This window comes from Psittacula echo (assembly GCF_963264785.1).
Source record: "Psittacula echo genome assembly, chromosome: 2".
In the NCBI taxonomy this organism is placed as follows: Eukaryota; Metazoa; Chordata; class Aves; order Psittaciformes; family Psittacidae; genus Psittacula; species Psittacula echo.
The window spans coordinates 67,330,642-67,402,730 of record NC_137737.1 but is presented as its reverse complement, the minus strand read 5'-3'; the positions used below and the strand labels follow the sequence as shown (position 1 = coordinate 67,402,730).

The 72,089-nt window shown below is 42.4% G+C and overlaps 1 protein-coding gene across 1 annotated transcript; it reads right to left on the bottom strand.

Annotated features, from left to right (window-relative positions):
- Positions 1-19,813: 19,813 nt before the first annotated feature.
- STMND1 (stathmin domain containing 1) lies at positions 19,814-51,195 on the bottom strand (the record flags this gene model as incomplete). The annotated part of the gene is given in 9 exon segments (XM_080609665.1): positions 19,814-20,110; positions 20,113-20,116; positions 23,885-23,893; positions 23,897-23,967; positions 23,970-24,035; positions 26,159-26,339; positions 28,541-28,691; positions 48,375-48,506; positions 51,188-51,195. Coding segments are annotated over 9 exon segments (756 nt in total). The 3' UTR covers positions 19,814-19,976.
- Positions 51,196-72,089: the final 20,894 nt, after the last annotated feature.

The following is a 72,089-nucleotide window of genomic DNA, read 5'->3' as shown; positions in this document are numbered from 1 at the left end:
TGTGTCCTGGTTCTTCTCCTGTCTCATGGGAACAGGACAACAGTTTCTCCCACAGCAGGAGGCTTTCTGGGGTAATTAGTTGATAATTGTGAGCTTTTCTGTTCTGCAGTCATCACTGTAGTTTCAGTACAGTTGCATTGAAGTTGATGAGAGATTGTTCAAATAAATAAGAAACTGTCTCAATTTTTAACACATTAAGTGCATGTCTTAGAGCAGACAACAAGACGCTTTTCTTCTCAGTGCTATATTTATCAGGGATTTGGAACTTTGACACCCCAAAGCTATGCCATTAATGTGGAAAGGAAAAGTCCTCTTCTATGCATCTTATCACACCTCTGGGTGAGAAGGGCCCTTTTGTGTCAGAAGCTGAAGGATGAAGGAGGCAGGGACAGGCATTCCTCTGCCTTGGCAAAACCAGAAAAGGACATGTGGGAGAACCCCTCAGAGGAGGAGGACCCAGACAATCGCAGAAGGATTAAGCTATGATATACTGTAAACGGTAACCAGAGCTGAGCCTGGCAACATGCAGCCCCACGAAGCATTGCTCCAGTGCTCTGTGTGCAAGAGGCTGTTGTCCATCAGCTTCAGCATGACCCTGTGCAGGCTGTTATGACAGCTGTTGGAAACTGTTATGTCAGTATACCCTTTCGGTCTCTTCAGGAATAGAAGATGCTGTACTCTTTGGGATTTTTTAATGCCCTGCTTAGTCTGGATCACAAGCTAGTGAGACATTGATAATTTTAACTATGTACTGCATAGGCCTATTCGTTTGTGTTGCTGGGACGTGCTCTTTGTTTCTGTCAAACACATCCAGAGGAAGCCTGTTCAGAAAGTGGCTGGGATAACTTCTCTTTCCTTACACCTTTATCTTTTCTCCTTCTTTTGCAGAACATTGCTATGTTATCACTATATTCTTTTAAAAGATACTTCTCTGTCTGAAGTTTCCTTTTGGCACTGTATTATTTTTTCCAGTAATTTTGTAAGGGACAGTGTCAGTTTGAGTTTTGCCTTCATAACAAGTGCACTACCGTTTCTTTCTGCTCTCAAAACTGCACATATCCACTGTAATGCCAATTTTACAATTGCATTCCCTGCTTTTCTACCCCTGCTGCTGTTTGATTTTCAGAGAGAAAGGAAGAAGCTAAATATTTATACAAGGGAAACTACATTTACATAATAAATAAACAGAAAAATCAGAGAAATAATCCCCCCCTCTGCTCTTTAAGTTTCAGTAACACTGCGTGTAGGCTGTTTCAAAGAGAAGTGTGCCTCCTATCCTCATCCAAGCTTCAGCAGACATCCCTTTAGCTGCCTGTACTCCTTTTTAACTCCTTTGCATAAAAGGAAAACTCCCATTGTGTCTCAGAAATTCAGTATGATAGGAAAACCGGATAGGCTGCTTGTTGGGTTTGGGTTGGGTTTTTTTTAAAGAAATGTCTCCTGCCCAACTTTAGTATGGCAAGGAAATCTGATTATCGCTTGTTGACAGGCGTGCAGGTCATGTCAAGTGTTTCTGACATGTCTATTTTAAGTTAAGTGAGAATTGGTATTTTGATTATGACAGAGTAAAAATACTTGGACAATAGTCTTTGCTTGTGAATGAAAACTGGAATATACAAGCTATGGTCAGAGGGAATTCTATTAGGGAGATGAGGTTATGGTTGGGTCACTGCCCAGATGTCCTAATTTAAAGAAAGAAAAAAGAAACAAACCCCCAAACCACCCTCCCTCCTGTTACTTTGAAAGATTAAAACATAATCACAGCAATAGAAATAACATGAAATTACTTGTGAAAGGCAACTGGAGATTTTCCTTTTGCCCATTTTAGTCAAGTTATAAAGTATCCATCTCCTTCTGCTTAACTGTTTTATTCCACCAGCCTGCATTGATTTAGCACTCCAACATGGTTTAAGTGTTAAGTGTGGGCCCTGGCTCCTTTGGCTTGCAGCAGTAACTAACTCAATCAGAGTAAACAGCTGAGACGCAGAATGAAGCTGGTGTGTGGTCAGGCAGCACACTGAAGTCAGCTGGCCCCCTTCATGCCTTTGGGATTCGGACACATCATCACTGCACAGCCCTCTGCAAGCCCACAGCAGCTGGCTGAAGAAAGCTGAAGTATATGTAGGTCTGAAACTAAGGGTTGGGTCTCTGTGTGGGGTCTGTAATGTTAGGAGCAAAATAGACAGCCCACTTTCAGGCCATTTATCTGTGCCAATATTTGTGATCTGGGTCTCCCCAGAAGTGGAGTCCCAATTTGCAATGGGGTCATGACCAAAAAATATTTGAAGATGGCTAGCAAGGTTTGAGAGTAGTCCTCAGTAGAACAAACTCTAAGTACTGCTTTCCAGGCAGTTGTCATGTGAAGTCTGGAAGCAAGGGCTGTGTTGGTCAGTATTCAGCTCGCTCCTTTTGGAAGCAGACTGGTTCTTGGAAGAAAAATAGTTGTCAGAGGATGTGAATGTCTCTGAAAAGGGGGATGCTGAAATTTTGCTGGATTCAGTGTTTCTTTGGTCTTTATCCAGCTCTGAGCTCAAAGGCAACACTTGTGATAATACATTTCCTTCACCATAGAGACAAATGCACCTCCTGAGGGAAAAACAGTTGCTTTGACATTTCGGGCTGGGAAACCTGTCCTTGACACATGCACAGGCTCTGATACATAGTGTCTTGGCTTCGTGTGCTTACGGCTGTCTGGGAGGCTGGCACCGTCCCTGTTCAAAGGCAGTGGTGTGCCAGGATTGCAGTGGTGAGGTCCCCAGCAGAGATGTTTGCACTGGGAAGGCAGCAGAGCACGGCAAATACCACTTCTGTCAAGGGGGTGATGTTCTCTGCGTTAGCCACGGCATTGTGCGCTGTGGTAATGCATTTATGTTAGGAAAAGCCCTGATGGGACAAGGGGAGAAAAAGAAACGGAGCTTATGTTATGTTGTGGCTGCCAGCAGCCACAAACTGCACCGTGGCAGGAAGCTGAGTGAAAGAATCAACTGTGTTTTCAGACTTCTAAGAGCTGCAGTCTTGATTTGCAGAGCTGCCAAAGACCTGCAGTGCTCATACTTTCAGCTGGATGGGGGAGTAGTCATTCTGGAAATCTGTCCAAGGGATTTAAACTCAAGCCCCTGGCTAGTAACAGTACTGTCTGACTAAATATTGGTGCCCAGAGGACTTCATAGCACAGAAAAAGCATAGAAAAAGTGACTGAGCAGAGAGGTGGCTATGCTGAAACATAAATCATTAATACAAGTGATAAGGTGAAGCACAAATAAGGGGAACATTCCTATTCTACATTATTACTACTGTGGTTCTGCAACTATAGGCAATCTTTCATAACACTGGCTGGCCAAGAATATGTAAAAACTCAACCCTAACAAAGGCACTTTTGGCTCAGTGGAGGTGATGAGGCTCTGATAGTTAGGGAGATTTCAGTACAGCCAGCTTTACTGCCTGTTTGTGCTTCTTCACCATTATAATTCTCCTTCAGCAAAATAAGTGCTTACTGACTGGCTGATTACTGAGCTGAGAGGTTATAGACCCTTAAAACCAGATGGCACTAAAAGATGATCTCTACATGTGACAGTAAGATGAGCAATCAGGTCCAAACACTAACTATGCCATTAGTATTACTTACTTTTAAAGAGCCATTATCCTTGCATTTTTCTCTCCCATGAACAGTTAGGTATTCAGGACCTTGAGAACTTTAATACAATAATCCCTACAAGCTCATCAAGCAAATCTCACACAGTTGCAATGTTGCATTCAAGATTTATAAGACAGAACTGGCTGGATGTGAATGCAGAAGTAACGGTCCATAAGCAAATGTGACATAAGAAGTCAGCCAGAGAAGCAGCCTACTGAACTCAGAAAGCCTCGCTATAGCGGGAGATGCTGTTTTTTCAAAATGGCTTTCATCTTTTGCGGTGGGAGTCATTTTGTCATAGGAGAAGAAGCAACTGCATAATGTCCATGGCATTTACATGCTGGTCAATGAAAGACAGGCCCTGGTTTCAAAATCCTGTAGCTGTATGCGTTTTCCATTTGAATGCTGTGTTAGGAGAGCCTGTGCTCCTCCATTCCCTCCCCCTTCTTTCCCTTCTCCTTTTCAGCAAAAAGAGACCCCACCAACAAAGAGAAAATGGATTGAAAGCTCTTGCATCCAGACTCTTTCAAGCAAAGCTTGAGAGAGACTTTGGCACATAATGTCTCTAACATTATGTTCACTGCCCTTAGAAAGCAATAACCAAATACATTCTGCTGGCAGTTAGCAAGTGCAGTGATTTCAACACAGATGAGAGAAGAGAGGACAAAGAAAGAATATGCTTAGAGCATCCTTTTCACCAGGAACCTATGGGCCAGCTGGAGTGTTTACGAAGCTCTAAAGCCAGCCAGCAGGGAGTTGCAATAATCTAATTTTAATTATGTGACAAAAGCATGAAGAATCATTTCAAGGGCTAACAGAGGAAAATGGTTGCAGCCTGCCAATATTCCTTAGATGGTAAAAGAAGACAAGTTAACTCACAGAATTTAGTTGTTTCTCAAAAGACTAAATGGGATCTATCACAACTCCCAGCCTGTTGTTGTTAGAGAACAAATTGGTTGCCAGAAAAAGGCTTTACATATTAAAGAAAGTTCCCAAGAGGCATCAAGGCAGAACAGCAATACCTATGCTGCTCTTCTTAAATAAAATATATACTCTACCAGTGAGAAAACAAAGTCCCGTAATCATATTAAACTGGCTAATACGAACTGCAGAGTTGCTAGGTATAAACTGACAGACTGTCAGTCTGAGTTCTCCAGCATTACAGACTTCTGGCAGGATCACAGTAATAAAACAGCTGGTTTGCTGTCCCCAAGCAAGGCATAGTTAATAAAAAGAAAGGAGAGAGAAGGGAAGGAGAGAGAAGGGAAGGGAAGGGAAGGGAAGGGAAGGGAAGGGAAGGGAAGGGAAGGGAAGGGAAGGGAAGGGAAGGGAAGGGAAGGGAAGGGAAGGAAAGTCCTATAATTTGGCAGAAAGTGTACCATGGAAGTAGGATTTGTCTCCTACATACCCAATGGAAATACTGTGAAAGGAGTGTAGTAGTTATTGTGCATGTCCTCAAAACTAGTGAAGCTCTCTACATATGTCTGCTGTCGCATGTTAACATGTACTGCCATCACATCTTGAATCAGGGCCAGCTTGAGGCACAGATAAAGAAGGAAATCTCCTGTGCCCAGCAGACTGCCCTTCTCAGTGACTACCTGTGGTACCTGTGCTGGAGGAGGTGAGAATGAGCTATTTGACCACTGTGTGCTATCTGAGCATCAATTCTTGTTATCGGCGACTGAAGTTCTCAGAGCAAGAAGGGGAACAAGGTGAACAAAACAATAATTACTGTTGCAAGGGTTGGGAATGGTTCTTCCTTGCAGCCAAAGTTACTGATGCCTCTCTTGAGAGATGCTACTGGGGCTATTGAGAGATGTAGCATGATGTTACATTGGGTCTTAAAATGTAAAATAAATTGGTTTGCAGACAACAACCATTAGCCTGCTGATGCTTGAATTCAGCTATCTAACAGTTTTACATTGGTAAATGAAACTTTGAGTCCTTCTAACCAAGCTGTAAGCTTAGCTCCTGCCTTTTCAAAGCATGTGCTAGGCATGAAGTGAGACTGATAAATTCTGGGCTAATCATTAGGTGAATTTAGGAAGCATAGTTGAAAAGAGGAGGGTGGAGAAAAAAATAAAAGAAGAATTTGGGGTTGACATCAGCTTTCTGGTAATATAGATGTTTGTTTAAAGGTTTATGACTACCTGCTGACACAAATAGTTCTTCAAATAGCTCTCAGGAGAACATGTCATACTTTACTGTTATTTTCTTAGTAATCTGGTGAGGGACATCTGCAGTTGCTGGAAGACTGAAGCCAATTGCTATGAAGTTGATAGATTTTGATAAATAGTCCAGAAGGAGCTAATAGAGGAAATATTAGCTCCTAATAGTTGGAAACAAGGATGGATAAGGCCTTAAAAAAAGTCATTTTTGGAACAGTCCAGTTTAACTTTTCACTTTAAAACTAACCCTCTATCATTTTTACAGTGAGGTTTAAAATGTAGGGTCTTGAAGCTACATTGAATAACTCCATATCCAACCCACAGGATTTTTTTTCACTTATTTGATGCATAGCCTGAAGTGAAAAGGCCATTACGCAATCAGCTGCAAAGGGTGTGAGTTTCAGAAGCCAGAACAGGGAACTGAGGTGGGATAGCAGGGCAGAGTGGAGGGAGTGATAAGCTCAGCACTAGCTGTTGGTTGACATTACAAAGATTGTTTTTGTCAAGAGAAGAGGTGGAAATATCCTCTCTCCTTTTCTATTTTCTGTTCTTTAAAGAACACTGAAGTTCACAATGGCATTCCCAAATGCTTAAAAGCTACAAATGTCAGCACCCCCCTTTCTCTCCAAGTTACCTTAAGAATCATGAGGCTTTTTCCTATCAATATGCTTTTCCCCTTCAACAAGACAACTTTTTCTCCAGCTGGGAAAATGCCTGGAACCCAAATCAGATACCTATGGAAAACTTGACCCCCTCTTTACACATTCTGAGTTTTCTAAAGTTAGGGACACTTTACATTACATTGGAAAACTTCAAACACCGAGGAAGTTCAGAGTCTTTGTGGACTGCCAGCTATGACAAAGCTGTAGAATTTCTATAAGGCAGAGGAGGTGCAATGCACTATCTGTAGTCAAATAGAAAGGTCTTCTTTTGTTTTGTGTTGACTGAAGCCCTCAGCAGTCTAATGACTACTGTAGAATTATAGATTCTTAGTGAAAATCTTCAAAAAGAGTATATATTGGCTAAAACTGTTGGACTGTCGTGGTTTAAGCCAGTCGGCAAGTCAGCCCTTCCTGACTGGCTTAAACCACGACATGGACAAAGAAGTATATACAAACATCTAAGAATGTGGCCACCAGTTATACATCAGCATTAATTCTACTGAATCCAAAATGTCATGTAATACAGCCTAATGTTTCAGCTCTATGCAATGCACACCTGCATCTTTGCAAAGTACTGACCTGCAGTCATCTTGACAGCTCAGATTCCAAGTGGGCTATCTGGTAACTTCATGGATTGAATATAAGCAGTGAAGAAGTCCAGAAGTTTGCCCGCTGCTCCATCTAGTGCTTGTGTTTAGTATCCTATAGGAACACTAGTATCTTTTTCTTCTGAAGGCTGATATCCTAGAAGCATGGATATGCCAAGGAGCAGCTTAATCACTGGAGAGCACTTGTAGTCTACTGACTTCCTAGCTCATGAATGCTATCTATTAGAAAGTCTTTTTTTTTTTTTACTGGCTTCTCTTTTATTACCTGTCGACTTGTTGTAGTGAACAAGTGTTCCCAAAGAATGGCTGAACTGCCTTTGCAAAGGGGTGATCTTCCAGGAACTCAGGAAAAGGAGTATGTAAAGCATGACACTTACTGATCACTGGAGCCATTATGATAAAACCATGGCATTTTTGTCAAGCAGACTGGGTACAGTTTAATGAATTTTGTATTTAATATGAGCATTTATTAACTAAAATAACTAATTTCTACCAGGTAAGTATCAAATTATGGGATAAGTAAATATTTTGGCAGTATAATCCAAGGCACATAATATAGAGGATAGAAGATGGAATATTATGCTGGTCAGAAAGGTGAGGAAAACATCATTTCAGACAGGCTGTGTCCACTCTAGTAATTTCAACAGCGTCAAGGAAGGTTTGAATATAAACAAAATTGTAGTAAGTTCAATTATCAGAACATTTTTGTAGCTGCCCCATCCCTGGCAGTGTTCAAGGCCAGGCTGGATGGGGCTTTGAGCAACCTGGTCTAGTGGAAGGTGCCCCTGCCCATGGCAGGAGGCTGGAACCTTTAAGGTCCCTTCCAACACAAACCATTCTGTGATTCTATGATTCTATGAACTGTTGATTCGTATGAACTATGATTCTGGAAGTTGTTACACTGGCCAGCTAACACTTTCCCAGGCAGCTCCCAGGTACAATTCAGAAGATACTCTGGACCAAGGACCATTTAATAGAGTAGGATGAATGCTGGTGCTCCATATGTTTTGACCCCAGGCATGTTTAATTTCCCAATATAGAAAAAGTCACAGTGTAAAATGGTGTGTTACTGAGAATTTTGATCTTTTATGGTACCAGCCTGAGAACTATGGCTCTGTAACTCCAACTGTAATAGCTTATGTTTCTCTCTGTAGGCATCCAGGAAGTGTAACAGGAAAGATAATAGCTCTCACAGCTAGGTGAGAGTACATCTTCAGAAGGAAGTTTTTAGTGTCTAGCAGGACTTTCTATAGATTGCAGTTCTGCAGCTGGATCTTCCTCATTTGATTTTTAATTGTGATTCTAGTCTAAGCAGCTCTCAGAGATGCCATTGCAAATAATCATCAACTTCTGTATCACTAGCTGGCGTTAGTATCTTCCAGAATATAAACAGGCACAAAGTAATGGAAGCAGTCATATCAGCGTACTGTAGTAGCCAGGCACTACATATTGCCACAGTACACTAAATACTGTCGTGTGGAGGAGAGAAAATTTTCCTGGTGCTGTCTTTGTAAATCTTTTTCTGAAATGGTTTATATTTACCGTATTAATTTTCTTTCTCCCATTTTGCAGTCCTCCAAAACAAACCACTTTTGCTAAAACTGCCAGAGAGGAAGAAGAGACTTAGCACCTGCTGAAGATGCTCAAATATTAAGAGATGGCCTGTTAAGCACAAGACCCAGAAGGAACAATATAAAACAGAGTATCAGTGGAGTGCAAAAGTGCTGGTAGAGGGCAAACTTATTCTGCTATTTATATATCAGTCAGGTCTTTATTTCAGAACAAATCACTCCACAGAATAAAATCCGAGGCAAAAAGGTTAATGGGGTAGTTGTGAGTGAGGGCACTCACAGGTCACACACCCAGGTAGGAGATTCTAACCCTCACCCTTCCCTAGATAGTGTCAGCTGGGAACACATCTCCAGAGCTGGCTGCTTCATGCTAAGGAGAGGCTGTGACCAGAGTTTATGTACCATATCTTGGTATCTTGGCAGGAGAGCTCTGTTGATATCCCTGACAAGATCTCTTTATCCTGTGCATTCCTAATCTGAAAGACAAAAGAAAAGAGAGGGAATTCACTGTACTAAATTGAATCCCTGCTGTGTGTGATTGGTACTGGTTTTACTTTGTAAAAATTGCCTCTTTGTTTTATCAAATGCTTTGTGGTTTGTTTTGTTGTGTTGTTTTGTTTTTTCCAAGAGGAAGAAGGAAATATTCTTGTTACTGCCATTCTGGGAGGGGTTGCACAGAAGAGATTTTTCTGTTCTAAAGTATCTCAATATCAAGCCCTCCCTCCTCATTAATCCAGCCTATGTCCTCTGCTCCCAAACTTTCCCTTGCACATTAGACTGGCAGTCTTCTACCGAGTGGGATTTCTTCAGTAGCTGCTTATACAGTTACTGAAGTCTCTTTCAGTACTTGCTGATCCTGTGCTGGGAAAAGAAATGATGATTTCTCTTGATGTGCTGCCTGAAATAAGAACTCATTGGCTCCTCAAAGGAAACCAGCACTTCTGACAGCAGTTGAAAAGCAGCTGAGTTGTTTTGAAATGTAAAATTAATGTAGAAAAACAAAAGGGAGGTTGAAGGCCCTTGATTCAGTTTTATCATTTAAGATCCCTCTGTACCCTTAGTACTACATTCCATAATTAAATGTTCTGAAAATGTAGGAGGTCAGATGACCCTGGCCCTTCTTGGCATTAAGCTTACTGAATTGATGCCAAAGCATCCCATTGTGTAGCACAGTTGAACCCCCAACATGATCTGGAGCACCTCTGCTATGGAGACAGGCTGAGAGAGTTTTGGTTGCTCAGCCTGGAGAAGGCTCCAGGAAGACCTGATAGCAGCCTTCCAGTGTCTAAAAAGGGCCTACAGGAAATCTGGAGAGGGACTTTTTACAAGGGCCTGTAGGGACAGGACAAGGGGGAATGGCTTTAAACTGACAGAGGGGAGATGTAGATTAGATATTAGGAAGAAATTCTTCCCTGTGAGGGTGGTGAGGCGCTGGCACAGGCTGCCCAGAGAAGCTGTGGCTGCCCCATCCCAGGCAGTGTTCAAGGCCAGGCTGGACGGGGCATGGAGCAACCTGATCTAGTGGAAGGTGTCCCTGCCCATGGCAGGGGCCTGAAACCAAATAGTCTTTAAGGTCCCTTCCAAGGCAAACCATTCTGATTCTGTGATTCTATGATCCCTTTAGTGTTTTGTATAGAGCAATATACAACATACAGCAGGCAGGGAGTTGGCTGCTATTGCTTCCCATGCTAGAGTTATCGTTGTAGTAAGAGAAAAAGCAAGCTGATAGTATATGCATAATCTTGCTTCCCTTTAACTTGTCTTTCTGTATTCCTGGAACTCTATTTTTTTCCTCCTTGGTTTTCTTCCTAGTGACAGCATGAACGAATAGTTGTTCTCATCCTGCTTTTAGCTAAGTATCTTAGGAAACTGTCACTGAAAGAGACGATGGCATAAATATTGCATGCACGGTATATTCTCCCTTCCAGTTCAAAAACTCGTGGAAATAAACGGGCGGAAATAAACACTTCCACCACCCCCCCCGCTTCCCCCTCCCCGGCAGTGTCGGAGCAGGAAAGCCGGAGCCTGCGGCCCGACCCCGAGAGCCTGCAGCGGCAGGTGCCTCCTGCCACGGCCCGGGGGGACCTGGGGAGAGACCTGAAGGGGAAGCCTAAGAGGAACCCGGCAGGAGCCCGGGCCGGGGGAGGGGAGCAGTGCGTTCCTCAGGGCAGGGTGACACCTGCTGGGGTGAAGGGGAAGGGTCGAGCAGAGGCCGGGCCCGGAGCTAGCTGCTGCTCCCGAGCCAGGCCCGCGCTCGGCCGACGGTGCTGCTGGTTCGGAGTGTCTGCCGGGGATTGCCGTCTGCCTGGAGCCACACCAGGCAGGCGGGAGAGGAGGTGCCCTGAGGGACCGTAAGGAGCCTGGGGCTCGGGGAATTGGGGATGGAGAAGCTGTGCCTGGAACAGCTGGATGAATTACACCCGAGAGAGATGGGGCCTGGTGAGGCCATCGACCTGCATATAATGGATCACCACAGTGAGTGACAGTACACAGGCCTTGCATGTTTCATGCTGGAACTCCGGTAAAACACCAGAGAAAATCCCTGTGGCAGGGAAAGGCAGGAGCAGAAGGCAAGTTGCAGAGAGCTCCAAGCTCAGCGGAGTTTGACTAGGTGTTACAGCATTGTACACTGACCATTTCTTAATCATGAGAGCAGGAAGCTCCAGAAGGCCTCCCCCCGCGTATTACCTGAGGCAAGGGCTCACAGCCTCTCACAAAGGCATCAAATCATAGAATTACCTCAAATTGGAAGGGACTCGTAGTGATCATTGAGTCAATTCCCTGCTCCTTGCAGGACCACCTACAACTAAAGCATATGATGAAAAGCATCGTCCAGACATTCCTTGAACTCTAACAGGTCTGGTGCTGTGACCACTTCCCTGGGGTTTAGAATGAAGGATGAGAAGTCCCTGAATGGCAAGGGTAGGAATCCTTTAGCCCGCAGATAACCTAAGCGGCAGTGATCCCAGTGCTTGCCACACTCAAATGGATGTAGCTTTGGCTCTGTTCATCTAGTTGCTCAGCCAGTTCAAATTCAGTTTCAGAAAGTGGCTGCCCTCTGGCAGAGCTCCAGGGAGCAAATTCAGACAAACCACTCCTATAGAAATAGGTCCATGATGGTTCTAAGTGTTTGAGGAGGCTTGTGTGTATCTCTCCCTCCATTCATGGCAAGCAGAAAGCAGATGGGAGCTTAGTGCTCTCTTGCATAGTTGCTATGGTGCTGCCAGCTCCTACTACTGCCTACCTGTTGCCTTTTTCAGATCTATCAAGGGACAGGGATTAGTGCAAATGTGGCCATGATACAAGTCAGTGGAGTTTGGTCACTGGCACTGCTGAACTGTGCACCAAGAACTTTGGTAAGAGACCTAGCAGTCAAACAGGATAACATTAAATACTTGAAGGCATTTTGAAAGCAGACACCTACTTTGCTGCCCTGCTTTTTGTGCAAGCAGTTAGCCATGGCTAGGAGCCTTGCACTGGTCACCTATATCACAGTGTAATTTCATACTGTTCCTCTGAACTCTGTCAAAAGAGCAGGCTGTTCCTTTGCTTGGAAACGTAGTTTTGTTCTCTGTACTTTGCCATTCTCTTATACATCAAGAGACAAGTCCAGCATCCACTGAAGGTAGTAGAAAGACTGGGATGGTTTTCAATGGGAGTTAGATCAGTGTTCAGACAAATAGACAATTCAGTAAGGCAGGCTTTAATTGCTTCTCTTGTTAGTAATGCAGACATTAGTTAACTCAGCAGAGAGATCTGATCTTTATTTTTAAATTATTTCCAAGTTCAGGAAAGATTTGATCTGTGTGCCTAACCAGGAGTTTGTATCTTCTAACGCAGGAAAAGGCTCCAGAAACTTACTGTGCCAAACCCCATGAAATTGTGGGTTTCAGCAGATCCTCCTAACAGAGGAAATAAAGTTGTTGTGAACATTGTATAAGATAAAAAAACCATGCATTTTTCCTGAGATTGACTTCCACTGCTTATACACAGCCTCTTCCAACAGGCATCTTAGAAAGACTCAGAATGTTATTCCTGCTGGTCTAACAAGGTCAGCCAGACAACATAACTATCCCTTGACAAAGCCTATACCAGGCTACCTCCCTTTCATACCCACCCTGCCCCTGAGGTGGACATGGAAAAGTACCTGCTCTGGGCTTAAACTCTCAGATTTGCTCAGGAGGCAGAATTGGGTGTTTCACTTCTGAAACAAGGCTGTGTCCTCCGAGGGTAGAGCTGACAAGGTAGACTGCATCACTTCTGGGCTCAGAATTTGAACTACATGGTGCCACAGCTTCATCTCAAATCTTTGATTCTAGGAAGTTTTTCTAAGTAGACTGCAATTAGTAATGACATTTGCAAAGGCCCTCGTTTCTTGCTTTTTTCAGGGTATCTTTGCTGCAGGGTTGATTTAAGAGACTAACAGTTAAATCTGAGACAGTGATGAGCCAAACAGAAGAAAGCGCATGAGTGTTCCTACTATAAAAAGGCACCTTGCCTGATGCTGTGCTTCTCTTTGTATATTGCAGGATCTCACGGGGCTTTGTCCTTCAGGGAGCTAAACTCCTCACCCAGGAAATAGTGGAAGAAATGGCATTTGCTGCGGACAGACTATCGTTTGTCCTTCTGAAACTGTGGGAAGACACTAGGAGGCTATTAGCACTTGAGTAACTTCACTGCAAGGGGTGGCCAATTACTCTAAATTGATGGAACAGTCTGTATGCATACATCCCCCCTCAGTTTGTATTCCAAGCCTGGCCAGGTAGCCTTGGCTTGGAGTACCTAAAAGGCCAAAATTCAGTGAACAGCGTGGGTTAACTGTGGTGTGAGAATGTACCCTCAGATCTCTTACTTCTCCTATATGTCAGATTATGGATAATTTTGAATTAGCTGAGTAAAGTTTCTCCGTTTCATATATTTTTATTTTTTTTTTTAATCTTTTTCCTGTTGTTTTTTTTTTTTTTCTTCCCACAAAACCTGCTGATCTGGCTAGGCCTGGAGCTGATCTAGAAGAAGAGGCTCTTCCTGCTGGGCTGCCTTCTTCAGCTCCTCAGGTGGGATCCCAGCTGCTCAGGAAATGAGATGAGCTCTTGCTCCTCCCCTTAGTGATTTAATACAAGTCTGGCAAAATAAGAAAAAGCAGGAAGGGTTTTTTCTTCCTGAAGTGATAAGGAGAATTATCATGGGACTGTAAAAATCTGTTTTGTAGTATTTGGTCTGTGATTTAAAAGAATAGTGGTCCTATGCTGCCACTTTACTTGGCTTGGAAGGTGGAAAGGAAGAATGTGTCACCTGTAGCTGGAGGTAAGAAAATAAAAAGCCAGGGTAGGACCAGAGGTGAGTGTGGCATCAGACTGATGAGGGTGGGTGGTGAGTAGAAGCAGTAGTCCAAATGGAAGTGGTGATGGATGTGTTTAGGGATGAACCAGAAGGGGGTGGCAGGGCCAGTAGTAGGGAGAGCGTGAATGGCACAATTGCTTTGCTTGTTGAAGAGCTGGCTGTAGTAAAGGTTGTGTGCACACTGGATGTAGGGCTTTGAGGATTCCAAAATCAAAAGACTGGCCAAATGCATCAGTCTGCAATAGAATCTCCTCCTTGTGGATGATTCCTTTGTGCTTTGTATATCTCAGGCCATTAATTGTTTTCTCCACTGTAATTTCAGTACTTGTTCTAGCCTTCCTTTTTATACTCAATGCTTATGAAATAGATGTTCTTGGGGCCTGTTGTCACCTTATTTTTGAAGCTCTGCTTCAAAACCTCTTTGCCACTTGCTTGGCACATTAAGTTAGTTCTTGTTCTTACTCTTAGGGTCTCATCATGTTCTACTGGTCCAAAGCCCAGCTTTCTCCTTTATGCACTCCTTGTTTTGTGTCTTCCCATGTGTCTTTCCGACCCCCCTGTTCCCTGCTCCCTAGGGGAAGGGAATATTTTCATGGAGCCATCCAAGAAATGAGCTAAATCTAATCTAATAATAATAAATCTGATAGAATCATGATAACTTGTATGTACTCGAACTTAGTGACTGGCTAGTTACTAATTTGCTTCTTCCTGACTCTTCTCATTGATTCTTTCACTTTCAATTGGTGTGCAGTAATTAAGGCTTGATACCATTTTTCCAGGTGAGATAGATAGCAGTGAGACTCAGCTGTGCCTCATGATAAATGACTTATGCTCCAATAAAGACAGCTGCAAGGAGCAGAGGAGTTCTTCATTTTTGCAAGACAGCTTAGGTCCAAATTCTTTCATCAATGCAGCTGTAAGTTATCAGACATGATGACAGAGTTCTTGATATAATTGTTTGTGGTTCTACTGCAGTTATTTTCTTCAGCAGTACCCCTGGCTTCCCATTTAAAGGTGAGGGCTGAGAGAGATGTCTATATTTCCTTGACTTTCAAAACTTGGGCAGTCAGTTTCAGCCTGTTTCCCTGTAGTTTGGTGGGCAGTTACTGGAAAAATATGTGACGTCTTGTGGCATTTTCTTCAGTTCCTTTTCCCTAACCTAGAAGAAAACAACAAAAACAGCAATGCTGTGTAATGAGGGAAGTAGGTATGTGTCAAACACATGCAGCAGTTCTTCCTATCTTTCTACCCTAATGTGATCAGGATGTTATTCCAATCAGCACTGAATTTAGTCAAATTACACTGGCATCTTCTGCTATAGGAAAAACAAGACTTATCCAGAAATTGCCTCTCATGCATATAGACTAGAATCATAGAATAGCTAGGGTTGGAAAGGACCTAGTACTAACCCCCCTGCCATGGACAGGGACACCTCACACTAAACCGCTGCCCACCAGGCGCAGGGAGGAACAAGCAGGTCGTGTTGCGAACCCTGTTGCTGGTGTCCCAGCCTGCTGACCAATATGGTCGCCTCCAGAAGGAGAGCTTGCAGTAAGGAGACTGTAGCAACTCAGACAGAGACCCTGCCCCAAACCGTGGCTGTTCAGGTCTCTGGCTGCAGGGAGTGCCAGAGCCTGCTGCTGCTGAGGGAGGGAGGCCAGCATTCCACCTGCGTGAGGTGTGAGCAGGTAGAAGATCTGCTTAGCTTGGTGGCAGAACTTAAGGAGGAGGTCGAGACGCTGAGGACCATCAGGGAGTGTGAAAGGGAGATCGACTGGTGGAGTAACTCCCTGGCGTGCCAGCCGGAACGGTTCCAGGGAGATACCCCCCAAAAGGGGATGGGCCCCCTGCCCTCTCAGACAGAGGGGGATGGCCTGAGACAGCCCCTGCCCTGTAGCTGTCGCGCAGAGGTAAGGGACCGAAAAGACGATGAGGGCTGGAAGCAAGTTCCAGTTCGGAGTCGTGGGCAACCTTCCTCCCTTCCTGCCCTGCTTCCCCAGGTGCCCCTCAGTAATAGGTTTGAGGCCCTGGATCTTGATGGAGAGGTAGGTGAGGATGTGATGCAAGGCCGGCCTACAAGGTCACATAGGAAAAGGTGGTCAACTTCGCACCTCAAGACTGCCTCTGATAAGAAAGAAAGAAAGGTCATTGTCGTAGGCGATTCCCTTCTGAGAGGAACAGAGGGCCCGATATGCAGAGTTGACCCTCATCATAGGGAAGTGTGTAGTCTGCCTGGAGCCCGGATCAGGGATATCACCAGGGCGCTCCCCAGCCTGGTGCACCCGACAGACTACTACCTGCTGCTGGTCTTCCAGACAGGTGGGGGGGAAGCTGCTTCCCGCAGTCTGAGGGGGATGAAGAAAGACTACAGGGCCTTGGGGCGGATGGTGAAAGAGTCTGGGGCTCAAGTGATCTTCTCCTCACTTCTTCCATCTTCCGGTGATGATGTGGGACTGAATGGGAAAATTCAGTCCGTAAACAATTGGCTACAAGACTGGTGCTTTAGGCAGGGCTTTGGGTTCTTTGATAACGGCTGGTTTTATAAGGCTCCAGTCCGGATGATGGCACGTGGGAAAGGTTTATCTCAAAGAGGCAAAAGGATGCTGGGGCATGAATTAGCAGGGCTCATTTGGAGAGCTTTAAACTAGATTCGAAGGGGGATGGGGTTGTAACTGGGCTTGCCCCAGTGGGGCAGCACTCTAGGATTGATGAAGACTGGGAGGCCTCCTATAATCCTAGGGTGAAATCGGTGAGCTCAGCTCCCTCCTTGAAATGCCTGTACACCAATGTGCGCAGCATGGGAAATAAGCAGGAGGAGTTGGAGACCTGTGTTAAGTCAGGAGATTATGATCTGGTGGGAATTACAGAGACGTGGTGGGACAGCTCACATGACTGGAATATACTCATGGAGGGCTGTGTCCTTTTCAGGAAAGACAGGCCAGCCAGGCGGGGTGGTGGGGTTGCTCTTTATGTGCTAGAGCAGCTGCAATGTACTGAGTTCTGTCCAGGGACAGGGGACGAGCGAGTTGAGAGTCTGTGGGTGAGAATTAAGGGGCAGGCTGGCAGGGGCGATACTGTTGTGGGTGTCTGTTACAGGCCACCAGATCAGGGTGAGGAAGTTGACGAGGCCTTCTACAGGCAGCTGAGAGCGGCCTCACAGTCACAGGCCGTGGTTGTCGTGGGGGATTTTAACTTCCCTGATGTTTGCTGGAAGGACTACTCAGCAACCCAGCCACAGTCCAGGAGGTTCCTCCAGTGTATGGATGATAACTTCCTCATGCAAATGGTGGATGAGCCAACCGGGAGAGGAGCGCTGCTGGATCTCATCCTCACTAACAAGGAGGGGCTGGTCGAAGCAGTAAAGGTTGAGGGCTGCCTTGGTTGCAGCGACCACGAGATGGTGGAATTCAGGATCTTGTGTGGTAGGACCAGTACAATAGCAAGTAGAATTGCAACCCTGGACTTTAGCAGGGCAAACTTTGGCCTTTTCAAGCAATTGCTAGGGGAAATCCCATGGGCAAGGCTGCTTGAAGGTAAAGGGGCCCAAGATAGTTGGTTGACATTCAAGAATTGCTTATTCCGAGCTCAAGAGCAGAGCATCCCGACACGTAGGAAGTCAAGGAAGAGGGCAGGAGACCTGCGTGGCTAAATAAGGAACTGCTGGGTATGCTCAAGTGGAAGAGGAGAGTTTACAGGTCATGGAAGGAGGGGCTGGCCACTTGGGAGGAATATAAGGCTGCTGCTAGAGGATGTAGGAAGGCAGCTAGGATGGCTAAGGCCTCCTTAGAATTAAATCTGACGAGAGGGGTCAAGGACAGCAGAAAGAGCTTTTTCAAATACATAGCTGATAAAACTAACACCAGAGGCAAGGTAGGCCCACTGGTGAACGGGATGGGTGCCCTGGTGACAGAAGATACAGAGATGGCAGAGTTATTGAATGCCTTCTTTGTCTACTCTGCCGGAGGCAGTCCTGAAGAACCCTGTACTCCTGAGACCTCAGATGAAGTCAGGTCAATGGAGCAGTTTGCCTTAGTCGATGAAGAATGGGTTAGAGCCTCGTTGAGCAATCTGGACATCCATAAATCCATGGGTCCAGATGGGATGCACCCGCGGGTGCTGAGGGAACTGGCGGAAGTCATTGCTAGACCACTCTCCATCATCTTTACCAAGTCTTGGGAAACGGGAGAGGTGCCTGAGGACTGGAGGAAAGCAAATGTCACTCCAGTCTTCAAAAAGGGCAAGAAGGAGGACCCGGGTAATTATAGACCGGTCAGCCTCACTTCCATCCGTGGGAAAGTGATGGAACACCTTATCTTTGATGCCATCTTAAGGCATGTCAAGGATAAGAGGGTTATGAGGGGCAGTCAACATGGCTTTATCAAGGGGAAGTCATGCTTGACCAACCTCATAGCCTTTTATGAGGAAATAACATTGTGGATGGATGATGGCAGAGCGGTGGATGTGGTCTACCTTGACTTCAGCAAAGCATTTGACACAGTCTCCCACAGCATCCTCCTAGCTAAATTGAGGAAGTGTGGTCTGGATGATCAGGTAGTGAGGTGGACTGCGAACTGGCTGAAGGAGAGAAGCCAGAGAGTTGTAGTCTATGGGGCGGAGTCTAGTTAGAGGCCTGTATCTAGTGGAGTGCCTCAAGGGTCAGTATTGGGACCAGTATTATTTAATATATTCATCAATGATTTAGATGAGGGAATTGAGTGTACTGTCAGCAAGTTTGCTGATGACACTAAGCTGGGAGGAGTGGCTGACATGCCAGAAGGCTGTGCTGCCATCCAGCGGGACCTGGACAGGCTGGAGAGTTGGGCAGGGAGAAACTTGATGAAATATAACAAGGGAAAGTGTAGAGTCCTGCATCTGGGCAGAAACAACCCCAGGTTCCAATATAGGTTGGGGAACGACCTGTTAGAGAGTAGTGTAAGGGAGAGGGACCTGGGGGTCCTAGTGGACGGCAGAATGACCATGAGCCAGCACTGTGCCCTTGTAGCCAAGAAGGCCAATGGCATCCTGGGGTGTATTAGAAGGGGGGTGGTCAGTAGGTCGAGAGAGGTCCTCCTTCCCCTCTACTCGGCCCTGGTGAGACCGCATCTGGAATATTGTGTCCAGTTCTGGGCCCCTCAGTTCAAGAAGGACAGGGACCTGCTGGAGAGAGTCCAGTGCAGGGCAACTAAGATGATTAAGGGAGTGGAGCATCTCCTTTATGAGGAAAGGCTGAGGGAGCTGGGTCTCTATAGTTTGGAGAAGAGGAGACTGAAGGGTGACCTTATTAGTGTATATAAATATATAAAGGGGGAGTGTCATGAGGATGGAGCCAGGCTCTTCTCAGTGGCAAACAATGATAGGACAAGGGATAATGGGTACAAACTGGAACACAAGAGGTTCCACTTAAACTTGAGAAGAAACTTCTCAGTGAGGGTGATGGAACACTGGAACAGGCTGCCCAGGGGGGTTGTGGAGTCTCCTTCTCTGGAGACATTCAAAACCCGCCTGGACACATTCCTGTGTAACCTTATCTAGGTATTCCTGCTCTGGCAGGGGGATTGGACTAGATGATCTTTTGAGGTCGCTTCCAATGTCTAACATACTGTGTGATACTGTGTGTGATACCCAAGGCTTCATCCAACCTGGCCTTGAACACCACCAGGGATGGAGCATTCACAGCTTCCCTGGGCAACCCATTCCAGTGCCTCACCACCCTAACAGTAAAGAATTTCTTCCTTATATCCAATCTAAACTTCCCCTGTTTAAATTTTAACCTGTTACCCCTTGTCCTATCACTACAGTTTAGAGTAATATCCCAGGCTTTCAGCAAAAATAAACCTGGACCTCCAACATCTTGGAGATGAATGTAGGACCCACTGTGTTGTCACTAATTAGGTTTTGGTAGCAGGTTGTTGATTAACTGCCTGCATTAGCTTGATTTATAAAAAATAGAGGGGTTTGGTGATAAAGTGAATAGTGGATAATACACAGCAGAACTAATGATCCAGATTTTTTTGTCTTGCTTTCCGCAGAATTTTCATGTCCTTCATTGTGGAATCATCCACTTCTTTGTTTTCAAATGGATTTTTTTCCAGCCTAGCTGGTGGTTTCTTCAGTGTCTTTTCCAGGCATCTCTCTGTAGAGTTATTAAAAGCTTTCAGCAAAGTGTATTTTGATGTTGGGGTGGCACTTTACTGATTGCTTTCTGCCTTTTTTTTTTTTTTTTTAATACTTGGAGGTGATGGACTCTACCAATGAAAGCCTAGAAATAATGAAGTGCTAATAGCCTGAGTGCTTTCTGTGAGTGAACATTTGCTACACTGAGAATTCTCCTGTTCTGCTGAGAGATTTGTCTGTATGCTTGCAGTGTTGCTGTACATCCAGCAGATGTGGGGATTTGGTAATGAAGCTGTAGGTATTTGAGGAAGTTACTTTTACTACTGAAGAGATTTAAGAATGGTTTTGTTAGGGCTTTGTAATCATAATGCTACTGGCCTCTGCTGCATACAAGTGAGCAGCCCAGTCCTAGAGCTCTGCTGCTGAGGGTAGAACTTACTCCTGGAAAGATGTGGTGATCAGCCAGGAGACTGAATTCTACTGGTTTCCGTATGATAAGCCGTTTTAGCAGTGATAAACCCACACCAAGGACCTAGGGTTGAACTAATCACTATCCTGTTACAAGTTTCCTGAGTTGTCTCCTCTCCAGACTTTTATTGCCATAAATAACTCTAGAAGTCAGGTCTCACTGCCAGAAGTGTTAAGTGCTGCAGATAGTATAGAAGATGACTCATTTAGTGAGATGAAGGTGGAGCATGAATCAGTAAGAAAACTGATATACAAAGGAGACGTTTTGAATGCAGATGACACACAAAAAACTGAACAAAGCAATGTTCAGTCATAAAAATGAAACAAAAGACTTTTTCAATAGAGGAAAAAGAAAGAAAAACTCTTCTATCTAATGACAAAGGTCATTCTAGCAAAAGCCCAAAGTGGAGAGATATTGCATACTGAGCATGTCATTCCTTACCCAAGATAAACTGTAGACTGCATAGGAAGAGATTAATGGAAGATTCTTCCCAATATGCCCAAACTAAAGAAAATATTCAGCAAGCAGGTTGCTTTCCAGATTGTTCTGTGTCTATATAAGCTGAGAAAAGAACTTACCTTTGAGCTAAACAGTTTTTGGAGATCAAGAGTCCTCATAGCTTTAACGAACCCACACTGGAAGCTGACAGCAATACAAATGCTAAAATAATAATCTGTGTGCATCCCTTGTAAATGATAACTCAGAAGTGGATAAAATTCCCATAGACAGTTTAAAACTACAGGTTTTGGTCCTTTGCTTACCCTTACACACATATGAGTGCCTTTAAAGCTAGGCTTTGAAAATAGGTACCCAATACCCTATAGCTGCTGGTTCACTAGTGAACTGAAGTGTTCAGTGCTACCTATAATTCAACTCCTGCCACTTCTTGGGAGTATGGGTGTTTATTAATTAAATAAGCACCCTCAAGAGCTCAGTGTAACTCTTGAGGGGTGAGGATTAAACACTCTCATATTTCATATTTGACATCAGTTATGATTCTTTGGACATTTGGAAATGATTCTTCATGGAGACATCAGTCACTGGAACAGGCTCCCCAGGGAAACGGTCATGGCACCAAGCCTGTCAGAGTTCAAGGAGCATCTGAATGATGCTTTTAGTCATGTGGTTTAGTTTTAGGTAGCCCTTTGAGGAGCAGGGAGCTGGACTTGATGATCCTTATGGGTCCCTTCCAACTTGAGGTCTTCTGTGATTCTATATAATCTTAGGTGGAAGCTCTGGCTTTGCTGGCATTTTTAGTAAGGGCCACTGTTAAAATTGGAGAGGATGGTTTATTCTGTGGCATGTATGGCTCTTCCTTAGCTTTGTTATGCTAGAACCATAAAATGTTGCTCTGAAAAGTATTGCTTCTTTAAGGCAATAACACTTAGAAGCAGGTATAGCAAGGTATCTTAACACGTACTGCTAGGAATCCCTTTTTTCAGTAGGAAGTGAGGGATGGACAGAAGACTAAAGGCCTCCAGCATAGCCGTTTCACAGTGTTGGCAATGGCAGGAAATCCAGAGAAGACAGGTAATGCTGTCAAGGCTTAAGGGATGCAGATACTTACATGGAGCAGAGCTATGCATATGAAAGGAAAGCTCTTGTGAGGATATCTCTGTCTCAAATACTATTGTAAAAATAATCTGAAACTTGGTTGTACTTGTCTTTCATGGTGATGTGATGTCTGTGAGCTCATTTCTTCATTGAAGTTAGTGCTAGACCAGAGTTTAGAATAAAGCTATTCATGCCTGTTCCTGGTCAGTTCCAAAATTTCAGATGTGAATTTACCCATGTGTTAATGCCCAAAATCCAGAGCTGCATGTTGTAATTTGGAATATGTCTGGGTGATAAACCTTTTCTACTGTGTCTGTGTTCAGCTTAGTCTCTCTATTCATAGGTAATCTGCTGGATTTGAGCTCTAATGGAATAAACTATTCTTACAGGAGGTAGCACAGGCCAAGTTTTCTATTGCTACTAAGGGAGAGCTAATAGTTAACAGCTAGTGACAGATTTAAGTTTTCACTTGTAGGTTACGCAGCAGCAGGCCCAGCTGAAATGTAAAATATCACTTGGAAAAGTTGGCTTTGTTAGTGAAAAGTATGAGGTTCATTTTTAAAAGCTGTACTGATTTTAAAAAGGGGAAAAAAAAGAAGTGCCTTCCTCGTACTGGGAAGATGGAAATTCTCCAAGCAGAAATAGCACAGACTGAGTTTCTGTCAATAAAAGAGTATGTGTAATTTAATACCAGACAGCTTTTTAATACAGGAGGAAAAAAAAGAACAGATACTTGCCTATCTTATGAAGGGAGAAAGATACAAAACCCTGCCTGCAGAATGTTACCTAAATTTAGCCACGAAGGAGATAATCCTCTGAGATACCAAAAATCTGTCAGAGGGAAGTAAATTAAAGCTGTGGAAAAGCTGTACTCAGAGACCCTCAATCCCCATTTTCCAAAGTGCTGGAAATGCATCATGCAGCACCAGTGGCCGGACTGTAAGGTGGCACTTGCTTGTTTAGCTCTTCATACAAATTCTTCTGTTTGATCTTCAATAATGTAAGTGGCTGATGTTAGAGAGGTGTGAATGGCTTGTCTCAAGTGACAAAGCTACCAAAAATTGTCCTTGGTTTACGCTTGAGTTGTTCTTGTGTTCAAGCAGTGATCATGCTTTGGACAGCACATCCATAAATATGTTGAACTTCTTACATACTCCCTGCAGACCTTCTCCCTCCCTCAAAGTCCTGTCTGGAAGAGACATCTGATCATAACACAAAGCTTCACAACAAAAGAATAACCTTGAGTTTGGAAGACAAACTAAACCGCAGGTTATCATTCAGAATTAAAAGAAGATGGAGAGTAGCTTCTTTCTCAAATACTAATTCTGTAATTTTTTTAAAATCCATTTTGTAATTTTTTAGTCTGAGATTAAATGTGAATTGTAGATTTCTCCGAAGTGCGAATACATAGGATTTCTGAGGTCTCAGGTTTTAAGTGTAATTATAAGCTAACAGTAGTATTTCTTCTTGTTTCATGGACTTCTTTCTAAGTTTGTGGCATGCAACTTTCAGTGAGCTTTTAAAAGAGCAAGTTTTTAGCACTGTTGCTGCCTCCTTTGTCCCCATTTGAAACAAGCCCAGGAGCTGTAAACAACTGAAAACTGCTGCCAGCATCCCCGTAACGCAGTTCTCTGTGTAACAACTTGCTTCTAGTCTTAGAGGGGATATGCTTGGATGCTTTGCATGTTCAGAAACTGAATCTTGGGGTGCTCACAGCAGGGTCAGAGCTGTTATAAGGATCCTGTCCCATACAGTGACATTTACCTTGTTTTCTTACACTTCTCCAGTCCTGGCAGTGGCGCTTTGGGTCTTGATTATTCCCTGCATCCTCAGATCCTCAAGAATGATGATTTTTGCCTCTCTGTTTCCTGTAAGGGCCATGATTTACTGATGAACTCACTGATGAGCAATGCATCTTTAAAAGATGAAAACCTTAAAACTTGTAGAGCATCTGGCATTCAAACAAAACTTTGTGATGCGTTTCCAATGCCAGAATTTTTATTTAAGAGGCTACACACTGAGAATGTCCATTGGAGAAGGCTTGCTCAAGGCTCTCTTCACTACTTAAAATTTGCAGTAAGCTTTTTAGTGGCTTGAAAAATGGTGCAGGCACCTAGTTCAGTTTCTCACTCTAGTCTATTACACCCAGAGGGGCATATTCACGAAATAGGGAAGCATATGCTGAAGGCCTGTGAAGCCAATTTTTGAAGACGTTTTCACAGAGGATGTGGGAGCTCTATGTAGGGAGCTCTTTACAGTTCAAGTTCTCAAGGGTTCTGTGGTCTTGTCAGAGAAAGCTAGGCTGGGATAGGATAATACAAGCTACTGAAGGGCCATCTTGTAAAGGTCACTATGATCATTCTGTTAAATGAACCCAAACTTTCATATGCTTTTGTGGTTTATTATTTTTTTGTTATAGCAGCATTACTACATTTGCGTCTGACCATAAACATTCCAACACTTAATTATATATTTATAAACAGTGTTTGAGACTAAAAATCAAATTATTTTGATAACCCTTCTGAGTAGCTGTTTAGTTTCCACATATTAGACATGAATAAACAAAGAAAAACTTTATTGCCAAGACCCATCAGGATTTTCAACCCTTAGTTGACAGTTCTACCATCTGCCCAACCTCTATTGACAAAATTTAGAGCTTTTGTATAAAGAATGCTTGGACCAAATAAAAATTGCAGTTATTTGACATCTCCCAGTCTTTGTAAGCAGAGTGAATATGACAATGTTGGCTTATATTTTAGTTGTAAAACAAAATACGTAACTACCACCTTGTAGAAGCTGACTCCATACCTGGCCTAAAATAACTGAGACAGTCACCCAAAACACACTGGAGTTCAGCTGTCAGTCAGAAGACTTAAATGTCAGAAGCCAGTATACAGCAAAACATAGCTTGGCAAAAAAAATAAAAGCATGATGAGTGGGCAACGCTGACAAGTGATGTGAATTTGTATTGTTTTACTAGTCTATTAATCCAGCAGAAAAATCTATTTGCAATATCTTGATATGGTATGGGTTTTGTTTTTCTCTTGAAACAGAAGATTGAAGCATGATTTCAAAAACTTCTTCTGTTTAGAAATTTCCTGTGAAGTTATCCTTTTAGCAAGTGGGAGGGAAAGGAGCTTGAAATTCGATGAAACACCATTTCAGAGCAAGTAAATAACTGCTCAATATGAAATGAAATCCTTTCATCATGTCCTTCTGTGGCATTGGGAGTTAAGTCCTCTTTAATGAATAGCAAACATGAGTAATTATTGTTTTTGTGTTTAATTTGAAATATTTTATTACAACCCTTGTTTATTACAGAGAGTAAATAACCACTGTAGATTTTCCATTTAGTGTGTTTGTGAAATGTAAGATGTTCCTAGCACTTGAAAAATACAAGAGTTAAACTACAAAATTGGAGGGTTTAAATGTTCCAAAGATAGTGCTGCTTTTCCATTAGGATACTTACTACAGCCGTATCCTAAGACAGAGAAGTTTGGGTTTAAGTGTTTGCTTGTTCCTAAAGGGGAAAAAAAAAAAAATAAAATTCTTAGCAGACCTTTGCTTATCATCATGATGATTTCTGGAGTTTTTATGGCTCTCTCTGTATGATAATTGGCCCTGCAACTTTCGGGGCGCTGTATAGACTGTTATGTTGTAAAAACTGACTTGTAACATGAGACTGAGAGCCCTCGAGGGGCAATGCATCCTCCCAGTGTGCTATAGTCTCACTTAGAGAGGGCTACCCCTCGGGGCAAGGCTGAGTTTGTTCTCTTGGTCTGTTCCAGGCATCTGCCAAGAAAAGTATCTACCCTGCTGCCTGTTCTGGTAGGGTTGAGTCATGCTGCAGAACATAATCATCAGCTAGGAAATACTGTCTGCTACTATTGCATGGCTTTAAACTAGTGGTAAGAGCCCAGTCCTTCCGCTGCTGCAGTGACTGTTTCTGGATGTGTTGGTTGTAGCAATAGACTTGCCAGATTATTTCCTCCTAGGTCTCCATTTGTGGAGCTGATATGAACTTCAACTGTTGTTTACCTGTGCTTTGTGCATTGCTGCTTTTCCGAGATGATGTAAATCTTTCTGGTAGTTCCTCAGAGTAGTCTCCCTCACTGATCTGGTCTTCAAGTCTGGCTGTATCCTTTGAAGTGCCTGTTGGCCAAGCTGCCCCATCCTGTGTTGGGACAGTCTCTGTTCCACCAATGCTGTCATTTTTAGTCTACCAGAAAATTAATAAACAAATGAGAAGCTCCTTGGGCTTCTAAACATTTGAGGTGGTATCTAGAATAAAACTGGCAGGTTCAGAGTGAAGTGGAAGACAAAAGGTGTTCCTGATGCTTATCCATGTTCTGTCACAGGTGAATGTTGATGGTGAGGAGCATTTTGGAAAGGAAGCAATGACCTTAAGCCTAGATGTGTCTATAATCCAGTTGAATATTGGAGTATTGTTTCAGTACTTTAAGTGCTTTCTGTATGTGAATCATTGGTTAGAAATTTAAAACTGAGCTTTAAATTGATGCTTGGTAAGGTGTGCACCTTCTAAACAATAGCTTTAAACCTCCAAAGAAGGCAGGACTAGAGCCTAGATGTATTCTTGTCTCTTCTGTGTGAGTTGGCTCAAGCCTAAACACAACTCTGCAAACTTCACAAAGTGGCTGTGTACATGTATCTCATGATATTTGCATATATACAAGCCACCTGCCTCATAATAGCTTTGTGAGGCAAACCCCACATTGCTGCAGTGTTGTAATTCATCACTGGTGTGGGAGATGAGTGCTTCTAATTGTATCTTTAATGAGGCAAGTGGGAAAGGCTGTGAAAAGCAACATTTCAGGTGCTGTAAAAGCACATCATGCATGTGGCCAAATGGTGAGTCTGCTTCCCCTGTGGCATAAGGGTTGTATTAAGCTGAGTGGTAACCCTTGCCTTAAAAAGCTGCCTGACAGAGTCAGAGCTACCGTTAACATCAAAACCGTTTCTCTGTATGTGCATGAGACCAGCCAGTCTCACCTCTGTGCCTGGCAAAATCTTGGAGCAGATTCTCCCGGAATGCATGCTAAGGCACATGAAAAACAACAAGGTGCTTGGTGACAGCCAGCATGGCTTTGCTAAGGGGAAATCCTGCCTGACCGATTTGGTGGCCTTCTATGATGGGGCTACGAAACTGATGGACAGGGGCAGAGCAGTTGACGTCATCTACCTGGACTTGTGCAAAGCGTTCGACACTGTCCCACATGACATCCTTGTCTCTAAATTGCAGAGACATCAATTTGATGGGTGGACCACTCGGTGGATAAAGAACTGGCTGGATGGCCACACATGAAGAGTTGTGGTCAATGGCTCAATGTCCAGCTGGAGGCCAGTAATGAGTGGTGTCCCTCAGGGGTAGGTTTTGGGACCGGTCTTGTTCAACATCTTTGTCAGTGACATGGACAGTGGGATTGAGTGCGCCCTCAGCAAGTTTGCCGATGACACCAAGCTGTGTGGTTCAGTTGATACGCTGGAGGGAAGGGATGCCATCCAGAGGGACCTCAACACGCTTGTGAGGTGGGCTGATGCCAGCCTTATGAAGTTTAACCATGCCAAGTGCAAGGCCCTACACCTGGGTCAGAGCAATCCCAGGCACAGCTACAGGTTGGGCAGAGAAGAGATTCAGAGCAGCCCTGCAGAGAAGGACTTGAGGGTGTTGGTCGATGAGAAAATGAACATGAGCTGGCTGCAGTGTGCGCTCGCAGCCCAGAAAGCCAACCGTGTCCTGGCCTGCATCAAAAGGAGAGTGACCAGCAGGTCAAAGGAGGTGATCCTGCCCCTCTGCTCTGCTCTTGTGAGACCTCACTTGGAGTATTGTGTGCAGTTCTGGTGACCTCAACATAAAAAGGACATGGAACTGTTGGAACAAGTCCAGAGGAGGGCCACGAGGATGATCAGGGGACTGGAGCACCTCCCATATGAAGATAGGCTGAGAAAGTTGGGGCTGTTCAGCCTGGAGAAGAGAAGGCTGCGTGGAGACCCCATAGCAGCCTTCCAGTATCTGCAGGGGACCTATAAGGATGCTGGGGAGGGACTATTCATTAGGGACTGTAGTGATAGGACAAGGGGTAACAGGTTAAAACTTAAACAGGGGAAGTTTAGATTGGGTATAAGGAGGAAGTTCTATACTGAGAGGGTGGTGAGGCACTGGAATGGGTTGCCCAGGGAAGTTGTGAATGCTCCATCCTTGGTGGTGTTCACGGCGAGATTGGACAGAGCCTTGAGTGACATGGTTTAGTGTGAGGTGTCCCTGCCCATGGCAGGGGGGTTAGATCTAGACGATCTTTAAGGTCCTTTCCAACCTTAACTATTCTATGATTCTATATGTCATTGTACACTTGTGCTAGGACATCTCTTAATGAACAGAGTCTGTTGGGAAGAAGTCAGTACCTGGCTTTTGGCTTCCTTTTTGTTCTGTAGCTCCTCAGAAGACAGCTGTATGACAGCAACCTCATTAGAAATGTTGCAGCCCGTGGTGAAATTGTGACCATCTGCTTCTCCTTGCTGCAAGTCCAGGGAGTGGATATACCGTAGCCTCTTCCTTGGAAGCTTGGTTATCCATCATCACCATAGATAAGACTCACCATAGAGTCTTAACTTTTGCCAGGGCCTGTTGCTACAATAAATAACATCACAGAAGGTTTTCTTCATATGTCTTGGCATACAGACATCATTGTCTCTGTCCAAACACCCTCCTCTGAGGTTGAGAGGGAATGTATTTCTTTTGCAGAGCTGGGATGTTTGTTTAAGAGCAGCAAATCTGCACAGGTCATTTGGGGTGCTTGTGAACCTCCAGCCTTTTTTCCTTCCTTTTTTTTTTTTTTTTTTTTTTTTTTTTTTTTTTTTTTATCAACAAGATACTATCACATAAAATCCACATTTCAGTCTCTGGTTAGATTTCTTAAGTACTTGTCAGCACCATTAGCTATTAGAAAAGATGAGTCCTGAATCTGGAATTCCAAGCAGCAAGGCAAGCTATTATATGGGAGGACATGTCATCAGGAGTCAAGGACAGCCTGTAACTAGGGAAAAATCTTTTAAGCATCCTTTGAGATCATTGTACAATATCTTGATTACTGTTTGAGTCTGTTTACATCCCTAGAAGATCTCTGTAGGAAATTTAAAAGAAGAAAAAACCAGCTGTGGTTTACACTTTCAGGAGGTTGTTATAAAAGGTGGCAGAGAAATGTTAAGGCAGTTGAAAATCATGTCTTGGTTCACTTGTGCAGAGATCATCAGCTGCTAGAAGAAATAAATCGGTCTTTTACATAGTAAGGCTGGCGCACTTTCAGAATCAAATGAACCCCAACACTGAGGCAGAGTGACTGCTGCCTCAGAGATTACTCTGAATGAGTGGTTGCAGGCAGCCCTATGTGTTCCTCTCATCTCCAGTCCAAACCCTCAGCTGTTCTGGTTGGAAAGCTGCAGAAACTCATTTGCATGGCAGTGAGATGAAAGTGGTCTTCCCTGCCTCAGGGTGCCTTATTTGACTGTCCAAAGCATTGTCTTAAGGTTACTGTATGGCTTCCAAGTTGTAGCTAGCATCGCTACCCAGCTCAGAAGTCATGTATATGACTATATCTACCTGCACTCATATCCAGGAGCTGCAATGGACTCTCGAATGTGCATCTACTGTCTCTTGAGAAACAAGTGTCCTCCGAGAAATGTTCTTTTTTTCACCCATAGTCGACAGGGACCTGATTTTTGTGTCCAGTTTGAATTCACACAGAATGCAAGTCAAATAACCTTCCGCTGTGTGGGTTGGTGGTTGTTGTTGCTGTTCTATCTTTTTCTCTTTAGCAGATGTTTGCAGGTTGTATGTGATAATGCTGAAATGTGATTGCTTCTTGATGTATGGCAGAACATGATGTACAGGCTGAGCTGCTTGTTTGCATTTCTGATTAAACACTTGCTGTAATGGTGCAGTTCTAAAACTTGATTGTGAGAGGTGAAATTTTAATCCTTGCAAAAAGGGATTTTTATTTGTTCCTTCAAATGCAGCTAAGGTGATAAAATGGAAACTCAGTGTCAGTTATCAAAGTAGGAAAAATTTATTAAATATAAAGCCATAGGCTGTAGCATAATCAAAACCCAGGTAAGCTGTATGATTTATGCTTTACAAACCAATTACTGGCACATAAAAAGAAAGACAAGTGATAGTGTGAAGAAATAAGAGTACACAGGATGTAACAAATGCCATGAAATTGGCCCTCATTCGTTCTTATGAAAAGAACCTTCGTGGATCTCAACAGGATTTGTACATTAGAGCCTGATATTTTAATATCTTACACACATGATTAGACTGTCATGGTGAGCAATATGTTTTGAACGATCAGAGCTACAGGCTTTCACGAGCAGACTGCTCTCATGCTGATGCTGATTGACGAGAGAAAAATCTTCCTCTCATTTTAGCAGCTTTTCATCAATTATAAAGTTAAAAATGAGCAAGTTTCACTACAGTTAAGGCACCAGGATGTTTGAAAAATAGAGGATAATACTTCATGAATACAAATATAGGATATTTCCCATTAAGAAAGCCCAGAGAACAGAGCATATGTGAAGCACAACATTGAAACCAGAGGAAAAAAAGGAGCTGTTAGAAGGCTAGTAATGGTGGGAAGGGGAAAGAAGTGCAGGTCTCATTCTGCCTTGTCTTGTGAGAATGAAAATAAAAGCCAGTCACAGGGATGTGCATGCCAGGGGAAAATCACTGCAAAATCAGAAACAGCTGTTTCTATATTGGTGGTGTTCTGTAGAGGAAATGGAAATGTATGTATATTTTTAAATGAGGAGAGTTGTTTTCAAAACTCCCAAATCTAAGCTTTTTCACTTGCAGGATGATTAGGAAAACTGAATGGGAGACAGGACATCTCTCTGCCTACAACCTTATCAGCTATCTTATTTATGCTGCTAGATTAGAGAGCTACTGCAGAGAGGTGAGAAAAGGACTATCTATGGAATGGCATTCCTGATGAAAGATTCCCATGTAACATCATCGGCTCAACATGAACACAGATAAAAAGCACTCTCCTGAGGCTTGGAGGCTGACTGAAGTTATTAACAAAACAAAGCTTGGCTGATTTGGAGAGAGGCAAATTTCTGACGCTTTTAGTCTGACAACATTCCTACCAACTTCAAACAATAGAAAGCATCAGGATGGATTTTTCAGGGGCTCTGAGCAGCAATATTTCTCTTTGAAAGTAGAAATGAATAGTTGGGCAGCTATAGTGGAAGTGCCTCGAATACTAGTGATCACAAGTAACCATTTGGGGGAGAGTTTGAAGCCAAAAGGACTCTAGAAACCTCCAGCACATATCGTGTGTGAGGGGGAAAAGGGTGCTCATCTTCCCTATGCTCTGGTGACTCTCCCGTGGTGTGTTGCTGCAGAACTGAGGGGAAAAGTGCCCACTAGAGATGTGTTGGAGTGGAGGGGGAAAATCCACCCCAGGAGATGGAGGGCTACAGTGGAGGCTGAGTCTAGAGGCTTCTGGAGGCAGAAGAAAAAATGAGCTGGCTTGTGAAGTGGGCAGAGGGAGGGAGTATGGAGGAGACATGAGAAAGTGGGTTTAGCTGCGTAAGGTGATTGGAAACCAGAGGTCTTGGACCAAAACTGAGAAATTCTGCAACTGAAGTTTAAGCCTGTACAGACCATGCAAGAGCTGCTGCACTTCACAGCCTGGCTGCTTTTATAATCTAAGTAGACTTTCACAGACAGGCACTATAAGATGTTTCTTTCCCTGGGGTTTTCTTCTATTCCCAATTTGAAATCTTACTTGGATGGTAGTGGATGAATTTGTCAGGGCTTTCATCTCTGGGTTTTCCATGTCAGGTTCTAGGTACCTCCCAGATAGGCTAAACAGCTTGCAGAGCGGGTCTTTAATGTGGGGGCTGAGATTTGAAGTAGAGTTTAATATTTGTAAGATGGGGAAGGGAAAAATGGCAAGAAGGAGAGCCATACTAACTGGGTGGCTGTAGCCAATGGAGAATTGACTGTTGGTTGTGCTTCGCTAAACCAGATCCATGGCTGGCTCTTTTGTGTGTGTGTTGTATTTCAGTGCTACATGTGATCCAAAAGCTGTACGTAATCTCTCCATGGTGACTGCACAGTATTTCTTTCTATTTAAAGAGAGAAAGAGGTTTGGGTTTTCTGCCAGAATTCCCACTCAGGTAATTACACTTCTGCCTGCAGAATTTCTCTGTAGCTTCATTTGTAGTAGTTTTTCACTCCCACTACTAAAAAGTGCAAGCGCAGACCTGCTGCTGTGCTTTGGGAATGCAGCAGTGGTTGCTTTGCTGAGGCAAGTGAAGTGACCCTGCCATGCATCGTTTATGCTGCATTTGCCCCTAGTAAAGGTTGCTGCATCTTGCTACTTTGCAGCTCTTATCTTTCTGTGCTTGACTTTGGCATAACAAGTTGGTCTTGCTAGTGATACTGCTAGATGATAGTGAGACAGCCAGCTGGAAGCCAATGAAAAAATGATTAAGAGCCAAGAAAAAACCATATGGAGAGAGAGGGATTTCTCTTTACAGAGTTATAAGTAAAAGTGTTTGTCTTTGGATCCTGCTAACTGTTTTTTCCCTTCTTTGCATCAGTTTTATGGGTGGGAAGTGGTTGCAGTTGATTAGCAAATTCTACCAAATCTCTTTAACTAGACCAAATGTTGTAAACAGTAGATATTTCAAGCATCTCTGTCTGTACTAAAAATCAGCATGTCAATGTTGTAATGGTAATTATTTTTCATGATTACGCTAATGCTAACTACTATACTATATATGATACCAACATGATATAAATACTATTGTTTTGTAAAATATGAGATATATTGAATGAAGGTCGTCTTGTCTCAAATTTAGGTGATGTGGTTATATTTGTTTCTGAGCTTCTGACAACAGAGCTAATAAGGTCCAGCTTAGTCTTGAAGACACTTCTGGAGATGCTTAATTCTCTTCTGAAGTTGAAGTAGACAGGCCTTGTTCACTCAGAGCGTTATATAGAGATTTAAAATAGGGGATGTCCAACATTAATAAGACACATCAAATACAGTGTAGATAGTAAACAGAACTGGGACAATTGAAACGAATTATTGATTCATGGAATTTAGTCCTTCTCTTCACAAAATGTTCACACGCAGATTGTGTTGCTATTGAATACAGCTCTTATTCAGATTTACTAAATGAATGTTATGGTGAGTGTGTGGGTTTAAAGAAAATTCTGTTAACTAATTCTGTATAGTTCACATCCTCAAGACTCAAGCTGTTTCACATATGTTACTGTTTCAGTTTCCCTGACTGACTGAATGCTATTCAAGTGAATAGCACTGAATCCCTTCCTGAATTGGTGTTAGGAGTAGGGGTGCTTAAACTTTCTTTTTGAGGTTGCAGGTTTCTTGGGAACATGGGATAGTTTAAGGAAAGCCTGAAAAATAGGAAGTGGAATTTTTTGATGAAGTTCGGTGTCTTCCTTCCTCTCCAGTAAAAGCTAGTTAATTCTACTAGTTACTATTACTAGAAGTGTCAGGGACCATGCTACTTAGTTGAGAGTGGGTGTGCTAGTATGTTTTTTCTCTTGCTGCAATGGTCACAGCAGCTTTTGCACAGTGCTTTCTTGAACGAGGATTCAGACTGTCCTTTCATGGGTTTAGTTGCAATGTGGTGAAATACTAGTGAGGGGGTCTGTGTAGGTGGGGGGCACTGGTATCTGAAGGTAAGGCTGCCCTGATGGTTTTGAAGGACAGATCATCTTGGTGTTCAGAACTTCTGTGTTTGTGTTCCACCCAATTATGTGCAGAACACAGCTTGCCTGAGAGATAGAAGAGCTTTTTCTTTTTCTACCCAACTGGAAAACTTCAAGGAGCTGAAGGTTGATGCTTATGTGAAGTATATCTTTTGCCTGCATCCCTCTTTGTTTTTTTTTCCCCTCCCAAGCAACAGCAAAACCTTTCATTTATAGAATCATAGAATCATAGAATAGTTAGAATTGGAAAGGACCTCAAGATCATCTAGTTCCAACCCCCCTGCCATGGGCAGGGACACCTCACACTAAACCATATCACTCAAGGCTCTGTCCAACCTGGCCTTGAACACTGCCAGGGATAGAGCATTCACAACTTCCCTGGGCAAACCATTCCAGTGCCTCACCACCCTCACAGTAAAGAACTTCTTCCTTATATCCAATCTAAACTTCCCCTGTTTAAGTTTTAACCTGTTACTCCTTGTCCTATCACTACAGTCCCTAATGAATAGTCCCTCCCCAGCATCCTTACAGGCCCCCTTCAGATACTGGAAGGCTGCTATGAGGTCTCCACGCAGCCTTCTCTTCTCCAGGCTGAACAGCCCCAACTTTCCCAGCCTGTCTTCATACGGGAGGTGCTCCAGTCCCCTGATCATCCTCGTGGCCCTCCTCTGGATATGTTCCAACAGTTCCATGTCCTTTTTATGTTGAGGACACCAGAACTGCACACAATACTGCAAGTGAGGTCTCACGAGAGCAGAGTAGAGGGGCAGGATCACCTCCTTTGACCTGCTGGTCACTCTCCTTTTGATGCAGGCCAGGATACGGTTGGCTTTCTGGGCTGCGAGCGCACACTGCAGCCGGCTCATGTTCATTTTCTCATCGACCAACACCCCCAAGTCCTTCTCTGCAGGGCTGCTCTGAATCTCTTCTCTGCCCAACCTGTAGCTGTGCCTGGGATTGCTCCGACCCAGGTGTAGGACCTTGCACTTGGCATGGCTAAACTTCATAAGGTTGTCATTTCCTGTTGGTTTTCCTGTTAAATTAATCTCTATGAAAGCTACTTATGTTTCCATCTTAGATACTTTTGCTATTAGCCTAAATATACTGATGTCTGTCATCTTTGCTGAAACTGTCTCTGCTCTAAGTGTATCAGTTGAACTCAATGGGGTATGTGTTGTCACCCTTTTTTGAATTAGTGGATGTTTTGGCCTTCTGAGAAAGCTTGTGTTTTTGCCACTGAAGAGTCCTTGCAAACTGCATGGTATGAAAGACTCCTGTGCACTACATAGTAACTCAGTGGCATTTGTTCTCCAGAAATATGTAATGCAGACGAAGGCAGCTTCTGCATCTGGTGAGTCGGGAATAGTCCAGGAGTCTCATATCGGTTTGCTGGGCTGAGCTTGCCTTTTTCACAGGCCTTTGCAGACCCGTGCCATTTTACTTGGAATACTTGATGCTGTGTTTGGCATCAAATTTGAAGTCAATGATGACTACGTTCCCAAAGATACAGTGGAAATTGCATGAGGTTCTCATTCTAAGCTTTTGGGCTAAGCCAAAATATACTTCCCTAAAGGAATAAAGAAACCTGGAAGTGTAAATCCATGTAAAGGGGCAAACCAAAGCCCTGTTGGAATAGGGGGACTCATGTGTGGTCAGAAGGGCTTGCATAAATAAGGATCTCTTGGAAATATTTCTTCAGCCTTGGGAACAAGCTACATGAGATGCTGTGCTAATGGAGAAGGAAGCATGGATGTACAGACAGCCCCACATAGAGCTTATGGTTATCACTGGAATAAGACTATAGTTAAGGGCAAGTTACTCCACAGGGAATAAAATAGGCCTGTGATCCCATGCGCTTCTAGTTGGTGGAGCAACTAGACTGGGGATGTTCAGGCATCAGTTTTGCTCTGTTGTGAAGTGATGCTAGAGCTCCTTTCATGCGGCAGGACAGCTCTGCTCCTGGAAGAGAGCTGTCTGAAGAGAGAACCACCTGGCTCCAAAGTGTCCTGGGAGGGTGGACAGTCCTCCAGCCTAGGTCAGCTGGCATCCTTGCTTGTTCCTGACTGCAGTCTGGACTCTGTGGAAGGGCTTAGGATAAATAGCACTGTCTGGAATCCAGACGTCTGGCAGAAATACAGAGAGAGACTGCCCAATTTCATTGCAAGTTTACCATGTTAGAGGTAAGGGAGATTTGTGATTTTAATTAGACTCCAGATTTGAACTTTCCTTATGGGTGTTTGAAACTGGCATGCTCCTTTCAGTTTATCTGCATGTAGACCTGCTGCACGTTGGACCTGGGATGCTCCTGGAACGAGAAGCGGAGTATATGATATAGCTGCTTTCCAGGGACTGCCTTGTCAGAGTCTGTGATTCAGCTCTTTGCCTTATGGATTAAACTTGGAGTATTCGTGTACTTTTAGACTTCTTTTAAAACAGTTTGCTGAGATGAAATCTGTGCTGTTACTTAGGGCTCTGCTGCTGTTCACAGAATGCTGGCTGTGCTGAGCAAAGCTCTTCAAACACCTTTTTCCTGAGTTAAAACAGGCAAAGTACTGACCTGTCACACTGCCTTAGCAGGCAGTAGAGATGAGGTGAGGAGCTACTTGTTCCTGGTGGCATTTCTTGTGCTGCTGGGAGACCGGCCATGCAGTAAGGTGGAGCCAGTGCTGCTCATCTCCTGGGTTTCCTAGAAGCATGGGGCAGGGAGTGACTTACTGCATTGCCAAATGTGATACTACTGTAAGCAACATATAGTAAACATACTTTTTCACAGTGGCCAAATAACATTTTAGCAGAAGTTTAATACAAAATTGTCAGAACTTTCAAGAAAGCTGTGCCATAGCTTTGCTCCTGTGCTCAGTAGCAACTTCCTTCTGATTCCCAGCTGCTTGTATCTACAGCTGGTTCATAGTTCTAGATTTGTACTTTAACCTTTGTGATTATTTCTTCTATCCCTTGATTCAGTGGGTCCCTTCCCTTTGTCAGGCAGCATCTGTCCAGTTTCTGCCCCCTTCTGAGTGAGGGACCTTCATGCTTTACCTATCCTTGCCCAGAGTAAGCTCTGTTTCATCTGTTGTTGTGGGACTGAAGCTGTAACTTGCTTTCTTTGCATAAGCCTGCATAGAGTTGAGATTGTCCTGCTAAGTTTTAGGCATTCTTGTGGTGTGGAGTAGTATGTGGGAACAAAATTTGTGTATAAGTAGTTTAAGAATTGGCTAAATATTCCCTCTTATTAGCTGTTGTTCACACTCAATTCCTGAAACCCTCTGCTATACACAGACAGCACTTTCAGTCCTAATGCGAAAGCTGTTCAGAAATAGATTGATTCAGTTTTTCTGGCTAAATGGGGAATGGTCCAGATTTGTATGCAAGAGCTGAGATTAAAAACTTGTTGTTTGCTTCTATTTAAACAAAATATGTTTAAAAAAAAAAAAAAATCCAAAGAGGTTCCAAAATTTCTCCTGAAATGTTTTTCGCTTTCTTGTATTTCAGAAAAGATTAGCAGAAACATGAAGCTGCTTTGGCAGCAGCTATCTTGTGGAGATAGAATTAAAAAAAACACTGCTCAAGCAGGGGTGGGAGGGGAGGCTGAAGAGTGTTTACTAGAAGCGTACTAGTTGTGTGGCTGGAATAGCTTTTAGGTTGGGAAAATATTACAAATCTATTCACTTTACATATGGACAAGTGGTGATATATCAGAGCACTGTGTATCGTATGCATACCCTCAGTATAGAAATACCTTTTCTCAGGAAGCTTCTATCTCTGGAGTGGAAAGCAGCAGCTATTTTTAGTGTGCTGCAACATTACCTAGGAGAGTATAGGATGATGCTGTTTCCCCAGCTCACTTCGCAACTTTCATAATATACTAAGGAAGGATTGATGACAAACCAGTACCACCAGGTGAGCATGGACAGGTTCATGTTCTTTTGAAAGAACTCACCAAAGCTGTGCTGTGTAACAGTCTGAAAAAAACAAACAAAACCAAACTAACCAACAAAAATGATTGCATCGGAAAAGAGCTCTTTAAGCTATGCAGTGAAACTGTAAGTGCCTGAAATACCAGCTTTAGAAATAAGCATTACAGTGCAGAGCCTGGGCTGTTTCTGTTGGATGCCTAGAACAGTGGGCACTAAGATGTAAGAAACTGGTTGGTGTTGCCTCAGGATATTGTCCCCTGTGTAAAGGGACAACAGGAGATTTCTGTGTTACCTCCTTCTGGAACCCCATTCCTGAAGATTCAACTGATTCTTAGACTAGCTACTGCCTTCTATGTATGCATGAGATGTGTACTGCATTCCTAAGAAAGATCAACAATCCCATGCTTTTCTGACATGTGTGATCAATCAGAGGTGACATCCTAACATGAAACCTTACAATAAGCGTTTGCAGCAGGCTTGCAGAGCCTTTGATAAGCCTTGCCAGGTTGCTGGAGTTTTTAAGTCAACATTTTGCTTGGGTGATGATAATAGGATCATCACGTTTACTCTTCTGTTGACAGCTGCTCTGCTGATTTCCCTTTGCAAATGACTTTGGGTTTTGCAAGTGTAACTGGTGAAGAGCCATGTGAGTGTGACAGAACAGTCTGTTACTGCAGTAAATGGAAAAAGCAAAATGCAAACACACAGTTGAAATCTTGCCTCTTGTATTCTGATTGCTCGCTTTTAAAACCAGTGTGGCTGATGTTTGGTGGAGTTATTTTGTACTTTTTCTTAGTGTGCCTTTGTGTATTTTTCCACTCCAGACTAGCTTCATTGTTACATAGAAGAAGTTATATGCCTGAGAGCCTCCTGCTGTTGAAGGTGATAATGTGTGGAATTTGAGTTAGTTACTAAAAGACATTATTTCAGCAGCTATCAGAGGATGGAGATGTAAAATGGCTAAATTTGGCAAGTGCGTACAGGATCTGCATTTTCCTGATTAGCAGAAGTGTCAGTTATTGTAAAAGCAAATCATAATTGCAGGTTACTCTGGTTAGATGGTTTTCTTCAAGAAAACTGAAATATACACCCAAAAGCATGTTTTAAAATTAGGGGTTTCAGTGCAGTCTGAAGACTTGTGAAGATCTAGCCTTTCTGACTCTTATAAAGCCTTGCTAGAATGTTTTAGCAGTTTGTCCTGGTGCATTTATAACAATGCATGGTGGTGATATTGGGAGAGGAAATGATGTTTCATTGTGTGTTTGTGAGCAGGTACCTTCAGTTGTAGTCATATATAAAGACAAAAAATCTATAGATAAAATAATTTAGTCTTGTCCTGAGTTCTGGAACTTTCATTCCTGTAAAGGAAAACAGCAAATGGATTGAAATCCATTTAGGACTTTGGTTTGGTTTGTGTACTGTCACCATAGGTCTTTAATGCTGTATATTGTTAACATATGACCAACATAATGGTACTAGTAATGTTTCTCTTTACAATAAATTAAGCAAATGTTCAGCCTTTAAATATCCATGATGATTTCTCCTGTTGTTTACAAGGGACTCCCATTGTGATCATGAAAGAACATATGGCTTATGGATATAATGTCAGCTTCTCAAAGTATTTCACACTGTGCTTATTCTAGAACTGATAGGTATCTGACATGCACTCTGGAGCATTGGCAGAGAAAAATATCTAGATGTCAGAAACAGTTCCCAGCTGAGAGCCTCACAGCCAGAAGTAGTAAAAAAGTGTCCCCTGGCCTCCCACCATCAATTACTTTCCCTGTCACTGTGCTCCTCTAAAATATATTGACTTATATTTAGCTTTCTCACAAAGGAATTTCAAGTTTTTAATGCAGTTTGTTGTTTTATGCAAACCTTTATAAGACAATTTGCCTTTAGTTAGGCAGTGTCTATACAGGGTGGTGAGAGAGGGAACACTCTGTCCTTTATAAAGTGTATGACAGCCTTTAAAATAATAGTGCTAGAATAAATTTCTAAGTGTAGCCCTACTAGTTTTCTGTAAGAGCTCTGACAGGTAAGATCTCTCAAGTTTTGCTGTGACATTTTACAGCATTACATTCTTGCATATAGTCAACATACTGCCATAAGCTGCCTGTGAAGATTACACAAAAGAACAATATTTTGCTGCTCCTGTTACAGGAGCAGTAACCTCTGCCTAAAGGCAAGGTGGAGATGGAAGGGTGATGATTTGGATATACCATGGCTAAATTCAACAATGTCTCTTTAAGAGAGTTTTAATCTTCTTGTTGGATCTTTCCAGATGTGGATAAATTTTATGTTTTGTTTCTCTGATAGTTGCTATTTCCACATCCTCAGCATAATTCTGCTCTTGCTTTCCTAAAGCAGTCTTGTTTCTGAAGCCTGGGAAGTTGTTGCAGTCTAAGACTGGTCTGAGACAAGTCCATATTGACATGCATAGTGGAAAATATCCCAGGGATTTAATTACTGAACTATAAAATCTTCTTTCCTTCTTGGCCCTCAATTCTTTTTTGTTTGTTTCTTTGTTTTTATTAGGGTGGGTAACAAGAAGTTGGGAAGGTTATGCTGTATTTTATTTACATGGGTATCCTGGTATCAAAGCTGCTGTTTTGTGTGATGAAGGACCTCTATTGTATGGCTGGTTCAGGCGCATAAAACTAGACTTGCCTGCCAGGTGTGCAAGCATTTTAACAGGGGCGATGCAAACTACATGAAACAGCACCTCCAGTTTAACCACAGAAATGAAATCAAGCCAGCAAGTGTCAACCATCTCTTTGCTACAGGGCAAAAGGCATGGTCTTGGCAGAAAGGCTGTGTTTTTTTTTTCTTTCGGATGAGCCCCATCATGTAAGGTGCTTGGCAGCCCAGAGGTGTCGGGGTAACCTTGTCTAGCCTTTTGGACCAAATATTCAATGAAATCATCCCTAAGACAAGGTTCAGATGGTTCACTGAAGGGAATTGTGTTGGGTTTTTTTTTTGTTTTTTTTTGTTTTTTTTTTTTTTTTTGTTTTTTTTGTTTTTTTTTGTGTTTTTTTTTTGACTGGGAAATTGAACCAGGTTGGCCACATGAATCTGTCCTGCCTTGCAAACAGTCAGGTCAGCACATGGGACTTGGAATGGCACAAAGGTGCTGTTGGGAGGGACCTGGCAAGTAGTCTGTGCCAAGCAGAAACAGTGTTTTCCAGGAGCACTGGCTCTTCCATGACCCAAACAAACTTTGTTGTTGTAGAGTACCTGCAGTATGGGGTTTGGGGGCCTGGTCATTTAAAAACTGTCAGACTCAGCTGAACTTAGCATAACACAAACTTTTGCTTGCATTCCTGTTCCCTGCCACAAGTCTGCTCTACAGTTACTGTATTTAGGGCTAGGAGAAGAGTTTGGCTTGTCCTGTCTTCAATATATTCATCCTTGGAAATACCCCTGTAGGAAGGGAGCTGCTGAATCTCCAGTGCAGAGTTGGGCTACTAAGCACACAGGAAACCTGTGACAGAGGTAAGACTCAAGGTCAAAGACAACCCTTCAGCATGGAAGTAGCCCTCCTGTCTTTGCCAGTCCTTGCTGTTCTTGTCAAAACTGCCAGTCGCAGCTGTGAGGTCAAAATGCTCACTTCTGGAAAGCCTACTAACAGCCTCACAGAACATCAGTTCAAAGATTGTTCTCATGCTTAGCATGTTTCTCTCCTGCCTCTTCAGAAATCATGTTAATATTATCACCTCTCATCAAACATTAATCTGTACATCATTTGCCAATTGAAGCATGAGTAGGTTGCACAGATTTATTTAGCAAGCAACAACTGCTGCCTAGGCTCTGTAGTCTAGTTGTTAACAGCTGGCTGTTTGGGTTGTGTTCTTAAGCGGAGAGCCTATTTATAGGCTACAGAACACATGCATGTCCTTGTCTGTGCTACTACAGATCCTGGTTAACCTGTTCTGGTACAACAGCCTGGTCTAGCTAACAGATTAGGTAAAACACTGTGTATTAAAATCTGTGTGGGAGAATCTTAGAGGTTGGTTTTTGGTTTTTGGTTTTTTTTTTTTTTCCATCTTTCTATTGCTATCTTGAAGCTTTGGAACAGACTGATAGCCTACAGACAGGCTGCTTGTCTAGCAACTAGGGGCAAATGTTTTCCTTGTAGCTGGTCTCTTCCAGGCTACAGGGGAAGTAATCAGTGGTGGTGTCTGACACAAAATGTCATTAAGAAGCATTCTTGTGGCAAAGAATCTGATTTTAAACAAAGCATGTAATGTGTATGCATCGCACCCCGTTCCTTAACCAGAGGAGGGCAGAGTTAACATTTTGTTTGCTCCTTGAAAATTAGATGGCAGGCAAAGTATCTGCAATGATAGGAGGCTGGGAGCTGTCTCATTCCTGCTTAAGGGCTGGGGAAGAAGAGGGTGCTGGCTAACATCCAGCAGAAGAAAACCTATCTGTATCTGCACATCTGACACCATCATTGAGAAGAGGGCTATGGCCTAGTGCCTCTATACACCCGAACAGCTTGCCTGTAGCACTCTGCTGTTCAGAGGTGCTGCTTACTTGAGTCACTCTTGACACTGAAAGCCCTGTGATTCTAGCATAGCACACATTGAAGTGCTTAGTTACAAAATTGAAAACAAAGAAAAGTGAGTACAACACAATTTCAGGTTCTGTTAAATAGCAGATATTTTTTTAAAAAAATTGCTTTAGTGTCCCTACTAATTTTTAGAGGTTATGGAGAGTGAGAAATCAGATTCTTCCCCCGCTTTTTGCCTCTGCCAGGGTTCACATACCTCTGGGCTGTTTTTATCTCTGTTGTTCTAGAAGAAATTCCCCTGATCCAAATGTCTATCTTCTCTGCTTTCTTCCAAACTCATACTGTTACTTGTTTCATACGTAGAAAATGATATCTCCCACTGCTGCCTGCCCTGAGAGGTTCTCTGCTTTTATAGTCACACTGTATTCTATATTCTGCACTTTCTATGCTTCTGGTCACAAAGTTGTCAGAGTTGAGTGCAGCATTTCAGAAATCCCAGGCCAAAGGAAGCATTTGGTGACCATAAATCCTACCAAATCCAAGGCTCTGGCCTCTGTAAATCTGTTTCTGGACTGCAACGATTATCCTCTGATGCATGGCCTGCAACAGGAACAAGCATGGCTTCTCTCCCACCTATGCACAAGAATTTTCTACCCAAGAAATGTAGTGTGGTGGGTGTATGGGAGAGTTGGAATATACCTGGATCTTAGCCCATCATGACTAGCACACATGCACAGACCCAGCAGCTGAACATCACTCCAGGCTATGCTACAGATGTAGCCGTGGAGTCATAGCTGAAGAAATTGTAATACAGGCTGAAAGCTTGGCATTTAAGTAGCTTTTATATTATGTCTCTGTCAGTTTTACAGGTTCTATTACCCAATCAGCACTTACTGAAGAGGGACCACTCCATCTAGTCCCATTTGCCCAAGGAAGCTGTGAATGCTCCATCCCTGGCAGTGTTCAAGGTGGGGTTGGACAGAGCCTTGGGTGACATGGTTTAGTGTGAGGTGTCCCTGCCCGTGGCAGGGGGGCTGGAACTAGATGATCTTAAGGTCCTTTCCAACCCTAACTATTCTATGATTCTATACTGGCAAATTTTCAGGGACCAGGTTCTGAATGGAGAAACCAGGGTGACTGAAAGAGTTACTCAGTGCAGCCTTGAAGCCTTTGCCAATGCTGGGGCAGGCTCTGGGGGATCTTTCTTTCGTGCTTGTGGTCCTGAAATAGCAGGTTCTTTCTTGCGTATTCATCTCCAAATGCATGAGAGACATTGCTGTAGTGGGAGAGAGCTGCTTTTATTTGTGACCAAGGTACAAATTAGCTGGGTAATTAGTAAATGTGCAAGTGTACTTTGCTTACCCAACTCAAAATGACTTAATCCTCAAACACTTAAGATGACCAGCCAAATGAAAAAGATTGGCAGCAGTTCACTGTGTGCTTTAGAAAATGTGATGCATTACTTCAGGGGTTGTCAGGGGTATTTCTCAGGGCCTTTTTCCAATCTCACAGCTGAGCTGCGTGTATGGGGCACATGTGAGTGTGAAGTCTCTGTTTCAGTATGTTGTCCAGGAACTGACTTCCCTCTGAGGAAAGTGGTGTCTTTTCCCACAAGAAGACTCTGGCTTTGTCTGCAAGAGCAACATGTTCAGTTCCTGAGCAGAATTTGCATTTTGGTATTATTCTGCTGAACAAGAAGGAGCTGATATATCAGATGTCCACTTTTAAGGAACTTTTCAAGGAAAAAGGTTTTTCAAACTATTAGCCAAGTCCTACATAAATCAGTGTTTGGCTGCAAGGCTGCTGTCTTCAGCCAAAGGATATTGCTGAGTAACATGCCCTAATAGAGGGAAAGAAAAAGATATTCTGTCTGGCTGTCCTCTTTGTGAGAAAATACTGCAAGCTGCTCAGACAAGAAAGCACGTGGCTGCTTTGGGAATACCTAGAGGGAGAACAAAGCTCTGATAAGAGAGCAAAGGAAAGCAGTGGATTGCAGAGACTGATGTCCAGAGAAATCCACTTACCCAGTCTTCAAGGGCCTGGCTATTATAAACAGCACCTGAAGATGGAAACAAATTGTTACAGCATTAAAATCACTTTTTTTTTTTTTTTTTTTTTTTTCTGTTTGAAATGTTGTTGCTTCTGGGACCTGCCTCACACAAATATCCTGTAATGTAATGAAAACAGTGACAGTTCACATTGTTTGACATTCATGGGTATGGTTTTGTTTTAATTCCATCACAGCAATTATTCTATGAGTCTGGGGAAATAAAAGGACAGCTGCTGATCTGTATTATGCAGAACGCAGAACAACCTGTTTGTCTGTTCCTTCCTTCTCAGTCTCTTGTCACACAAGTCCCTGCAGTAGAGAGTTAGGAAATAGCATTGATATGTGCCTGTGGCAAAGGAGAATGAAGTTCTCTGGGGCACTGGAATAAGCACAAGTACAGACTGGACTCTAGCTGGAATAATGAGGCTGTGCACTTCAGTCTGCATAAATGCTTCTTGCAGCGTAGTCCTCCAGTGAATGTGAACAGCCTAACAGATGTGTGTAAACTTTAATTGTTTTAGTCACCTGTTTATACCTCTCTTGAAGCAGTAGGTAGTTTGGTAAATATTGTACACATTTGTCTGCATTTCCTTTTCAGACATACAGGCATAAATATTAATACACTAATTCAAACATAAATGAGTAGCATCCATGACATCATGAAATTGGTTTATAGAATCACAGTACAACACCTCCTGAGCATCACCTATGAAAGTCATATTAATACACTTGGGGTATATTCTGTGCTGACTGGCAATCTACTGCTAGCAAAGGATGCAAATGGATAGGCTCTAGTGCTTTCTGCAGGGCACTATGCCAGCATGATACAGATGATGGGGAAGAGCTGAGCAGATACTTAACATCTCTCTGTAAATCCTCCTTGTTCTGTCACCTCATATAAATAAATGAAAGGGATGCAGTTAAGTCATGCCAATGACACACACACAGAAGTCTGAGGACTGGCTCTGGCTGCCTGCCTGGTTGTGCTAGGTTTTCCAGGCTATGAACCATATATTTGTGTCTGGGAAAGTATTTAACTTGTGATCTGTGGACTTCTGGAAGGCCTGGGATGATTTCTGAAGTATCTACTAAATGTAAGAGAGAAGCGAGACTCTTATCATGGGGCTCAAATCTACTCTGTGGGGAGCATCTCTGTGAAAAAATGCTGAGGTCTATAAATTGTTTCTCATTTTCTGAAAACTCATCAGAGTTTTCTCATTTATTGAAAACTTGAAGAAATGCTGTAGTCTCTGGCACTTGATGCTGAGGCAGCTCTCCTGTCTTGATGTCAAACAGACATTGGCAAGACTTGACTTTTGTTAGTAATAGATCTATTGTCGATTCATGTGTTATCATTTGTTTTCCCCTCAAAGTACTGATGGAGTTGCTCCTGCCTGGGTGTTGATGAAGTTGACATCATTTAGTTTCATACATAATGCCACTGTATTTTTAAAATTCTTACAACTTAGTGGGCTGCAGGTCTAGTTTTTCCCTGGATGGACACTTCTTTTTAGGCTTTTTTAGGGTCCCAGTAGTAGTGATGATGTAGTGAGGATCTCCCAGTTGCTTAAGAGCAACTTCCCTCAGAGCTACAAGAAGGTGGCCACTCTGTATTTACAGTTCTTCCTAGACAAATAGTAATGAAAGCAAGTAAACCCATAGGCTCTGTTGAGGTTTTCCAGAACCGCTCCCATGGAAGCATAAGAAATACATATAGCCAGGCTATGTGGTATATCTGGATGTTTTTCCTTATTTTAGCTTTCTGACCACTTTTGAGTGCTCTTTAGAGACTGTGAGTGAATTCTAAAATGAAGGGCATGCCCACTTGCCCAGACTGATTTGTCTGTAAACAACCCCTGGCTTGCTCTGCACATAGGGAGGACCCCTATTTTATGGTAGGCATGTGGGCAGCACTCGACAGAAAGCATGCAAAGTAAATCAGAGTTGGAAAATGACAGGGTACAGGTACTCTTGAAACTGGTGGAGTCAAACTGATTTTTTTTTTAAAGCAGATTCTCAAACACACAGTCTTTGGGAAGACCTTGAAAATAGGAGATGAGTTGGGTTTATTGCACAGTATTTTTAAGAAGTGAACTTTGCATAATGGGGGTTTCAGCTGCAGTGCTGAAAGCATGAAATGTAGGCTGAAATTTCCTACCTTACCTTATAAGAAGACTCTCTGGTTCTCATGTGATCCTTCTGGGGGTAAACAGGACCCCCCTGTACTCCTTTAGAACTGGTTACAAAGGGTTTGTATAGGCAGCTTAGCTTGATATGGTCAGGACCGTGAAAAAGGACTGCTTTAACTAGAAAAATTAAACTGGAAACATGAGCTGTTTTGAAGAATATTTTTCCTAAACTAAATAAATACTGTCAGATATTCCAGATATGCTTTCTTGAATCTTGGACCTATGGGAGTAAGAATGGTGATGGAGGCTTGGCTTGGTTAGACAAAGATACTGCCAGAGCAGGAAGCTAAAACTACACAGTACTTGCAGTTCCTCTGCCAGTTGGAGTGGACTTGCATGTTCCTTTCTCTCCATGTAGGACTGGTAACAAGTAACTTTTTCCTCAGTTAGGTGATCTCCTGTGGGTTGGAATTTGGAAATCAATCTAGCTTTTTGTATTGTTTTACTTTGCTGTCCTTGCATCTCTTTTAGAAAGTTGGTATCGTTGAACCATCTCTCGAATAATCAGAAGGCAAACGTTCTGTGAGGTTTGTGCTTGTTTAAACAGCTAAATTAAATTTCAGGGAAGCTATACTCCCTCAAGTGATGGAAAGATGATCATGTTCAAATTTTATTGCTAGACTCATGCCTCCAGCCCCATGGGAGTCACTAACAGAAAACAACTAGTTGCAAGATCACAGACCTGCATGCAATGTGCCCTGGGGCAGGGAGAGAAACACCTTCAGAACCAAACTGACAAAACCTCCTTCCCTCCCACATGCTGAGGCAGTCAGTTCGGGGGGATGTGTGTGTGTCAACAAGGCAACGAAGCAGCAGTAGCTCTTGCTGAGGAGAAAGCACAGGCAAATGTAGGAATGTTTCCAGAGCAGAAGCAAGCACCTGATGGCTTTCAAATATGTGTGGATTTTAAATGAAAATGAAAAACCAGCCTGAGCTGAATTTCAGTTATCAGAAGGTATAAATTAAAAATAGAGTTGAAGATCCAGATTGAAATGTTCATTTTGACTACCTGGTTTTAACTTTGTTACATGAGTTTTCCTAGTGTTTTGATATTGTCAAAATCACTTTACAGCAACAGGTACCAGCAGATTGTAATAACATCTTGTAATATTTAGTCTGTTAAATTATAGCTTTACAGTAGCAGGATATGGTTTGAAAACCACTTTTCCAGGAGTTGGGGAGAAGGAACTAGGCTATTAGTTCATAATGGGAGAGGACAGGCAGGTAACCTCAGAGCTGCAGCAGGCTGGCAGAGCAGGGAGAGGGGAGCTGTGAATTGTCTTAGCCTTAAAGACTCACAGAGAAACTGAATTGGAACTGTTGACAGAAGTGCAAGACAGTGAAGTCCTGCTGGTGCTACACCTGCAACTTTGAAAAAGAGATAGGTGAGTTGAAACTGTCCCAGGCTGCCTCCATGCCTTCCTCTGCAGCGTCTTTCTCTTATAATCCTTTCTCCTCTCAACTTGCAGTGCCCTCTGCTTCACATCCCACTTCTCCAGCCCCTGCCTGCTCTCCATCACCGCTGTTCCGGTTGTCGGGGGTTGCCCTCTGGGAAGAGCTAATGAGAAGGAAGTTTTCCTTTCCTCTCTGCTGTGGTTTTGGGAGAGGGTGAACAAGATCATACTCTCTTTGACCTCTTCCTCCCTCTCCAAGGATTGCCCTGCAGCTTGCCCGCTTCCTGCCTGCTCCTGCTTCCTTGTGTGCCGGGTTTGCATTTGTGCCGAATCAATTCAGTGTTGCGGCCTCGCCGTTCAGCCCTTGGTTTGCACTTTGCCACCTGCCGGGGACAAAGCTGAGGCTGTGGCCAAGGAAGCTAACCCGGCCCTTGGCGGGCAGGAAGCCGGGGCTCGCTCCCGCAGGCTGCCGCCAGGGGGAGCGCTGCCGCCGCTGCCGCCGCTGCCGCCGCCCCGTCGCATTCCGCAGGGGGCTTTAGGGGCGCCGTGCTCGCACCTACGGAAAGATGACAACGTTAAGGAGCACAGGTTTTTATGGGGAACATGTTTGTCTTATACTGCTGCCTTGACGCCGAGAGCGTTACCTGCTCGTGTAGCTGAAATACTCGAAGTAATAGCTCTCTAAATAGGAGAATTAGAACATGGATGATAACGGCCAATTTGACATCTGCCCGAGTTATAAAGCGCTGCTGAAACGAAAGACGAGAGTGCCTTTCAGGAAGTCATCTTGTATGTGGGCAGCTTTTAGGCAGAATTTATACTGAAACTCTCCTGACAGGTGGATTTCTGACTTCAAACCCTTCAATGAAAAGCATACCATCACCCCCTGAGTCTACTGTTTAATTATACCTACAGTTAGAAAGGCTTCCCCCTGATATTTAACTAAATTCTCCTTACTGAAAATTACGTTTGAGGTAGTAGATGAAGAAAGGGTCATGTGAAGTGTTTGCTGGTTTAAAAATCCAACCTTTTACATCTTGGAAACATGTTACCATCTCTCATCACTTCTTTCTCTGACTAAACTAACAATTATTTCAACCTTTCTTTTTCATTAATGTTTTCCAAACCCTTTCAGTCTTTCTGCCCCTTTCTGTATTCCCCTTTAATTTAGCTACGTATTTTCTTCACCAACGTGGATGCAAGTGCCGCAGAGTTGCCAGCGTGACATGTAGTGATTATATGTACTCTGAATGCCTGCAGCATGCACTTATGAAATCATTGGGAACATTTCTACATTTATTATAGTGTAGTGTTTTTCAGGCTGGCATCCTTACAGCAACATTTTATATTGGAGGAAAAAATAGCTGAGCTTTTATCCCTAGGTAAAGCCTCTTCCTCAATCACCTTATTTCAAGTAACTACATAATAAAATTAAACTGAATCTGCATCCCTCATGTGCCATAAAGTGTTGCTTAGGGCTTGAACAAGGCTGTCGCTGTTCAATTAGTCTCTAGAACATTGAAAACAAAATCCTGAATGTTTGCTGGGGTTTTTGGTGGGTTTGTTTGTGTTCTTTTTGTTTGTTTGTTTGTTTGTTTTCCTGCAGTGTTATAAGTTTCAACACAATTCCTCATAGCAAAGGTTACAGCACCTGCCTTCTTTTATGCTGCTTTCTTTGGAATTCACTTCTGTAAGCAGCCTGAGCCTTGGGTCTCGGTGCATATGCTCCATGTTGTTCTAGTCCCCCACTGCCCAGACTGGGTGTTCAGATGCTTACAGATCCTTCAGTCAGTTCCATTGATCATAGCTCTTGTGAAACAGAAGCATCTATGTGCTGTGAGAGGAAGGAAGTTCCCTTGGTCAGGGTTGGTGGATGCCAAATGAATGTTTGCCTTGCCTTGTGCAGGGGCAGCAGTGAGGACGTTAATTGAGTTGTAATTGGACTTTAGGGTGTTCTGACAAGTCATTCCTGCTCTTTGAGAACAACCAGACTGTGTAAATCTGTTACACTCCAGTACTGAGAAGGGGAGGCTGACAGCTAAGAATGATCATCTGTCTCTTCTCAGTTCCTCCTGCTCTAAGCTGCCCTGCAGTGTTCTGTCTCTATGGGAAGGTGGACCTTGTTTGCTAGCTGCTCATTTCAAGCTCAGGCAGAGCCCCTTGATCCCTGGAGACCTCTTAAGGATGTGCAATATGGAAGGACATTGGCAACAGACTGTCACTGAAGGTGGAAGAGATGGGAAGACAGTAAGCAGCCCAACCTACTACTCCCAGGCTGAGAAAATGTTTCACGGGACAATTGAAAATGTGCTTTCTGGTCTGTTCCCTCTATAATTGTTTTGTGGGTTTGTTTTTTTTTTCCCAGTTCTGTGTCTGTGAGAGCATTACAGCAGATGCAGGACAAAATAAAAGGCACAATCGACCCTGTGTTGTCTCCTCATATACTTAAGAGATCACATGGGAATATGCATGTATACCATAATTGTGCTTCAGCTATGGGTCCCCTGGTGTTTTATGCTGCTTCAGTCACCTCTGCCATCACTATTCTGATCTGTGGAGCAGGACTGCAGAATGCCAGCCACGGGCCTGAGCTAAGCCTTGTCCAAGAGGGCACAGACAGCATCACTTTTTACTCAGGGGACCCAAGATCCTCTTTGAATTGCTATCTATCAACATACAGAATTAGAATACTTCTTTTAAAAAGTGGATTTCGTGTGTCTATACATGTCTTTCTGGGAATTTTGTTTAGCTTGTCATCTTGCTACATGTTAAACCCTGTATTGATATTTATAGCATCCTAGCTGTTTGGATGACGATTTCTTTTTCCTGTTGGCATATTGCTGTGTAACCCACCAGGCACAATGTTTTGTCTTTATCTGCAGCTTAAAAATCTTCTCTGTCTGTGTAGACATGGAGAGTAGTGACACATCTGCCTGTTACGTTCTCACAGTGTAATCACTTTTACCTTGTGCTTTATTCTGGATTTTAGTAATTTATTTTAGCAAATGCAGATGCTGCGTTGGGGAGATGGCTTATTACACTTGGATTTTATTCAGATGCTACAACTGAAGGTTTTTGGGCTTAATCTTGAGGAAAGAGGCTAGAACTTGTCCTGTAAAAGTAAGGCACTGCTTCAGAGCAACAGTGCTGTGCAGGGGAGGAGTGAGGAGGAAACGAAAAAAAGAAAAGGGTGCTCAGATAGAATTCTTTCCTTGTAATGTGAGGCTCATTTTTTACCTGATCATGTTGCTCAATCACAAGGTCTTAATAGGTAAGCCCAGAGGGATAAGAAAGATACAAATTTTTATATATATGTGTGTGTATAAATCTGTTGCCATTATGCAAGGAAGAGGGTATTTTTTTCCTCTATTGCTCTTTGAGGTTTTTAATGCTTTGCAATTTCATGCAGGGATGGACACACATAGACACACTATTGTCTGGTTGGGGTATCTACTTCTCCGTCACTGATACTGAGCTCCATCAAACCTGCCGGTTGCCAACTGGGCAGCCCTGCTCCCCACAGGTTATGACCTGAAGTGTGAAACAAGGAGACTGCACCATTTATATAAGGGAGCTACAGAAGGGCAGGGAATGTCTCAAAACTAGTGACCTGGCTGCTTGCTTTTATTTTAATCAGTAACATTTTTATAAGTTATAACTGTTGTAAGCAACATGTGAATGTTTCCATTCTGGGAAAGGGAGCATTCACCTGTGAAAAGACTGAAAAGTGATGCTGGAGGGTGGGTGGGATGCCTGGTGGGGGTGTTTTTAGTGCTGCTTAGTTTGGCTTTTCTTGTTGCTTTATCTCAATGTATACTTATCTGAAAATTCTCCCAGTCTTCTGGCTCTGGTCTTGACATGGACCTCGTAGCTTTCACATCAAATTTATTTTTAACTGCTTTGGTTTTGCAGGGTCTTAGTACCCAACTCAGATATCATAATAAATCTGACAGAACTCTGACCGATTTCTTAATATATAGCTTCAAACGCAGTTAGAGTAAACTTGTAGTTTCCATTTAAAGAAGATTATTTCTTTGATCCTTTTCTGTTTCCTATTCAGAAATGATAGCAGATTTACTAGTATACAATTTGCTCATTGTATACTTAACTCTCTTAAAAACTGACTTGCTTTGTGAGTACCTCTGTAGGGCAGAAACAAATATCTCGAGCTGAATGCCTTTCAGTGTGGTGGTTATAAGGTCCTTTGGTGTTCTGCCCCTAAAGATGAGCTCTGAGGGAATCTTGTCATCTGTCAAATTTGTGTTTCAGCTTTAGACTTGGTAGGCTTCAGTTCTGTAGCCAATGCAGTTGAATATACTGGTATTCCTTCTGTATGCATGCATGGTTTTAGTGATATTTCCAACTAGGGACACTTTGGAATTAAACTAAGAGTAGTAATTGTCCCCCCTGATGCTTCTTTCCCATTTACCAAAATTTTTGTAGAGAAATATTACCAGTTTGTTACCAGTTTCTAAGGGTTTTGATGGAAGCTTTAAATAAAATAGACAACTGTTCATCTTAATGGTTTTGCTGTGTCTCTTTTTTAATACTATTCCTCTACAAAGCCACAAACACCAGAGAGGGTATCAGCAGCACCTCCTCCTTAGTTTTGAGCATTTGTGAAGGAAAAAAAATCTTCTGAGGCTCTGACTTTCCAGTTTCCCTGTTAGCTGTTGGACATATAAACTCTAAAACTCTAAAATTCATTCAAATTCATGGAAATCTGCAATTTGTTTGACATTAGACTATACAGCTATTAAGCCAAGCAATTCTATAAAATATGGGGTTGAAAATAATATAGTGTGAATAGAGCACCAAAATCTCCTTGAATTGTTTCAGAGAAAATCCTCAACCTTAATTCACAGCTTCCTGGTGTACATAATTAGCAGCTTATAACACTTTCAAAATAATCATGAAAACTACGTGGAGTGTTTAGATTTTTCAGGTTTGTTCCCCCCCCAGTGTGCAAAGGTGCAGCTCTCCCCTCTGATCTATCTGAAAGACTGTGTGAACCCCATCAGAGAATACAGGCAGAGCCTTACACAATCTCCTGGTTGCAGATGACAGAAATATAACTTCTGCTTATTTTTCCTCAAAGTAAGCATTTGAAGTACAGAGCTGCTTAGTAAATGAGAAGCTGAAAGATGCCTGTTGAAGAGAAATTATTTGCCTGTGTGTATGTCTGTGTTCATCACCAATTTTGAGACAAAGCTGCTGGGGTTGCTGTGACAATGAATGATTTTGAGTATAGTTTTATGTGCTCAGCTTATGGTTTTTGGACACAAATATGGACAGTGCATGAAATGTATCTATTGTTGTTTATTTTCTTAAAAGGTAAAGTCTAATTAGCAGCCTTAATTACTTTGCTTCAACTGAAAGCAACAGCAAGGCTTCCAATGTATTGCCTTCATTTTGTTTTTTTTTCCAGTACTCATTACAATGTTTCCTGGCATTCATCAACACTTCTAAATTACTAGGAAGAATGTGATTAATCATTCACATCCTTATGCTTCCTACTAGACATACACAGATCATTGCAGGCAGGTTGAAGTAAGCCATTTCACATTTTCAAAACATGCTGCAGCTAGTGGAAATTAGGGGTAAGCACCGGTTTAAACAATCTATCAACAGATTGCAGTACAAAAGGTAACTCGGTGTCTGACTGTAACTGAGGATCTGATGACTAACAGTTGACGAGTTGTCTTTGAGGAAGGATTTCTCTGACACTAAGTCAATAAAAATCCAGGGAAGATGTTTATGGAATTCGTTTTAAGTCCAGTTCAAATGTGTCTCAAAGTGACTTGAGAAACCAGAGTTCAAATGTCAGAGCCCCGCATTCTGAGCCAAACCTCGAGAGCTGACAGTCCTGTGTTTGCTTTGGGATTTATTTGGGTTTGCTGGATTAAAACAGAATTCATACATAAAAAAGTTCTGTTCAGGCCAAAAAGGAACAGTCATCTAAATAGACAAGTTCAAACTACAAAGATCAGACTTTTCAGCTTTATTCTGCAAATATGGAACATTTGGAAAGCATTGCATAAACTGAACTTCTGCCAGGTTTTCTGAAATAGTTACCATCTAATTTGTCTGCATTATATTTACTGGATAAAAATGCATATTGCTCTGTTTTTGGAAGTGAGATCTTACCCACAAGCTGCAACCTGTACGGTTAGAAAGTATCTTCTCAAACAGTTTGTCAGCGAAAGTTTAAAACAGCCCCTGTTCCTGTCCACCCATGCCGCTTAGCAAACTCGCATCACCACTGGAATGAACGAAAGCACTCCTGGCAGTCAGGGAACAGCAGCTAAATGCATTTAATGTGCTGCCCCATGAGGAGGGGAAGGAACAATCTGGCCAAGAGCTGAGTGCAAGTACATAGCTTGATTTCTTCTGAAATAATGAAGCAATCCTTTTATGTCCTCATAGGAAAGCTTTCTCTTCTCCCTCTGTAGCTGCCTTTGCTAGAAAACTGTTCTTCAAAAGTGCATGCTGCAGCATCATTATTCAGGCGCCAAGAGTCACACCTGTAACTGTAGGAAATACAAGTATTTTTGAGTTCTTGCATATATGAAGAATAATGATAAAAGCCCAGTAGCTTTAAAAAAAAAAAGGCACCTTCTAACATTGTCACTTAAACATGACCATTGTTATTAAAGGTATCTTGCCAGTTTTACTGTGGTAATCAACTACCACATTTCATCCTAGATTCTGTGCTAAAATGAACATAGATTTGCCTCAGCAAAGGCTTCCAACTGTGAATGTAAGCCACAAAGGGTTTCTTTTAAGTTGGATATGAGCTTCCCTTTACCCCTAAAGGGAAGAAAACAGGTTTTGGAAGCCTGGTTTCTAGTTTGAAACATCAGTAATGTGAAATCTCTTCAGTGTTTGCGTTAAATGCTATCTTTGAGCCACTACTACTTAAATGAAGGGATATAGTTGCTAAATACTTACTGAAGACCTGTTTTCTCAGTTAAATGTATGAATTGACCTTGACACATAAGGGCTAACGACACCATCAGCGCTTTTTTTTTTTTTTTTTTTTTTTTGTCTGATTAGTCCCCTTTTTTTATTAATGCTTAATTATGCTATGTCATTAGGTCTTGGAGGGGTGGAACCTGATGTTGTAATGGAAGTAGAAGCAACGAGAAGGGAGAGAGTACCTTTCTTCACCTTGGAACTGACTGATGTGGGAAGTATTCGAACCTGCTTCAGGCTATGGAGCTTAGACTCAGCTTGTTGAGGGCATTTGGCCAAAGACAGCCTCACACCTGTGTTGGTGAAGGCCAGCCATGGAGGCTCGCCAGGGCAATGATAGGACACGTAGGTTCCTTGTTTAGTCCTGTTATAGCCCAAGTACATTATTTTTCTTAATCTGTACCCTTTAGAGTTGCATCTTGTTTCTTTATATACCTGGTAATAAAGTTGTGTTTTAAGCACTGCAAGAGTCCTAGAAGTAGATCCAAGTGAAATCTCCATATGGGGGAATTCCGAGGAATTGGGTCCTGTGGGCTTTTAAAAAGGGAAGAAGGAAATAAAAAAAAAAAAAAGGAAAAGGAATATAATTACTGAATTGCTGTACTGGCCACTATTCCTACCCATGGAGGAATGGCTATTGCAGGAGGGCTGCCTATCAGACAGAATGAGCCTGTAATCTGTTTGTAGTGGCAAATTCCATGTTTGGCTCATTGCAATACCTCAGTCTGGGTTAATTATAGAGTTTGAGGAAAAAAGCCAGGAATGAAAGCCTCTCAGAAAACTGAATTCAAAGGAAAGCAGAGTGCAATTCAGTACCTTTTCTTCTGTCTGATGCTTCAGCTGCTGAAAGCACCGCACTCTTATTCATACAGACTGTGCAGTGTGTGTAAAGTCCTGTCGTAAGAATTATGTGAAGCAGCCTATTGTTGGGTGCAGTTCTGTGTGGTACTCTTTGAGGTTATAAACACTGATGTGAGATGTTCCATCATTACTTGTTTTCAGATCACTTCAATATTGATGCATTCCCTTGCGTGTTTGCTGTTTGTGACCTATTTTTGATGAGTTTCACATCTGCTCTAGCACCTCTTTGACAACCAGAAAACAGAGCTGTTTACCGAGTTCACAGCTGCTCTTAATATCATTGCAACTAGCCAGAAATGACTATTTTCTTGGTTAGCTCATTGTGTTGAATGAACCTCTCTACAGGGTTTGTTACAAGTTTGTTTCGACTGGAATGCTATCAGAAGTTCCCACATCTGTGAAATTCTCATACTTCAGCCTTCCTAGAAACCCAGAAACATATGCACCCTCACTAATTCCAGTAACTTTCTTATATTTCCCATGGCTTAACTACATCAGCTTTTCACAGACAGCAAAAACATGACAGCCTGTTACAAATCGGACAAAATTCCTGCTGTCATTAGTTAATACTAATGCCACAGACAGCTTTGCGCTTGAGCAGTCTTTAAGGAAATGAATCTTTGCCTCTAGTTTAAGGACACCATTACCTAATGTTTTATATTGCAGTGTTTTAGAAGGGTAACTGAATTACCTTATTTTTCACATTCTTTTTCTATAAAGATGAGGTTTGAATGGGTGGGAATATAAGTTAATCATGCAGTAATACGTGTTTCCTTGCATCATGTTCTGTGTTCTCTGGGACTGGCTTGCTCATGGTGCATTGTTTCTCAGAGAGGCTGTGTCCTTTAAGGCTGAATTCCTACCTATGCTGTGGTCTGAGTGTTTGTGGGCAGTTTGGTACTCTTGCAGTCTATTACTTTGTGGATTGGTTACTCTTGGACCACTTGTTCCTACTAATCAGATTGATTATTGGACATTTGTGGTTTAGATGGAAAAAGTTGAAGTTGTGTGGGGTCTGGATACTGTTTGGTTTTGTTAGTTTTGCACCTAGGCATGGATTAACAGCATAATGTTGCATGTAGTCTGTGTGTGCTTCCGGAAGCAAAAGACAGATCTCAGGCTCTGTGAAATGATAAGCCTGGGGACACACTGTTTCAGTTCTAGCTGTATGGGCCCATGTCTTGAGGCTGCCCCTCCTGATTTTGAACTACTGTTCAGAGTTGTTATTGATCATTTCCTAAGTACTCATGTCTTTTTAACAATTGTATTTTCTAAGCCCTTAGACCTCAAAAAACCTTCAGTCCTTTCTCTGTGGCATGAATGTTACAGGTTAACTGTGATCTGAATTACAGATGTGGAAACAAAGGCACAAAAGGTATAAAAGATTTGTTGGAGTCATTTCAGTGCATCAGAGACAAAATTAGGCAAAAAGATTTCTGACTCCCACCTGTGTCCTACTCTTCCAGCAATTTTCATGCTTCATTCAATTTGGGAACTTTTGCTGTCATGATATCTCACAGGTAGCTTTCATTTCTTAATGGCTTTGAAGACTGATTTTTCACGACTATCACCACCCCCAGTTCATTTCCAGTTGTTAATGAAGCATACCTTGAATTTTCTTTGGTCCACTGTGAAGCTTGCGATAGTGACTCTAAAGTGCTTTCAGATCCCTACCTGCTTATTCTTAGAGAATGACAGAAAATGTGCTGACCAGCCTTTGCTCTCATTTTGTCAGCTACAGCCAACAGGAGCAAGTCTGCAAGGATGGAGACTCCATGGCCTCTCTGGGCAACCTGTGGCAGGTGTCTGGTCAGCCTTACAGGAGGTGTTTTTTCTTAAATGGACACTTAAATCTAGTTCCCTCCATTTTAATCTGTGCCCATTGCAGCTGGAGAGGAAGAGGCAGCTGTATAGCAAATCTGGGAGAAAGAAAGAAAGTATTAGACTACAATAAATCAGGGAATTTGGTAGCAAAAATGTTGAATTTCCATGGCACAGTACAAATCAGCAGATTCTACAGTCTGGAAGAGGGGAATCCTTCCAGCCCTAACCGAGATAGATGAGGTAGTTCACACCTTTCAGAACTGCAACTTAAGGCAGCCTGAAAGATGAGAGAGCGCGTGCTATGTCAGCATATGCTCAGTGCATGTTCTCAACTTTATCTGTACATGTGAGTGCAAGAAAATTCTCTTCTTTCAGAGGCGTGCTGGGTTTCTCCAGCACAATTTTGTGGGGATGAGTGAATTCCACAGGAAAGCTTTACAGCCGCAGAACATATAAAGTCTGGAACATGGATAAACTGGTTAGGATAAAATAGAAACCAGCAAAAACCTCTGCCAAAATCTGAAGTGGAATGAATAGAGGTTCAAAAAAAGTTCATTCAGTACGCCTGGCTCCTTGTTTCCATCATTTAGGAATAATTACATTTTTGTCACTAACAATTGTTTTTAAATGTCAATAGAAACCAGACAAGTAGATTTGTAAACCCAGCCCTGTCATATTGAATGTATTAGGTTTTCCAATAGCAGTCTCTTTTAAGTAAGGTTGAGGAAGCACTAAAAGCTCAGTAACTCTTGAGTGTGAGGAAGCTATTGAAATAGCTTGTTAGGCTTTATGACAAGCAGGCTGAAATATAATAGGCCTGTAGCTTTGTGGAGGAGCCAGCAAGCCGTGGTTGAAGAGAGGACAGTACCCAAGAGTTTGAAGGCCAGATGATTTGTGCAAAGGGGATGTTGGAAGGTTCAAGACAAAATAAACAAATGGGGCTACCCACAGGGTCTGTGCTAAGCTGAGACCAAAATGCTTCCTTAGCATGGTTTCTAAACATATGTTAGTCTGCCTAACCAAAGAAGGCATTTTCTGTTAGTGTTTCTTCCTGTCCATACTCGGGCCAAGAGCCATTTTCTGTTAACTAATTCACCACATCTGTTCTGACCCAGTCTGTCCTTAGCCTTTTGCCTACTCTCACTAGGTGCCTCAGCACTTCAGAATAGGCCAACTTATTTCAGTCCTACCACATATTCTATCTGAGTCAGGGAGGACACAGAACCTTTGTGTAACCCTGTTATCATGAAGAAATTTCACTGTTTGTAAGCAATACTAAATGGCAGTCAACAGATCATGCAAGAAACTTACAGTAAGATAGGAAAGAAGCTTTGTCTCCAGCCTCCAATGGAAACTGGTCTGATCTGCCTACTTTATTATAACAGATAATGCCAATTTTGAAGAATAAAAGAAATGTCATCATTAAGAACCAGAACAAAACTAAATGGTAATGTCTCTGTCTGGAATACAGACAACCTGGCAGATATCTGCTATCTAAACCTGCATTCCTCCAAAGTCATGTACTTTGGGATTTAAAGAACCATCCTGCACAGCAGTGCATAGCCACACCACAAAACAGGGACAAAATTCTTTGTTCTGTGTTTGTATATACCACATCTCTTTGGATGCTATCCTCTTACTGAGTGCATTATCTAGAACCTTGTTGTGCTGCTTCATTATATGCTAATACACCAGCTGAAAGTCCCAACTTTAGAACCAGCATTGCTAAACTCAAAAAGCATCATCTCCCATCTCATGGCTCAGGAATTCATGTTCTGCTACTGACCTACTCACTGACTTTCCTGTAGCTGCATTTCTGTTATGGTAAGTTGAAGAGTTCTGTGAAAATCTAGAACTATCCTTATCTTTTTGTTTTCACAATGTATTTCCTAAGCCTTCTTTGAGAATTGTACTGGAGTGATAATGAAGTAATCTCAGAAGAGCATCTTGTTTGCTGATTGTGTTGTAATGGTTGTATACCCATTAGAAAACATATATTCCTCATCTTAATATTATTCTCCTGGAATAGAGGTTGGAGTCAGGGAAAATTGAATATCTAACCTTGGCAGTATCCAATGTGTCTAGCAGATGCCAAGTAGAGTGTTCTGTAATAAATCATCTCTAGCTAAATCTTTGCTAATGTAGCACGTATATGAATATGTTATTTTAGCAAATGCATGCTGTCAGAACCTAATTCTGGGTTTCTAGCCTCTAAAAATGCAGGTGGTGCATGTTAGTGCTGAAGTGAATGGTTTGAGGAGGAAAAATTTAGCTGAAATTATCCTAAATTCAGGTTACGTGGTATAGATACTTAAACCACTGCTATATAGAACAGTTTGGGTTGTAGGGGACCTTTAAAGGTGGGAAATTTTTCTTTCCTTTTTTTAGCCACTCAACTGCAGACATATTTCTTCCTCTTTTTACTGCCTCTTGTTTGTGGGGAGTGCGAGGTTTTGAAAAATTGAGAAAGCAACTTGTAGTTCTGTAGAACTTTCACTAGCTCTCTTTGGCTTATAATTTGCAGCCTTAAAAGGCATGGATAAAAAGAGAGCATTTCCAGGAGATAATGTGGCTTAGATTAATCACTATTGCTGCCTCTTTTCAACTCAGTTACTCAGAGGAAATCCAAAATGTTTTAACCGTTTTTAGTACCTAAATACAGTATTAAGAAAGCACTGATCTCCAAAACTTGGAAAAGTATTTATCATAGCATGATTGAGTTCACTCATTTTCTTTGAGGGAAACAAAACTAGTATTCTGGCCCTTTTCAAGGTGAAATTTGTTCTTTATAAAAAGAAAGAAAACGGACGTAGTTAATACTAAAGAATAATGTTCTGCATTTTCTGGACAGTGATTTGATTATATTTCACACTGATAAATGTTGAGGTAAAATGTTTTATCTGTGTCCAGTTTCTTTTTTTTTTTCTTTTTTTTTTTTTTTTTAGGGATATTCAACAGTGAGAAATGAATCATGAAGGGCTTCAGAAAGAGTGAGGGGTGGAGGGGAGAGACAAAATTAAATGAACCTTAAGGTCAGTGTCATAAAGTTACCAACCTAACCCGATTATTGCCTGCCCTCTGGAGAGGGGAAAATCTTGCACAACCACATTAAAGTTGAGAAAAATGAGAAGCTGAAAAGAAGAGGAAATTGTATTACTCTCTGAGGGAGATTATGTTGTACAGTTAACAAATGATGGTCACTTACATTCCTGTACAAAAAAAAAAGAAAACAACCTAAACACACAGAAGTCATGTAACTGAACAAGAAAAGTCAACTATAAAAGTCTTGTGCCACATTCAAGAAAGTGAAGTGTAATATCACTTAATACAGAACTGATTTATTTTTCATAGGAAACCAGAGGCTCTCCACTAAAAGGAATCTGTTATTTCTAGGTTTGGAAAGGTCTGTTCTGGATCCTAACAATTACTCAGTAATCTTTTTATGTTGATGGCATTTTGAAATGTAAAAAGTGCTGCACCAGCCGTTTTCACTGGCTCTGCAGCTTCACTTTCTTGAGCACCCAAGGTTATTTCTAGGCTGACATGCAGTTCAGCAAAGAGAAATTCTTAGGGAACTGAAGACCAAGGTTCTCTCTCTCCCATGCTGTATTTCCTGTATGGCTCACCTGAACCACAGGGCTGTGAGGAGCACAGGGGACAGGCACTGCTTTGATGCTAAGTCTGAGTCTGTTTTGCTGGCTCACAGCCTGTTGGCTCAGGCTGTGGCTTCCCTGCTATTACTCAGTACCTGGACATTTTCTCTTGGAGGATGAGTGTTAGTGGTGCTGAGCCAGGGTTGGAAAATTGAAGAATGGAGGGAGCGCACTTTCACCTGATTTTTGTCATGGTGGCCAAGTACAAAGAGACCGTGACCTTTGATTTTTTTCTAGGGGAAATTGGCTTTCTTTTATTCCTTGAGAGGCCAGCTTTATGTAAAGCTTTAGTCAGAAGGCACAAGATGTTTTTTGATTGATTCACACTAAAGTGCCCACACTGAAAACATTTCCAGAGTAGCACAGCATGGAAGAAGTACAGAATTAAAGTCCTTCAGTGTAAAAGTATACATGAAATGAAGAATATTTCTGCAACTTTTGATAACCAGATTGCTCTTCAACTACTTCTACTTCAAGTCTATTCTGGGAACCTTTTTCAGTAAATGACCGCCATTGGATCCCTCAGTCTCTTTTCTGGGAAGAATGGCCAGCAACATTTTTACAAGTTACTATCTCATGGTTGAAATGTACTTACCAGCAGCACGTAAATGATTTGTCTGCTGCGAAGTAAAATAGGTACACTGAAATGAATGATTGTTCATGTGCCTAATACACTATTTTGTCTTTCACCTTTGGTTGGACCTGAAGTACAGAACTGTACAAGATGCTAATTTTGTCACATTCATTTGTGAAGTAGCATGTACATTTCTAGTATTTACCTTAAATTTTATGTTTAATATTTAGTGTACCTGTTTGCCTTAATTATTAGAGAGGCAAGGCAAGAGGTATGCTGGACTCAGTAGCACGGTTGCTAACTGCTTTAATTGGATGCATTGATGGAACAATCATAGAATCGTAGAATAGTTAGGGTTGGAAAGGACCTTAAGATCATCTAGTTCCAACCCGCCTGCCATGTTGGATTTTTTAAAGTGTTTTTGATGCAAAGTGCTTGAAAACTATTGAATAGAAACATTACTGTACAGGACACCATCATCTTTTAGTTAAGCCTGATATGAAGAGATATGAGTTACTTGCTGCACTGCTTTGAAATGCAATACAGGTTTACTTTGCCTTTTGTTAGACTGAGAGCTTTAGAAATGTGCAGAGCAGAGAACACAGACTTTTTTTTTTTGTTGTTTCTTTTAACAACTGAGGGTTTAGACCAACTGCCGACGCAGGAGGAAACACCATTAGATATGTACTAGAAAAGCCAATATTCCACATTATTCGTGCAGACAACTAACATTTGAAATTTGCACGAACTGCTTCCACTTAAAAGCTGTCAGTCACATTGGTTATAAAAAGCCCAGAGCACTTAGGGATTGTCAATCACTTCCTAGAAGAGAGCTGACATCTTAACATTTACTTTGCCAGTATTTACCAAATGCAGCAAACCAAAGGGTGGAAATGCAAATGAAAACACACATTCTCACTGATCATATAGTACATGGGAAACATTTGAAACAGTTATTGTAGCTGCTCACCTAGGAGCCTCCAATCCTGAGAAGATTTTTCTCTCTTGAACTATGAATAGAACTGTTGCAGGCTGGTTCCGCTGTGGTGCAGGGAAAAAGCTTTTGCAGACACTGTCTGCGGGGAGCTGTCAGGTGGGGAAATAGGAGTCATCAGGTGAGGAAATAGGTTGGCTCTGGCATGTTACAAGTAAGGGAAGGAGCAAGAAATGTGCAGAGGACTTGAGAAGGGCACATAAAGGGCATCTACCTTGCTTTTTTTCTGATGGTAATAGGGATGTGGGTGTTGTAATTGTCAGACTGATGACATGTTCTCAGGTAAGAAGGGGATTGGCAAGGAAAGGAATGGGAGGAGCCAGGTAGTTCAAATGCACCTTCTGCTCTTTTTCTGTATGTTTCTAGATCTAGTTATCCATGGGTTGGTCCGAGAACTGAAGCTTTAGACACTGATCCTGGTGCTTCAGTGGGATTGCAGCTGTGGGTAGCACTATGCTAGAATTTGCAACTGTGAGGAACCTCCACTCAGGACCACTGCTACTGTCACAGAGCAGGAGGTCTAGTATAGAGCTGATGTGTTCGCTTGGCACAGGCCCATAAGCACTGTTGTGCTGCTCTGCTGCCAAGCCCTGTTTCAGAAGATACCCTTTTGAGGTGTATTGTTGTGAAGGTAAAAGGGATGCTGTCCTTGAGGCTGTCTCCCGTGGTTCGCTGGACCTGGCTACCAGGTGTCACATTCCACAACCACATGCAACTGAAGGGATCCATATGACTGTTGGTCCTTTTTCTCACCAGACTGTCAATCTTTAAGTCAGCATGGCCGAACACAGCAACTAAGAAAATGTTGCAGAACTCTGCTGTATATAAAGTCACTCATGTGAGTGCTTCTTACTAGAGTCTTCTGGAAGGTCTGATACAACAGCAAGCAGCTTCTGACATTTGTCTCTTGGAGTAGTGCAGCCAACATCTGCATTGTGTGGTTCACTGGTGAGCCCAGAGGTTTTGTTCAATCTGCACATCCAAACATTGAGTCTCATAATCCTAACACAGCCTTTGATTCTGCAAGTAATCTTCTATTTGGAGTGGAGTTCGGCCCTGGATTAAAACACCTAAATGAGGTTTCTAGAGACCTAGTGTAACTGTAGATGCCTACGTATAAATTCATAGAACCAAAGTCATGTTCCCATTGTAGTCTGTGAAAGTTAAATCATCACAGTTTATGGAATCAAGTGATTTACCCTGCCTTGGACTAGGCACCTCTCAGCTGTCAGCAGAATGGTTCTATAAGCTTCATTGACTAATATTGTGTAGGTCTCCTTTGACTGTAATAGGAATTCAGGCACTTACTGCATCTTACGTGCCTTAAGCCTTAATCTTGAACCAAAGCCCACCCTTGCAGCCAGCTGCTTAAGTGACTCTGACCACTTGGTGAACTTTACCACTGGGATTATAGCCTTGTCTTGAAACTCATGTTCTCACATACATGGAGCTACCATGTAGGACTGTCTGACATGGTATTTACATACTTCAACTTTTCTGGCATCTTTAGCTTGGATAAAGGTAGTCCTGTAGCCTAGAGCTCACTGTGGATAAGTAGAGCAAGTATTTACAAAGTATTTCACATCTTTCTCTATGTATTTGTGTGTCAGATCAATATATTAACCATTGGTATGAAGAGCATCAATGTAAGTTGTGGGATATGGATAAACTAATTACATGGCAGTCATGAAGGTCTTTCTGCTGAGTGTGTATAAATGCATGCACCTGTGCTTAAGGAAGCTATGTTATGTGTCAAGCAGAGTATAGCAGGATTCGGGTAGTACAATAAGATCAAAGGATATCTTTGGAGACTTGACTGGAGGTATAAGCTTCCTCTGTTTTCCCCTTGAAATGGAGTAGTAGAGTCTGCTGTGTGTGTCCTTAATTTACCAAGGAGAAAAGCATTTTCCCATTGTTTCTTACATGCCATGTCTATCTCTTTATAAACAGGCCAGGCCTGTATTCTCTAGTACTCTATTTTTGTATTAGGAAGTTCTTTCTTCCCTTAGGGAGACCCTTCATCCTCCTTTCAAGGGTAAATAAAGAATGCTATTCACCATAACAATAAGTCTAGAAAGAGGAACAGAAAACAAAATGTCTGTATACAGAAACAAAATGTCTCTGTATACATATTGAATAGCTGAAAGTTGATTACATCAACACTCTGCTAATCATCTTCAGATTTTAACGTCAAATAACAGAAGATTGTGTTTAGTATGGACCAGAGGCTGGGGCTAAGAGAAAGTTCAATAGCTTTATGTAAGAAAATGTAGACTGAATGTATAGTGAATATACAGAATAGACTTCTATGTGTGGTCCACATAGGATGTTAAATAAAATGGATATTTTCTTTTATTTCTGAAAATAGTAGGGAAGTTATATGTGAAGAATACAGTGCAGAAGAGAGAGCTTCTATTAAATCCTCTTCTCATCTGCTCTATGTCCTCTTGTTCATATCTTGTGGCCATTTGCTGTACAACAGTTAAGATGCATAGCCGGTAGGGTCAGGAAAACAGGTCATGGACTCCTTCCTGTATGCACTGATTACCCCTTTGTTCCCTTCCTCTAATGATACATAAAATTAGAAAACTCTCAATGTTGTAACCTGAAGCTCTATCAAACAAAGAGGTGACTGGAGCTTGCCTGGGCAAGATGTGGCATTCTCTGGAGTACTGATTCCTTATCTGCAGTTCATGAGCTGGAGACCTGTCTGGATGTTGTGCAAGTTATTGCTACTGGTTGAATGCCAGTGTGTAGAATGGGACATCCCCTTGTGAAGTTTCTTCCAAGAACTAAATTCATTCTTATCAGAGAATGTGAAGGTTAACTAGTTATGTGCTTTAACCTCTAAAAACCCAGTCTGGGGCAGTTTAAAGAGGTCTAACACTGAAATAAAATAAAATCCTGATCACCTCAAATTTGGTGCTTTTAAGGTAAACTGTATTGGGTCATCAGCTCCTTTGGAAAAGTGGATTATTCTAAAATGTTGGAACAGCTCCCATATTTTCATCAAATGGTCATAACCAGGATACAAGAGGAATTCCATGAAAATTATCCAGGTGAAGGAGAACAGAAACTGACCTAAAATATTGCCTTAATGCTGGGTAAGTTATCAGCTAAAAATGGCAGCATGCACTTGAGACTGCTTTTTTCTCTGAACAACATCCAAACTTTTAGACATGACTTTAAAGATCTTGAAGTGATTTCTGAAATGGTCATTTTATTCAATATTTTCCTGAGAATTATCAGATTTTTGTGATACACCTTTTGGGAATCCTTTTTACTTAAAGCAAGTATGTCTGTTTGTCATAAGCAATGCTCAGGTTGTTTTAGGAAAACTTACTACAATTCTTAGGTATGCAGATATTAAAAAGAAGCAAGATTTTCTCCAATCTACTATAAAAAAGCTAATGTCTTTAAATGACAAATAGAATGGAATTCTAATATATGTGGGAATTTGAGAAAACCAAACATTGAACATACTACAAAACCCCCTTGGAACAAGACACAAGGCAAATGTAGGTATTCCTTGAGCAAATTTCAAAAGGCATCTTAGACTATCGCAGTAAGATGGAGTTGAGAATAGCTAGTGTCAAGCCCTCAAATATCATGAGTTTGTCTTTAAAAAATCAAGCTGTAGTAACTTCTTGTTTACTCTTGTTTTGCCTTTTGACATCCTTTTGCCTCCCCTCTCCTCCTCTATAAAACTAAATTACTTCAGAAAAGGGGCCTTGAAGAGACACATCAAATACTATGAGATTCATAATATAGTCTTAGGAGCTGGCAGCATAAAAGGAGGGGGTATTTGCAAAGGCTTCCTAGACAGCAGTGAATAGAGTGGGCCACCTGAGCAGTTAAATTAGGCTTCTGTTCTGGATCACCTTATTCTCCATTGGAGTCACTTCTCCACTGCCTGTAGAAAGAAATACGGTCTCACCAGGCTGAAGTTAGCTTTTGTGACTAGCTCTTCAAGCGAACATGAAGAGAGGTTTTAATGTGAGGAGCTTCACTTCTAATCCCACATGCCTGTAGTGATCTCAAAATACACAAGGACTGTAATTCTGCCCTGAATTAGATGCAGTGGTCCAGCCTACCAGAGAGCTAACACATGTGCATATATCCATACTGAATAGTTGCTGCTGGATACCTGCCTGAATTTGAGAAAGGGGTGATAAACAGGTTTGTGACAGACCGTTTGATATGCTGTGATGGTAATAGCTTGAAAGAGTGCTCAGTAGGTAGAGAACCGCTGTGCAGAATTAGTCACCAATATGCTCACAGCACCGTACTGGTAGTAGGCTGCGAATCTGAGCCAGACGGTTGGTGTGCTCTCCTGTAGGCATCCAGACAAGCCTGTACTGAGATGACATTTGCTTCACTACAGATATGTCACGGATCATTTTTCACAGCCCTGTTGAAGTGGCTTATTTATTATCATCTGTTCTGGTGTTATATCCTGGACATGGGAGAACTGTTTACTGTACCACAGTGCCAGGAATTCCTTGTTACTGTGCAATCTGACTCCAGGAGAAGGCTTAGGATGGGGCTCTATGCTTTCCTCAAGGCTGCCGCTACCAAAGCATGGCACTCTGGATTGAACCGATGAGGCAAATCCCGGGAGTTACAGAAGTTAGTGGTTTGATATTTAAGTAAGTGACCTCTAAGTGAGCAGGTACTGGGTTCGTCACCATTCCACTTGCCCCAGCTTTAGAAATCAAATGCAAAATTACAGCCTGCAGAACAACTTGACCTTGGATGTAGGCAGCTCTGTTGTTAGACCACTCCAGATTTGTTGAAATCACATTATCAAGAATAGTGATTCTCAGCTACACTCTAATGGTGTGCAAAGCTATGCTGCCTTAAAAGGTTGGTGAGTGATGCAGGGCAGTGTGGTGGCCCAGAGAGTATTCAGAAAGCTGACAGTGATCCATGAACAAAATGCCAGGAAATTTCTGCCATTATTGGCCTAGAGCATGAGGAGTTTTCAGTGTTACTTTTCACAGGGAAAAGGGTTAATGAGTTTAAGGAATGGCAACAGGACCTGGCTGTTGAGTTTTCTAGACTTACTGTATTATTCTTACATTTGTCTTTCCTTGCCCTGTATCAAAATAACATTCACAGCCCTTGAATATTGTAAAACCAAGTTTCTGGGAAAGTCACTCACCTTTCTCTGGGCCTGCTTGTCTGATTTGATTTGTGTTGCTATGCTAGAATAATATTTCCCAAAATCACTATCAGTATGATCAATTAAGTTATCGGCAAAAATCTGTCATCCAAGATGACTCTCTGTTGTTATTAGGAAGGAAATGGATTGATCTCCATTGAAACCAAGCTACTGCAAATGTCAGTTACTATGGGTAAAAGCACAGTGCTGTGTGCTTTAGAAAATAAAGCTTGATCTACTGCAGAACACTTGCATTCAGTGCATAGGTTTTAAAGAGGCCCAACATAAGAATCATAGAATGGTTTGGGTTGGAAGGGACCCTAAAAATCATCTAGTTCTAAGCCCAATGCCATGGGCAGGGACACCAGACCAGGTTGCTCAAAGCCCCATCCAAGAATACATTTGTTTCTAGTTATCGTAAGGTAAGATGGGGAGATTCCAAACAATAGTGTGGCCCCATTGTGCCAGGTCTTGTGCAAACACATGCTGATCACTGAAAGAATTTGTGATTGAAACAGCAGGAAACAGTTGTCTTTTCTCTAGTCTGCAGCTAGGAGGTAGTATAGGTGGGTTGCCTGAGTTTACATGGAGGGGCACTGGTTCCTTTTTTTCCTTAAGCACAGAGCTTTAGCCATTTCTCTCTTCTGCTATGCCCACTACAGCCCAGTCTAGGACTGGAACAATACAGGCTGGGACATATTAGGGAGGAAGCCTCCCGTGACTTAGGTGCTGGCTTCCAGCTGGTGAAATGAAGGGCCAGCAATCTACTTGATTAAGGATAGAAGGTGAGTGGCCTGCCTGGGGATTTTTGTTTACGTAGGAGCCCTTGGGTCAGACGAGAAGAGGGTTCTGGTTTGCCCCAGCAGCTAAGCCCAGTCTCACTAGGGTAGCTGCTAGAGGGACAACAGCACAAGTTCCCCAGTACAAAATTAGGAGAAGCTGCATATCTGGGGCTCACTTCCCTGCTTTGCCGAGGAGATGTTACTGCTGCCTTGACCAGCAAGGTGGCTTTCAGAGCAAGAGGAGATTTTGTCTAAACGGTAGCCACTGAGGGGAGGCCTGTGAGGTGCTTTTTTTGTTTTGTTTTTGTTGAACATGAAGCTGCATCTTGTTTCTCCATTGGCAACAACACAGGTTTTCTTGTCAGAGCAGTCAATGATGGGGTAAGAGCAAGAATTCAAGTAGCTAGCTAGAAGAAATGATCTGGGGCTTGAAGCAATGAAGTGGTAGAAAGTGTTAAAAAATGGGCTGAAGACAGCTATTTGAAGAAGTGTTGTCACATACTGAGAAATTTGTTTTCCCAGCTAGTTGAAATCCAAATATTAAAGTTAAGATTGTTTTTTTCTTTTAAGCAACAGTAGCATGAATGGAAAATTTATAGAAGATGTTGAGACTTTGTTCTTTCTAAAAAATGGAGCCTTGTTACTGAGCCAGGGCATGAAAAGTGGCTAGAAAGAAAACTAAACCAAATTAATCTGTTCTAATCCAATAGAATACAAAAGTAGGCAGAAAACAATGATAGGAAAAAAATGAACTCAGATTTATAATTCTTTTATTATAATGTAGCAGTAGTCAGTAACAAAGGAAGCTCATTTTGCTTTGTTTATTTTGTGATGTTTGAATTAGCAATGTCCTCTGAAAATAATGCACCTTAGGCAACAGAGTACAGGTTTTTCCAGAATGTGTTTAAGTATTCTTATTTCTTGCGTGCTACTAAAGAGGGAAAATTAAAATATGCCAACAGTACTCTGAATTCTAACCTCCTTTTTCAGAAGTTTAATTTTCCAAACGCAAGTGAAGAGTTGTTGGAAGATTTAATATCTGCTGCCCCCATTATTTCTCATAAACATGCACTCTTACCTGATAGGTAAATAACTGCAATAGTTAGGTGGTGTATAAACATCAGTCCAGTTAGGTAGTTAGGATTATCCTCCACTATTACTGAAGTATTAGCTGGCGAATCAGAGTAATTCTGGGCTCACAGCTATATAACCAGGAGCAAAAATTGGCCTGTCTTCATAATGAAGAGTCATTATGAATTAGGGCAGACTGTATTAATTATTAATCTCTCTTTCCATGTGATGTGACTAGTCTTTCATGAACTCATGGTCTGTTCCAACCAAATTTGACAGTGGCTTGGGATTTATGAAGTGTCTGGGAAGTTCTCAAAAGCAGGTGGCCAGGTAGAAGTGAGAAGGCTTCCATGCTGCAGGATCCAGAACATGGAGCCTACCAGAGTGTCAGTGGTGGAAGGAAACACTGAGATGCAAGTGCTCATGGGATCTGCTGCTCACAGAGCTATTTCTCTGTAAAGAAGGCAAAACCCATGTATCAGTCCAGATAAATTCTGCTTCTACTCATGGTTCTAAATAATTTTGTGTTTAAAAAATATATACTGCTTTTTGTTTGAAAGAGAGAAATCCTAGGATTCTGCACACACCAATGCTACAGTTTCGTGTATGTTGGCATGCACTGTCTACAATGGCAAGTCCCCACTCCTTGCCTTCCCTCTGCAGTATCTCCACCCTGGCTGCACCGTGCCTCCTTTCCGAGCTCCAGCCTTCACCACCTTTCCAACCTCTTCTCTTTAGCTGGGCTCATTTTTCTGCAGGTTAGTGAGTTGAACCAGCACACAGAGATAGGAGTCAGCCTCCCCTCCACTCACACCCGCCACACCACCCCAGTGTCATGGAGTTCGTCCCCAGTGCCTAGCCATGGTAAAACACTTGGGTGCTCACTCAGGCCCCTCTGCTGGCCTGGGAATGGGAAGCAGGAACAGCCTGTTTGGGATGTAGTAGGGTCTGGATCTGCAGTCATGTCTCACAGTTTGAACAGAATCCAACTGAGCAGGAGCCTTGGGAGTGTTTTCTTCTCTACCTGCTCATCATTTTACAATTGCTAGACCTACCATGCTGCAGGAAACAAGGTAAAATCTGAATTGGTGGAAAACCTTTGGTTCCTCCACTGGCCTTGGAAATGTTACAGGGATTAACTGAAGTACTAACAGCAGAAATGGCTACTGTACCAGCAGAAGCAATAAAAGGCACAGAAAAAGTCATCTGGGTTTCTGTGAGCTCTGTGCCTCACGGCTTAAAAAACATCTCAACGCTGGTTGTAGGATGCTGAAATAAGTAACAGTGCTATCTGCTGTGACCCTGCAGTGGTTCTCATTTGATCGAGCAAAACCCAAATGCACACATTTCGTTATTTGTGTGATGCTTATGTGCACGGCTGTTGCCTTGGCAAACCAGAGAGCACTTTGTTTAAATCTGTTACTTGTAGATTCAATGGTTTTAACTAATTTCATTTGTGCAGCAAACTGCAGTACCTTTCTCTTGTATTCAGGGAGCAATATACTGCTCGTGGCTAATTTTAACATCTCTCTTCCTGTGCACAGAAAGCTAAAAGATTTTGCTTTCTTGGCAGAAACCAGCAGCGAGTTCAAATCCTATTAAACTTGAGTCAGTAGGGTGATTTCTATTGCAATGGGAGAAGCAGTCAGAGGAAACAATTGTACCAAGCCCACACCTAAGGCAGAGAAAAAGATTGATCTACTGAAAGACTGCAGCCTCGTTTTCAAAAGTGCCTTAACCTCCTGGGTGTTCAGAAAACCTTGGACACTTACAAGTGAGATTTTGTCATGTGGAGCTCATTATAACTTTGGGATGGAATGAAGCCTAGAGCTGCCATTCAGCCCTTCAGCCCTATACGTAGGGAAACCAAATCCAAGGTCCAAGTACCAGATATGCTGTCCATACCCTCCCACTGTCTTTCTTGGGGGTCCAGGGGTCTATCAGTGTCACGTAATGGGAACTCTCTTGGTCCTGGTGACCCAGCCACAGCAAGTGGCTTGTTGTGTGGCACCAGCCTTACCACCCAGTTTCCCACCCATCCTGCCATCTTTCCAAGAGGGTGCTCACCATGTAGCTCACTGTCAGAAAAGCAGCAGTATTAACTGTGAGGGCATTTGCAGTGAATACTTGGCTTCACCAAGGCAGATTGTTGGATGAGGTACGCTGACAGTGCCAAGATCAGCCACCACGGCTGAAACTCACGTACTTTGTCTTTTATCTCTGTCAATAGTTCTAAGCAAG